General features: G+C 35.8%; 4 protein-coding genes and 1 long non-coding RNA gene across 5 annotated transcripts in view; 3 read left to right on the top strand and 2 right to left on the bottom strand.

Moving 5' to 3' along the window:
* Positions 1-18862: 18862 nt before the first annotated feature.
* On the bottom strand, positions 18863-22271 carry LOC107419507 (uncharacterized protein At4g15970). The gene is made up of 3 exons (XM_016028247.4): positions 22102-22271; positions 20204-20569; positions 18863-19475 (listed from the first exon to the last, which is right to left on the bottom strand). The coding sequence occupies exons 1-3, from the start codon at positions 22264-22266 to the stop codon at positions 18993-18995; spliced, it is 1014 nt and encodes a 337-aa protein (XP_015883733.4). The 5' UTR covers positions 22267-22271; the 3' UTR covers positions 18863-18992.
* Positions 22272-30259: 7988 nt separating this feature from the next.
* On the top strand, positions 30260-31784 carry LOC112491838 (disease resistance protein RUN1-like). The gene is made up of 2 exons (XM_025074375.3): positions 30260-31253; positions 31363-31784. The coding sequence occupies exons 1-2, from the start codon at positions 30331-30333 to the stop codon at positions 31391-31393; spliced, it is 954 nt and encodes a 317-aa protein (XP_024930143.2). The 5' UTR covers positions 30260-30330; the 3' UTR covers positions 31394-31784.
* A 2919-nt stretch (positions 31785-34703) lies between these two features.
* LOC125422284 (uncharacterized) lies at positions 34704-35542 on the bottom strand. Its single transcript, XR_007240734.2, has 2 exons — positions 35380-35542; positions 34704-35244 (listed from the first exon to the last, which is right to left on the bottom strand). It is a non-coding gene; the product is annotated as an uncharacterized LOC125422284 (long non-coding RNA).
* Positions 35543-38568: 3026 nt separating this feature from the next.
* LOC112491787 (uncharacterized) lies at positions 38569-39193 on the top strand. Its single transcript, XM_025074241.2, has 2 exons — positions 38569-38819; positions 38902-39193. The coding sequence occupies exons 1-2, from the start codon at positions 38569-38571 to the stop codon at positions 39191-39193; spliced, it is 543 nt and encodes a 180-aa protein (XP_024930009.2).
* A 22301-nt stretch (positions 39194-61494) lies between these two features.
* The window catches only part of LOC125422736 (disease resistance protein RPV1-like), a 10200-nt gene continuing 6674 nt past the window's right edge, over positions 61495-65020 (top strand). Inside the window, exons 1-3 of the mRNA XM_060815096.1 lie at positions 61495-62060; positions 63273-64362; positions 64460-64735. Of these exons, the coding sequence (XP_060671079.1) occupies positions 61546-62060; positions 63273-64362; positions 64460-64735 (1881 nt within the window). The 5' untranslated portion in view covers positions 61495-61545. The remainder of the gene's footprint in view (positions 62061-63272; positions 64363-64459; positions 64736-65020) is intronic.

Below are 65020 nucleotides of genomic sequence, written 5' to 3'. Positions count from 1 at the left end.
AATTAACCCATGATCCACCACGGGATCAATTCTACGACTCACCGGTGCTCCTAGAACAAAATTCACAGACAGTCAAATAAATTAATATTTTATTCGGGTAAATAATACCCGGTACCCGGGGGATCAAACACAAACGGTAGCCAAAATAGGCGAATAATATACCGAATCGAAGCTCGTGGGACGAGGATCACCAATTCGGTCTCCATCGACCCCAATTCCTCCGGAGGTGGCCGGAAAGGTTCGGCCGGTTTTCACTTCCTCGTATCTCGCAAACCGCATCGAATTTTTGAGATTGGAGGCCATTTTTGGATTCAGAGGACCCAAAATAGGGGGAGAGGAGGCTCAATTCGGATTGGGCTGGCCGGAAAACACAAGAAAAGAGGAGAGAGAAATTCCGGCGGCCGGCGGCTTCTCCGGCCCGATCGGCGCGCGTCCGGCGGCGGCTGGCAGTGAAAATAATATTAAAATAATACAGTATTTGAAAAACTTTACAGGTCCATAACTTGCAAACCACATGTCCAAATCGGACGTGCCGCTAGTCTACGGACTCGTATCGACGAGCACTTCACAACCATGCATGAGTCAACGCTCAACCTTGCATGAATAAAAAGTCAACCCCGGCACTCCTTGGACAGTTTGGACCTCAACTCGTTTTGCCCAAAACTTTCAAACCGTAGCCCCGTTTTCAACGTGCTACCAGTCTACGAACTCGTGCCAACATGTACTTCGTAACAGTACCTCAGTCAACCTAGAATTCCAACCGGATCAAAAAGTCAACTTTTGACCCTTTCGGTCAACGGTCAACGGTCAACCTCGGTCAACGTGCAAAAATTCCGATATGGTTCGGGACGGGGTGTTACATTGGAAATATAATTTAGATGGAAATTCTCTTAATATCAAATACATAAAACATATTTTTCAAATATCTAATTATAAAATATTCCAACAACAAAATTTCATAATTATTAAATTAAACCTCAAATTCAAGAAAATTCTTAAAACCCAAAATATTTATAATACACAAATAATTTAATTCCTTCAATTTTGGCATAAAATTTCAATTAGAAATTTACTAAACAATTAACACATGAAATAAAATTTCCAAATATATAATCAACACAAAATATATACAATTTACCAACCCAAAATAATTTTGAAGGTGGGTCACTCAACTTCAGCATGCAATTATACAAGGATCCTCCATAGGATGAATTCCATAATTCACACGTGCTCCTAAAGCATCAACAATACACAAACCAATTAAAATAATATTTTAATCGGATAAATTATACACAGTTATCCGGAGGATTTAACACAAACGTTAACCAAAATTCACAAATGAGGTGTGTAACAGCCCAGTACCACCCGCATCAAGATATTGTCCTCTTTGGCCCAGGTTTCACTCCCTCTCTCCCCCCTGGCCTCAAGGTTTTGTCAAAACGCGTCTCAGTGGTTAGGGGGAATCCTTTTCCAACCCCTACCTGCCAGTCCCACTGGCCCAGGCCTCCCAGGCCCAACCGAGATATTGTCTGCTTTGGAAGCTAGGTGGTGAGCCCAATCCTACCTCTCACGGATTTACTTTCTCTCATGGGAACGAGTCTCAAGGGAAAGGTATCCACACCCTCTTTTAAGGCATGCTTCGTTCCCTTTTCCAACCGATGTGGGATCTCACAATCCTCCCCCCTTGGGGCCCAGCATCCTCGCTGGCACACCGATCTGGATACTGGCTCTGATACCATCTGTAACAGCCTAGTATCACCTGCATCAAGATATTGTCCTCTTTGGCTTAGGGTTCGCTCCCTCTTTCCCCCCTGGCCTCAAAGTTTTGTCAAAACGTGTCTTAGTGGTTAGGGGGAATCCTCTTCCAACCCCTACCTGCTAGTCCCACTGGCCCGGGCCTCCTAGGCCCAACCGAGATATTGTCTGCTTTGGAAGCTAGGTGGTGAGCCCAATCTTACCTCTCACGGTTTTACTTTCCCTCATGGGAACGCGTCTCAAGGGAAAGGTATCCACACCCTCTTTTAAGGCATGCTTCGTTCCCCTTTCCAACCGATGTGGGATCTCACAAGGTGCCTATAGAAAGCTAATAAGATGAGGAACACATTTCTAACTTCTATTGACCACAAACCCACAGGTGGTGGCCAGAATTTGACCGGGAAGCTTCGGCCGAGCTCCTCCTTCGCATATCTCACAATCCGCTTTGAAATTGAACAAATGGAGGCCATTTTTAAGATCACAGGACCCAAAATAAGGGGGATACAGTATAAATTTGGACTGGGTACGTCGAAAAATGGCGAAATCATTGGAAATGGAATTTGTGCCGCTGCCGGCTTTACCGCCGATCTGGGTGCGTCGCCGGTCGGCCTGCCAGCAAATTTCACAATTGAGCTCACTGGCGACTGGGCTTCGACGGTGGCCAGCGCGTGTGGCCTTCTAGCGGTCGGAAATGGAGAAACCAAGGTGGGGCCGAGAGGGAGGAGGAGAGAAGGAAGAAGAAGAAGAAAAAGCCTGTGGGGCATTTTCCCACATGGAGGAGAAAAAAAAAAAAAAGAAAAGAAAAAGAAAAAGAATATAATAAATATATAGAAAATAATATTAAAATAATAATATAAGATAAAATAATGTAGTATTTAATCATGGTTGACATGTGGCATTTTTTTGTCGTGACACATGGCACATTTCATAATGTTACACATTGCGCAAACTATTCACACGTTTAAAAATAATATTAAAATAATACAATATTCGAAAAAATTTTGCAGGTCCATAACTTTTTACCGAAATGTCCAAATCAGGTTTGCCGCTAGTCTATGGAATTGTATCAACAAGTACTTCACAACTGTACATGAGTCAAAGCTCATTTCTATAACAATAAAAAGTCAACTCTAGCACTCTCGGATAATTTGGACCTCAACTTGTTTTGCCTATAACTTTCAAATCGTAACTCTGTTTTCATCGTGCTACTTGCGTACTTCGCGACGGTGTCTCGGTCAACCTAGAATTTTTTCCGAGTCAAAAAGTCAAAGTTTGATCCTTCTCAGTCAATGATGGTCAAACCCGATCAAACCTGGTCAACTTGAAAAATTTTTGGCGTATTTTGGGATGGGATGTTACACTGACTATCATTACATTTAACCATCCCCATTCTGGAACCTAGTGATATGAGATTGGATACTAGGTAGCTTGCTAGTGCCTTTTGCCCTCGCCCACATTGTTCATCATAATCCAAACTCTTAGGGGCCCAGCATCCTTGTTAACACACTTTCAGCTGACTACAGACTCTCATATCATTTGTAATACCCCCTTTTTACTGGCGAATCTGTCACTCTCTGTAATACTATCTCCAATTTAGCCACTGCATTTAATATGAAGCCAATCATTTTAAAAAAAAGGCTCAACGTTATGAGAATGACTATTATTACATTTAAACCATCCTACATTTCATACCAAGACAATGTGGGATTAGACACTAGGTATCCCTCCAATGCTGTTTGCACCCAACCACATTGTTCGTCACAATGGGTGGGTCACATGTGGCTTGCAGGTTGGCTAGGTTTTTAGAGATATTTTAGGTATTTTGAAAGTTCAATTCCTAAGGCATGCACTTCCAAGTATTTATATGCTTTTAGGTCTATTAAAAGACAAAAATTAGAATTGGTTTGGATACTAAAAAAATATTGATACTTAAAACTTCATCGATTTGTAACTTTTTAATCATAATTCAGAATTACGTATGCCACCAGTTTACAAACTCATGTCAAAGAGTACTGCACAACAGCTTACCGGTTAAACCCAAAACTTTGCCATACCAAAAACTTAAACTTGAGGCTCGAACACAGTCCAATTGTGAAGTCCTAAATCAGTTGGAAAGAGGAACAAAGCATGGCTTATAAGCATGTGGATACCTTTCCTTTGCGAAGCCTTCCTATGAGGAAACGTAAAACCGTGCGGGCAAGGCCCAAAGCGGACAATATCGTGATTGGGCCTGAAAGCCCGTGCCAGTGGGATTGGCAGGTAGGGGTTGGAAGAGGATTCCCTCTAACAATTGCAAGGCCTTTTAAAATCTTGAAAGCTGGATTGTAAGAGGATTCCCCAAGCCCAAAGAGGATAATATCGCATGCAGGTGATCTGGACTATCACATCAAATGGTTAAATTCAATCAAATGTCAGAACCCGTCCAAAATTCCTCACCGGAACCCTAGACAAGCCATGATCCCAGGGAAACCCTACCGGACCCTCCAATGGAAAATCCGGCAGAACCTCCCCTAAGGGTTGGACTTACCACAAATTTCCTGCACTGAAAACACACTTCTATATACACCCCCTTATTCCTCTCACATTACTATAATACAATATATTCTTGCATTGAACTGAGACGTCGGGCTCGCCTCGGACGATTAACGTCTCCCAACCTGGACCTAGAGGAACGAAATTTAAAAATATGAGATGCTAATCATGTCAGGACCCGTCCAGAATTCCTCCCCGGAACCCTAGACAAGCCCTGATCCCAGGGAAATACCACCGAACCTTCCAACAGAAAATCTGGCAGCACCTCCCCTAAGGGTAGGACTTACCAAAAAATTTCTTGCACTGAAAACACACTTCTATAAACATCCCCTTATTCCTCCCACGTTACTACAAATTGATTCCACAAATTTACAGCACTTCAAAGAATAACAGCAACTCAGTGCATAAATAATAACTACATGTCCAATACAGTATATAGAGCATTATACAATTAAATGTGGAATTAATAAAATGACAGATAAGGAAGCAATATAAGATGGAGAGGAAAAAGGAAAGAAATACTTCTTGGACTTTCGGCAACGAACTGAGACGTTGGGCTCGCCCCGGACAATCAATGTCTCCCAACCTAGACCTAGGGGAACGGAATTTAAAAACGTGAGATGCTAATCATCTCAGTGAATGACCCTATCTACTGAACACCTTTAATATTAATAATATAACAAATAAAAGAATTTAATTAATATCAACAATTAAATAAATAAATAATAATAAACAATTGAGGTAATAATTTCACTCAAAACTCTCACTATTCACTTCGTTGGAAATGTTCCCCTTTTAAAACATTTTCACAAAACCCGTTATTCGTACTTCCCGAAAACCAAGGGATCAATTAATTTAATAAACAACAAATAATTAAATACCCCAAATATAATTAAAATGTAATAAATTATAATAAATAATTTTTGAACACTTTGGGGTTTGAAATTTCTTTCCGAAAAATTTCTACTTGTGCACCACACCATATACCAGTGATGCCCTCCGATACCCAGCGTCCCAAGCACCGACTGGCGGGGAGATTAAAGAGAGAAACTTGCAAACGGCACTTCGGCGTCCCAACAGTACCGCTGCTGAAACCGTCATCCCGGCCAAGGAGGGGGGCGGCTGATGCGCAATATATAAGACTTGCCTGCCCTCGGTCCAATGGCAACTCACGGGAGACATAATACTTGCGCTCTAAACCACATATACATACACCAGAACACCAATACTGTATGAATGCGTCTAAAATAATTATTAAATCAACCGTACCGTTCTTTTCAAAATTACCTTGGGAAATATACCAATTTGCACACTTACCATCCTACATATTTTTATTTAACAACCCGGTACGAAAACATCGATAACCAATAAAACAATAATTTTTCTCATAATACGAGGTTCAACAAATAAAATACCGTGGGCATAATTATAAAATTAAACCACCAATTTAAACAAATATTTTCATAAAATATTTAAACCAATTATGCCAAAAAATAATATTAAAACCACATACAATTTATTACTGAAAATACCTTGCTCATGCATAATAATTAAAATTAAATCACAATAAAATAATAATTAAATTGCACCACATGAGCATAATTCAAATATCAATTAAACACCAATTAAATATAATTAACTGCCCCAAAATATTTTTAAAGGTGGGTCACTCACCTAGAGCACGCAATTAACCTAAGATCCTCCATGGGATCAATTCCACGACTCACCCGTGCTCCTAGAACATCCACAGTACACCAACCAAATATATTAATATTTTAATGGGGTAACTCTCAAATGGGTACCCGGGGAGCGAACACAAATGACAACTAAAAGTTACGAGTCATATACCGAATCGAAGCTTGAGTGATGAGGATCACGGATTCGGTCTTACTTTCCGGAGATTGGACCCGAGGTGGCCGGAATCTCGCCGGAAAGCTTTCGGGATTCGACTCCTCAATTCTCCCAAACCGTCGCGAATTGGAGGAAAAGGATGCCAAATTTGGATTCAGGAGGTCAGAATCAGTGGACAGGGACCGGCGGTGCAACTGGGTACTCGCCTGAACAGTGACTTCCGGGGAGCCACCGCGGTCACCGGCAATAGTCGCCGGCGGCGACGCGTGCGGTGGCCGTTGGCTGAGATTTTTGGCGGTTTTGTAGATTGAGGGGAGAGGATTCCAACGGGATCGGCGGTGAGGCAAACGGAGGCCGGACGGCGGAGAAATCTGTGAGACTTACCACAGATTTCCTGCACTGAAAACACACTTCTATATACACCCCCTTATTCCTCCCACATTACTACAATACAATATATTCCTGCACTGAACTGAGACGTCGGGCTCGCCTCGGACGATTAACGTCTCCCAACCTAGACCTAGGGGAACGGAATTTAAAAATATGAGATGCTAATCATGTCAGGACCCGTCCAAAATTCCTCCCTGGAACCCTAGACAAGCCCTGATCCCAGGGGAATACCACTGAACCTTCCAACGGAAAATCTGGCAGCACCTCCCCTAAGGGTAGGACTAACCAAAAATTTCCTGCACTGAAAACACACTTCTATAATCATCCCCTTATTTCTCCCACAATACTACAATTTGATTCTTACAACACTCCAAATGAATAACAGTAATCCAGTGCATAATTAATACATAAATGTCCAAGACAGTATACAGAACTTCATGAAGTACTATTAAGTATAGAATACAACAAGGATGAAAGAAATATTACAATTGAAATAAATGAAGACAAAGATAACTTCTCGAACTATGACAGCGACGGAGATTAGGTTCGCTCCGGAAGAACGTCTACCACCCCTTGCATCTAAGGGAACAGAATTTAAAAATATGAGATGCTAATCATCTCAGTGAGTGACCCTATCTACTGTACACCTTTAATATTAATAATATAACAAATAAAGAAATTTAATTAATACCAACAATTAAATAAATAAACAAATAATAAACATTTGAAAGTAATATTTTCTCTCAAAACCCTCACTATTCACTCCGTTGGAAATGTTCCCCTTTTAAAATATTTTCACAAAACCCGTTATTCGTATTTCCCATAAACCAAGGAATCAATTAATTTAATAAATAATAATTAAATAACCCAGTTATAAATAAAATGTAATAAAATATAACAAATAATTTTTGAACACTTTAGGGTTTGAAATTTCTATCCGAAAATTTATACTTGACGCACCACACTATATACCAGTGATGCCCTCCAATACCTAGCGTCCCAAGCACCGATTGGCGGGGAGGTTAAAGAGAGAAACTTGCATACGGCACTTCGGCATCCCGACAGCGCCGTTGCTGAAGCCGTCATCCCGGCCACGGAGGGGGCGGCTATGGCCAAAATCAAACTTGCCTACCCTCGGTCCAATGGCAACTCACGGGAGACATAATAACTTGCGTGCTAATCCACATATACAGCCAGAACACCAATACTGTATGAGTGCGTCTAAAATAATAACCCAATTTTACAAAATTTACCGTGGGAATTATACCACTTTTCAAATTCACCATCCCACATTTTCCTTTAACATTTCCGGTACAAAACCACTGATAACAATATACAAATAATTTTTCTCGTAATACAAAGTCCATCAATTAATATTCCACGGGCATAATTATAAAATTTGAAACCACCAATATAAACCAATATTTTCCTTGAAATATTTAATTAATTAATAATCTCAAAATCCAGATACAATTAATTAATGAAAATACCTTGCTCATGCATAATAAATACAATTAACAATAATAATAATCGGGAATTTCTTAATAACCCAAAATTTCCGTCTAGCACCAATAGGTATATATATATAAAATAATATTTTTTCCACAATTATATTTAAATTCCACCACATGAGCATAATTCTAGATATCAAATTAACACAACATAAATATAATTAATTACCCCAAAATAGTTTGAAATGTGGGTCACTCACCTTAAGCACGTATATTAATCAAGATCCTCCGCAGGATCAACTCCATTACCCTCACGTGCACCTAAAACATCCACAATACACCAAACCAAATATATTAATATTTTAATCGGGTAACTTCCAAATGGGTACCCGGGGAGTGAACACAAATGAGAACCAAAAATAACGAGTAATATACCGAATCGAAGCTTGAGTGACGAGGATTACGAATCCGATCTTACTTCCCGGAGATCGGACCCGAGGTGGCCGGAATCTCGCCGGAAAGCTTTTGGGATTCAACTCTTTGATTCTCTCAAACCGTCACGAATTGGAGGAAAAGGACACTGGATTTTGATTCAGGGGGTTAGAATTAGTGGGGAGGGACCGGCGGTGCAACTGGGTACTCGCTGGAATAGGGATTTCTCCGGCGAGCCGTCGCGGTCACGGGCAACCGTCGCCGCCGGCGGCGCGTGCGGTGGCTGGTGGCTAAGATTTTTGGGGGTTTTGTAGATTGAAGGGAGAGGGTCTCAACGGTACCGGCGGTGACAATAATGGAGGCCGGAATGTGGAGATCTCGGCGGTTGAAGAAATCGGCGCTGCCGCCGGAAAAGCCCCAATCAGGATGCGTCGCCGGTCGGTTGGCCTTGAAATTTGGGAGTTTGCCCGGGAATTGACAGGCGCTCCTGCCTGGCCAGCGCGTGTGGCAAGAATCGGCCAGAAAATTTCGCAACTCCGGTGGCCGGTGGTTTTCTCTCTCCTTCTCTCTCTCCTTTCTCTCTTTCTCTCTCCTCCCTCGTCGTTTTGCCAAATAAAAGCCATCATGGGTGACACTGTTCACCCACATGGACCTCTCAGATGTTGACACGTGGTGTCATTGTTCACTTAAGCCAGATATATTAAAATATCACGGTATTCGGAAAACTTCACATGTCCATAACTTCTTAACCAGATGTCCAATTTAAGCATGCCGCTAGTCTATGAACTCGTATCGACGAGCACTTTACAACCATACAAAAGTCAAAGTAAAATTCTACAACCATAAAAAGTCAACTCCCAGCACCTTTTGGACATTCAAACCGTAGCTCCGTTTTCGACGTGCTACTAGTCTACGAACTCGTGCCAACGTGTACTTCGTAACGGTACCTCAGTCAACTTAGAAATTTCAACTGGAACAAAAAGTCAACTTTTGACCCACTCGGTCAACGGTCAACCTCGATCAACGTGCAAGAATTTCGATGTGGTTTGGGATGAGGTGTTACATAATACCCGGTACCCGGAGGGTTAAACACAAACGTTAACCAAAATTGACAAGTAATACACCGAAACGAAGCTTATGGAACGATGATTGCATTACCGATCTCCATTGCTCCCAATTCCGCCGGTTGTGGTCGGAATTTGCCCGGGAAGTACCGACCGAACTTGAACTTGAGAGATCTCTCAAATAGTGGGGGTTTTGGGCAATCTAATCAAGGAAATGGACTCAGAGGGGTCGAAAATGGTGGGATAGAGGTATGGGTCGAGCTGGGTTGGCCGGAAAACACATGAAAAGAGAAGAGAGAAAATTTCCGGCCGTTGGGCTTCTCCGGCCCGATCTGGGCGGGTCCGGCAACTGGTGGCGGTAAAATTTTATGGCCGAGCTCGCCTCCGTCCCCCGATCCTCTCTGGCCGGCGCGTGTAGCAAGGTGGTGGCCGGAATTTAAGAAACGGCAAGGGCCCGAGAGGAAGAAAAGGAAAGGAAAGGAAGAAGCAGGAGGAAGAAGAAGAAGAAGGAATTCGGGTGGCTAGGTGTTTTTCCCACGTGGGGGAAAAGAAAAAAAGAAAAAAGAAAAAAAAGAAAGAAAAGGGAAGAAAAGAAAATAAAATAAAATAATTAAATAATATTAAAAATAATATTATCCAATTTAAGCGTGCCGCTAGTCTATGAACTCATATCAATGAGTACTCCACAACCATGCATGAGTCAAAGCTCAACTTTGCATGAATAAAAAGTCAACTCCGGCACCCCTTGGATAGTTTGGACCCCAATCTTGTTTTGCTCATAACTTTCAAAACGTAGTTCCATTTTCAACGTGCTACTAGTCTACAAACTCGTGCCAACGTGTACTTCGTAACGGTACCTCAGTCAACCTAGAATTCCATCCAAGTCAAAAAGTCAACTTTTGACCCCTTCGGTCAATGGTCAAAGTCAACGGTCAACGGTCAACCTCGGTCAAAGTTGGAAAATTTTCATTGTACTTTGGGACGTGGTGTTACGCAAACATATACAATAGGTGTATTTTTTATTTTTTATTTTTATACGGAGTTGTTACATTTTCATTTTTGATTTTGTTAATATATATATTTAAAGATATATATCTATAGCTTTGAGTATGCACCATAGAAAGATTTTATATATATATTGGAATACAGATGATGGAAGAGACTTCATTTCTCTCCAATTGGAACGAACTAAATTTTCCAACTCAAACTTTGTAAAAAATCCTAATCAATGATAATTTATAATTAATTAACCTATTATCGAGTTCTAAAAGTTCCAATATGAGAATTTCTAGCCTTGAAAATGTGAGTCAATTTCAAAACCTTGTGAAATTTAATGGTTTTCATCAAGTATAAGAATGTTGAAAAATATGAGCATATTTCCATTAATCAACTATGTACAATATGTATACCTGATATAACAAATCTAAATGATTTACATGCCTAAAGTAAAATCTTAAAATAAGGAAAGAGAATCTACAATTTTAACAAAGACTTGCAATAAATTTAGTGAGGATATTTGGATTCTTTATGCTTCTATAGGATTGAGCTACATCAAGGATCACAATCTTGGCTTAGTGTATTTGAAGTTGTTGATGAGCCAATGACTTTGTCAAGGAATCAGCTAGTTGGTCAAACATATCAAGTGAATAACCCAAAGCTGTTTCTTTAGCCACTTGATAATGAACAAGGTTAAAGTCTATTGCAATGTGTTTAATACAAGAACAAAACATGGGATATGCACACAAGTACATTGCCTATATATTCTTGCAACGTATGATGGGAGGAATCCTAAAATGCTTGAGTATTGAAAACCTAATTGAGCTCAGCAGCCATAGCTTGGTATTTATACACTATTAGGATTCTAAGATTATGGATAATTTGATCGTATCAACTTTTAGATTATTTCAACAATCGATACTCAAAAATACTTTTAGTGGTTTGGCCATATAGAACTTTAGTTGTTAATTGGATCAGTATGTCAGGACCAGTCCAAAACTCCTCACCGGGACCCTGTACAAGCCCTGTCCCAGGGAAATACCATCGAACCTTCCAATGGAAAATTTGACAGCATCTTCCCTAAGGGAAGGTCTTACCACAAAATTTACCTGCACAAAGATACACTCCTATATGGTACCACCTTATCCCTCTCATCTTGCTATAATAATTTCTACAGTGGTAGCACTTCGATAACAATTTATATATAAAACACATACGTATATATATATATATGTAATAGGAATAATCAACTAAATAAACAACCAATTACACCTTTAATCATTCACGTCCGCCCACACCACCTATTGATTGCCGTACATTTCAAATATTATGTTACAAAATATACCGATGTGTAATATAAGAAGAAAAATAAAACAATCATCACATCAACAACAATAATAATAATAATAGCAATTGTTTTCATGATAAAAATAGTACTAATATCATCTGTCATATTTACTTGAAGGTAATTGTAACACTTCGTCCCGAACCATGTCGGAATTTTTGCACGTTGAACGAGGTTGACTGTTGACTTTGACCATTGACTGTTGACCAAAGGGGTCAAAAGTTGACTTTTTGACCCGGATGGAATTCTAGGTTGACCGAGGCACCGTTACGAAGTTCACGTTGGCACGAGTTCGTAGACTAGTAGCACGTTGAAAAGGGAGCTACGGTTTGAAAGTTATGAGCAAAACAAGTTGAGGTCTAAACTATCTAAGGGGTGCCGGAGTTGACTTTTTATTTATGGGAAAATGAGCTTTGACTCATGCATGGTTGTGAAGTGCTCGTCGATACGAGTTCACAGACTAGCGGCACGCTTAAAACGGATATCCGGTTAAAAAGTTATGAACGCGTGAAGTTTGCCGTATACCGTAATATTTTAATGTTTTTGAGTCGATGAACAGTGAAATGCCACGTGTCGTCACCTGATTGGTCCATGTGGATGAACAGTGTCACCACTGTGGCTTTTATTTGACAAAAATCTCGGGGAAGAGAGAGAAAGAGAGAGAGGAGAGAGAGAGGGAGAGAGAGAAACGACCGGCCACCACCGGTTGGCCACCGTCCAGCCATTAGTGAAGCCCAGTTCCCCGCGACCCTAACCTCCAATTTTCACGACCTCCTGCCGCTGGACGCGTCCGGATCGAGGCGGCGAAGTTCGGCGGCGATTTTTCCCTCTACCGCCGGCCACCGCCGTTTGACCCCTTTCCGGCCTTTTTCAGGCCACACGCGCCAGCCACCCCTCACCACCTCCTCAATTCCGGCCTACCACCAAATTTCACGACCACCGGACCTATGACGAGCCAGGATCGGAACGTTTTCCGGTGAGGGGCCGAAATCTTCAAACCCCGATTTCTCCACCGTCCGGCCCCCGTTTGCCTCAGCGCCGGTCCCGTTGGATTTCTCTCCCCTCGATCTACAAATCTGCAAAAAATCTCAGCCAATGGCCACCGCACGCGCCGCCGCCGGCGACGGTTGCAGGTGACCGCGGCGGTTCGCCGGAAGTTACTATTCCGGCGAGTACCCAGTTGCACCGCCGATCCCTCCCGACTGTGTTCGACCTCCTGAACCCGAATCTGGCATCCGTTTCTGCCAATTCGTGATGGTTTAGGAGAATTGCGAAGTCGAAACCCGAAAGCTTTCCGGCAAGATTCCGACCACCTCGGGTCCGATCACCGGAAATTAAGACCGTATCCGTGATCCTCATCACTGGAGCTTTGATTCGGTATATAACTCGTAAATTTTTAGATGTCGTTTAGTGGTCGCTCCCTGGGTACCCATTTGGGAGTTACCCGATTAAAATATTAATATTTGTGGTTTGGTGCATTGTGGATGTTTTAGATGCACGTGCGAGTAGCGGAGTCGATCCTATGGAGGATCTTGATTGAGATACGTGCTTAAGGTGAGTGACCCACCTTCAAGTTAATTTCGGAAATTAAATTGGTGAATATTATGTGTGATTTGAATATTTGGAATTTAAATTCTATGTGCCAAATATTTAATTGATTTTTTGTGGAATTATTGGTGAATTTATTTTGATTAAAGAAAATATGCATTATATAAATTTATGCCATGTGAAAATTATTTTATGGTCTTGAGAATTTTGAAATTCTTGTGGTTTTAACATTAAATCGGGCATGATTTGATTTTCAAATATTTCAAGGAAAATATTTGTTTATGTTGGTGACTTCAATTTTTATAAAGTATGCCCATGAAATATTATGTGATTTAATTATTATATTTCGAGAATTATTTATGCTATTGGAAAAATGTGAATATTTAAATTGGTGGATTTGGGAGTTGGTGGATTTGAAAATCATGGAATTTATGATGTTGATTATAAAGAAATTGTGGAGAATTTTTGGGTTCAATTGGATGAAATAAACCTGTTATGTTATGGAAAATTTGAGATTTTTATATAAATTAAATATGTTGATTTTTTGATTTTTAGATGCACCATGCACGTACTAGTGTTCTGTTTATGTATGATATGGTTAGTGTACACACGGATGTGATTAGCGCACAGGTGGGTGTGAGTAGCGCGCAGGTGATTTTATAAGGTTATCCTGTGGTTGCCATCGGATGAGGGTAAGCCGCCCCTTCATGGCCGGGACACCAGTTAGCAGCAGCGCGGTGGGACGCCACGCGACCGTATGCTGGTTTCTTTCTATAACCTCCTGTCTGGCGGTACCTTGGGACGCTGGGTACTGTTGGCGCCACTGGTATATAGTGGGTGCATCAAGTGATTTTCAGAACTGGGATTTTAAAATAAATATTTTTATATTGTATTGGAATTAAAAATATAATTATTACTATTTCTGGTATTTATTTGATGTCTTGGATTTCGGGGAATACGAACAAAGGGTTTTGTGAAAAGGTTTTAAAAGGGAAACTTTTCTAACCGAGAGAATTGTAAGGGTTTTGAGAGAAATTATTATTTCCAATTAATTATTATTTATCTACTTTATTACCGTGGTATTATATTGTATAGTAGATAGGGTCACTCACTGAGATGATTAGCATCTCATATTTTCAAATTCCGTTCCTCTAGGTACCAGGTTGTCGGTGTTCATCCGGAGCGGACTTGATCTTCATCGCTGTCTTAGTTCGTGAAGTGCCCTGTTCTTCTTTTATTGCATACTTCTTTCACTCTTGTTGTATTCTATACTTAGTAGTACTTCATGAAGCTCTGTATACTGTATGTGACACTTATGTATTTATTATGCACTGGATTACTGTATTTATTTTTGGAGTGCTGAAATTTGTGGAATCAACTTGTAGTATCGTGGGAGGAATAAGGAGATGTTTATAGAAGTGTGTTTTCAGTGCAGGAATTTATGGTAAGTCCATCCCTTAGGGGAGGTTCTGCCGGATTTTCCATAGGAGGGTCCGGTAGGGTTTCCCTGGGATCAGGGCTTGTCTAGGTTCCGGTGAGGAATTTTGGACGGGTCCTGACAGTAATCACTTGTCCAAGAACTATCACATAATCACAGTTATCCCAAGGACTATCTCACCTGCCCAAAGACTACCACTTGTCCAAGGACTATTATACTCGTCCAATAGCTATCTTTCTTGCCCGTAGGCTGTGATACTTGTTCGGATATATCATATGCTAATAATAATAATAGAAATAATAAAAATAAATAATGGCAATAATAATAAATAATAATAATAATAATCATAATGATGATGATAATATTAGTAATGAAAATAATTGTAAACATAATTATGATAAATAATAATTGTAATATTAATAATGAAAATAATAATAATAATAATAATGACAATAAAAACAATTAAGTATAATGCTAGAAAATTATGAATAGATAGAATAGAAGAGATTAAATAATAATTTAAAATTCAAAAAAAATATTATCAAATATACACTCGTATTAGGGGTACAAACGATACCCTCCACATGTTGCGCAATCCATGATTCCAACTGTCGCCAGCACCCTGCTACCAATATAGTCTGGGGTGGTTGCCTAGATTGACCGTCCAATCCTCTGGACTTGTAGGCAACATAGTTACGAGGCTAGCTCTTCATGGACCATATCGGATCGTTGTCTCCGTACGGTGTGATACATACAAATATAATATATATATATATATACAAAAGATACTTGATGCACGTACTATATATCAGTGGTGTCCTACGGTACCCAGTATCCTAAAACACCATATGATGGGGAGGTTAAAGAGAGAAACCAGCATACGATCACGTGGTGTCCCACCATGCCGCTACTTAAACCATCATCCCGGCCATGGAGGGGGGCGGCTATGGCCAATATCAAACTTGCCTGCCCTCTATCCGATGGCAACTCACTGGAGACATTATAACCTGCACATTAATCACATCCACATCCACCTATGCACTAATCACATCCACAACTACAGAACACCGATACATGTATGGTGCATCGAAAACCGATAAAAATATTTTATAATATTATATATTTTTTAAATATAATATAATATTATAAAATTTGAATTTTTATATGATACACTTAAATTTATGCACTTTTATCAAATTCATAAAATTTCATGTATAAATAAATAATTAAACACATAAGTATAGTTTCGATCACAATAATTCAATATAATCAATTCCGCAAACCTTCAAATTAATTCATACTAAATCTCAATAGAACCACATACAATTCTACAAATAATTAAGCATATAAAGATATATTCTATTAGCTGTCATAGCTTCACAGTAACCTCACAGTAAAGTTAACAATAATTTAACAGCAGTTTAAAATCTACAGCTTTCCAAATTTAAGAAACATTAATTCAACCCATATTTATGCAATTCAACATAATTGGGCATCATCAATATAAATAGCAATTATTTAAACATCAAATATACATTTTTCAGATTACCACATTAAAATAATATTATTTTATCCAAAAATGGCATCTTTCAAAATACTCAATTACAATTCACAAATAAGGTGCCAAATGAAAGCTAAGGAGATGATGAGTGTAAAACCAACCTTCGTTCGGCTCAAAACCGACGGAGTTGGCCAGAAAAATGGCCGGGAAGTTTTGGCCGGACTCCCCCTCCACTCATCTCACCAATGGCTTGGAATTTGGGCAAATGGATGTCATTTTTGGAATCAGGGGGTCAAAAATTAAGGGGAGGGACCAACCTCGGGACCCGTGGCCGCTGGAAAACCAGCCACCCACCACCTTGCCGATCGTCAGCTTTGGCATCGATCCCTGTGCATCTGCCGGCCAACCGAAGGGTGACTCGATGCCCGGGCTTGTCCAGCCGTGGGCCACCACATAGTCTGGCGCGTGTGGCCATGCGACGACTGGAAGAGGCGCAGCAGAGAGAAAGAGGGACGGGCAAAAGTGAAAGGGAAGGAGGAAAGAAGAAGGAAGAAGAAGAAGGAATCGGAGGGGGGGGGGGGGGCTGTGTTTTTTCTTCCCACGTGGGGAAGAAGAAAAAAAAAAGAAATACAAAAAGAAAATAAATAAATAAATATATAAAATATTATTAAAATAATAATAATATAATATAATAAAACAATAATAATAATAATAAAATAATGTAATATTTAATTATCTAAAATGCGTCATTTCTTTGTTGTGACACATGGCACCCTTTATAATGCTACATGTGATGTCGTTTTTCACGCACACTTACATATCGATGAATAGTAATAGCTGTCTCGGAAAAACTTTACAGGTCTGTAACTTTCCAACCATATGTCCAAATCGGACGTGCCGCTAGTCTACGAGCTCCTATAGATGAGTACTTTACAACCATACATAAGTCAAAACTCAATTTTACAAGAATAAAAAGTCAACTTTGGCCCCTCGGACAGTTCGGACCTTAACTTGTTTTACTCATAGCTTTCAAACTGTAGCTCCGTTTTTTACGTGCTACTAGTCTACGGACTCGGGTAGATGCGTAATTTGCAATGGTGCCTCGATCAACCTAGAATTCTTACCGCGTCAAAAAGTCAAAATTTGATCCTTCTCGATCAACGACGGTCAACTTGAAAAATTTGCGGTGTACTTCAGGACGGGGTGTTACAACCTTTCCCCCTTACAAAAAATTCATCCTCGAAATTTCCTATATCACTGATACATAGAAATATTGGTTGCAGATTTACGTCTCGAGCTCCCATGTCGCTTTTTCGATTAGGTGAAGAAGAGGCAATCCCTAACCATTTGACTAGGCCATACGGATTCCCACCAAGGATAGATGATTCTAATTGGCACCTTCGAAAATTAGAGTTACTTAAACTTGAACAAAGAATTCGTTTCGAGACAAGAGAAATAATGCTCCAAGATGGTTAAAATAAGGGAAAGGATGCGGATGGGACGCACAACAATGCACAGTCCCTTAGAAATTCTAGAACTTAGAGCTCTAATACCAACTGTCAGGACCCATCCAAAACCCCTCACTGGGACCTTGGACAAGCCCTGATCCCAGGAAAATACCACCGAACCTTCCAATGGAAAATCCAACAGCATCTCCCCTAATGGAAGGTCTTACCACAAACTTTACCTGCACAAAGATACACTCCTATATGGTACTACCTTATCCCTCCCACCTTACTACAATAATTTCCACAGTGGCAGCACTTTGATAACAATTTATATATAAAACACATACGTATATATATATATATATATATATGCAATAGGAATAATCAACTAAATAAATATACAAAATAATATTAAAATAATAATAATATAATATAATAAAATAATAATAATAATAATAAAATAATATAATATTTAATTGTCTGAAATGTGGCATTTCTTTGTCGTGACACATGGCACCCTTTATAATGCTACATGTGGTGTCGCTATTCACGCACACTTACATATTGATGAATAGTAATAGCTGTCTCGGAAAAACTTCACAGGTCCATAACTTTCCAACCATATGTTCAATCGGGCGTGCAGCTAGTCTATGAGTTCATATCGATGAGTAATTCACAACCATACACAAGTCAAAGCTCAATTTTACAAGAATAAAAGGTCAACTCTGGTCCCTCGGACAGTTCGGACCTCAACTTGTTTTACTCATAACTTTTAAACAGTAGCTCCTTTTTTTATGTGTTACTAGTCTACGGATTTGGATCGATGCGTACTTCACAATGGTGCCTCGGTCAACCTAGAATTCTTACCAAGTCAAAAATTCAAAATTTGACCTTTCTCGATCAACGACGGTCAACGTGAGAAATTTCTGGTGTATTTCGGGACGGGGTGTTACAAGTATGTATAAGTCATTAATGATTTTTAAATCACAATTGTTGAAACAATTCAAGACTGTTAAAGGTCATGAGAATAAAATCTCTAGGCATGGTTAATAGAAGAATTATTGTTTTAAATATATAGTAGTTACACAATGAGCAAAAACAAAAGGCCTAATAAGAAAAGGATCATCGAGTCTATGCCTCAGAAAATATATGAAATATAATCCATATTGTAAAAATTGAGCACTATTTCCGAGTCTTATACATATCCAAAATCAACAAAGAATTTCACATAATTGTTCTAGCTACCTGCAATTTTGTGGAACGTTCCATGAAACATTTGGTTGCATTCTTGGTTCTAATGACTTATATCTTCTCCAGTCATCAAGCAAAATTCGAAGATCGTTAACTTTGTGCTCTGCACCAATACAACAATTCGCATGCATCGTACAAACCAACTTGAAATCTTTACTGGGATGACAAAACCCACCAAAAATATCAGTATCATGAAATCTCATTTGCAGTCCAATATTCTTTGTAATGAACGGATCATATTTTATCTCATCAAATACATGTTGGTCATGATGGTTTGGAAACCTCTTTCTAGATTCGTACCAAAACTTGTAAAATTGAATCGTTCGGTTATTGGATTTTACAAAACTAAACCCTGTGTTTGATAGATTATTTACATCTGTAGAATTTCCAAAGTACGTATCACATGATACTTGGATATCTGCATCAGGATAAAACCGTGGAAAAGAATTTCGCAGCCACATTATATCACTATCCTGACATTCAACAAAAAGAAAAAAAAAAAAATGCATGTTAACAACAACTTTTACCAGACCATTGTGTGAAGTTAAGTAAAATACTTTTTAGAGTTATAGGGCTAATTTGATTTAAACCTTATTAGTTTTGTCGTAATTAGGCTTAGATATTTGTTTTTGAAAAATCATCAATAACCTCCTTTTAGTTTTTTATATCTATCAAAACTAGCTCATACATAAGTTTTTGTTAGTTAATTTTAACAATTTAATGTGAAAGAGAGATTAAAACTTTAGTAATTTATGATTGAATTAATATATTGAAAATATAATTTTTGATCGTTAATTGTTAAAATTCATTGGTAAAAAACCAATTAACAAAATTGTTTTGATATATATATATATATGTATGGAAAAGTAAAGTGAGGTGAATAATAATTTTCTAAGAATGAGGGATCTAAGTGTAATTAAGGAAAAACCAAAGGAGTCTAAATGAAGTTTGCAAAAATGTTTATTTTATGTATTAGATTTATTTGTAGCAAAACAGAGCATATTATATTTATAGGTAGCAAAATAGGATGCTTAATATATTTTCAAAATTTTAACATCTACTACCCTTTAATTGAAAATTTGAGAAAATTTTCTTCTTATATTAGGACAATTTTTTGCAGTGTTGAAAACAAGATGGGGCAGATCTGCAAAATGTGTACAGTGGAAGCATGTATATATAATATAATGTATATTATGCATACCGTAAATACAAAGTTGTATCCCTTCTCAAGAACAGTAGCCAAAAAATCGATCTTCCTCCAAACAATTTCTAAATAGTCTGGAGTCATATAAACAGCTTCACGGGTAAAGTTGAAACCTTCAATTTGAAAATGATAACAATGAGGATGCAAAGCCAAGCAACGACTGTAAGCCCTTTCATCCAAACAGATTACTATTAAATGTTTCACCAAACTCTTTGTGCTAATTCCTATTCGAAAACTCTCAAGAAACAAATCGAATATTGAATGTGGCTCTGCCCATGCATCGTTTAAGTTTGTTAGGATCACTGTTTTGTCCTTTGTTGATGCGTTTTCTAGGACTATGTCTAATGGATCCTTGTTGGTAGCCTACAAAACATGTTTCCTAATTAATTGGTTAGTTAAAACTGAAATCGAAAAGAATCATCTTAGTAAGTAAACAATTCCGCAACTACAAACTATCATATTTTCATTTAATATATAGTTAAAAACATGAACGTTACCAAATGATTACATACTATGTAAAACAATTGAAAGAAAAATTCAAACTATTGCTTTGATTAAAATTGACTTTTGTACCCTAGGATACAGTTGACTCTGTGACACTTTTTGCACATCTGCATTCGTATTTATGAAAAAATAACAGATTAATTTCTCAAATTTTAATGCTGTATTGCATCTTCCCTATGATATGTAATAACAGCATCTAATGGCTTGAAAAGTTTGAACAATATTTTCCTTATCGAATGGAAGTGTCTCTTTGGATGGACATTACCTTTTGAATTAATTAATCATAAATAAAATATGCTTATATTGAAAAAAATGAAGCAACATTGAGAACAAAAAAAACACACACACGCACACAGACATATAATCATATACTCAAGTGAGGATGTTACTCATCACTTGATAAATCACTCACATCTATAAGTGAAAAGTTATGGATTTGAGATATCAAGATTGGGAAAATTATTGTAAACAATTAAAAAAAAAAAGAAAGATGAGGTTGCTAATTTAAGAATATCATAAGAATGTCATCTTGTAACATGTTATGGGAGCATAATTTGTTCTTGCAACATGCTTCTGGATTGTGTCCTCATGATGTACTCATGTTAATGTCCTCATTTGAGCCAAACTGTACATCCTAGAATCACTAATAGGTTAAATATTTTACATGTGGACTCTTCATAATCATGTGGCTTATTTACATGATTTATTTGTGTCAGTAATGGAACAAGCTGGTTTACTGACTTTGCAGTAGACTATTTGGACACACATTTTTTGTAATATTTTAGTTGACCCATTAAATTAAAAGATCTATTTTCACTAAAAACCCAATTAGTTTATTTCCAATAATTATAATTATTATTGCTATTATTATTTATTAGTTATTTTGTGTATATATATATATATATAAATTAAGGAATAAGTCATCAATTAATGTACAATACATAAGATTAGGACTTGAGGCATTTTACAGTATCTACTTAGTAAAAACTTGAGGGAGAAAATGTTAGAAAGGATTGTATCCATTAGAAACTACTTCCATGTTTATGAATTTCTGTTTTTCAAGAATAATAAAAATTAAGATTCAATAACTATGCTTGTATGTATATTTATATGTATATCTAATCTCTAATATAATAAAATACAATATATGTATATATGTTGATCTCGGGTTTACAGTGCTATAAATTGTTGTTTGTTATGTTAAAAGCTATCGATTGATTTATCATTTTAGCACTAACATAATAACCATCTTCAAACACTAATAAGGGAATCTAAATGCTCGTAAATTTAAATCAAGGATATTGTATAAGAGACATATGAAAGTTATTAACAAGAATCCTTCAATATTAAGCACATTAAAACAAACATGAAAACATAAAAAGTAAACTCACTGCAAAGGCATCATTGTTTATGGCAAAGACTTGGCTCAACACATAATATCTTGGCACTGAATTAGAAAGCACCAAGCAAGCTAGAGTCACCCCCACAAATAGCACTGCGATCCCCACCAACTTCTGAATCTTTTTCTTCTCAACCTCCACACCTACTACCGACATGGGAATCATTTTCTGCTTCTAATTCTTTTCCATTCCGTTAATTTTTTCATCTCTGCTTCTTTTTATACTGTCTCATGCATGTATATGTACTTATCCAAGAAGGAAGTCAATTCCCTTCGTCACCATGCACCGGCAGGCCCACTTGGGACCTTTCTTTTTTCTTTTTTTAAATTTTTTAAATTTAGTTTACCAAATTGCCCTTAGTATGTTGTGCCCCTTCCACAGATTTTAGGCCTTTTATTATTTTTGATTTTCCATTTTATTTTTGGATAGTATATCGGATATGTTTTTTTTATATCTCTTTCTTGTCCTTTCATTTATCTATTTCTATTTTTCATCTCTCACTTACCTATAATTATATATACTTTTTTTATTTGGTATAATTACTTATAATCAATCATTTTTAAGTACTAGTTTAGATTATTAGGCTAAAATCATCTTTGATGATTATTGAATTATATTAAAAATTAGGATTTAAAATTTAAATAGTAGTCACATATGAATTTAATGAATTACTAAAATTTTATTTAGAAAAAGTAAATTCTATTGAAATTTGATGAGTAATAAATATAATTTTAAATTTTAATTCTTATTTGAATTTGGCTATACTTGTAATATTTATTAACAGTTTCTCCCCTTCCCCTACCTCCTCCCTCCCCCTAGCAATCGCAGAGTCCCCCTCCCCTACCCCCTCCCTTCTCCTAGCAATCGCAAAGTGCCATTAAATTGATTTAATTGTACTTAACTAAATTGATTTAATTATAAATTCAATTCGGTTTTCCCATTAATGACCCCTATGACTGTTACACCATAACAAAAGTCACAACTATGCATAAATATGCAAGTCACATATTTCAAGATGAAAGAGTTGAATATTTCCTTTTAGCCAAAAACAAAAAAGCCTGAATTTCTTGACTAATTAACCCCCTACCTACCCCCCTCCCTCCCTCTAATAATTGCAAAGCACAATTGGAAGAAAAAAGCTAATTAAAAATATCAAATTGAGTTAATTATAAATTCAATTGGGTTTTCCTATCAATTACTTCAACTATAAACAAATTAAGTCCACTATAATTGTTACACCTTAACAAAAGTCACAACTATGAATAAATATACAACTCACATATTTCAAGAGGAAAGAGTTGAATATCTCCCTCCCTCCCTCCCTTTAAGTTGTACTTTTTCTGGGTACTAACAAATCCAAAATTTTCAAGAGAACAAAATGGAGAGCTATATATACAAGGCTAATTAATTTAATGATCAAAATAATCGCAAAAACCATAGCAGTGCTTACATTAATGGTGAGTGGAGTAAAGGCTAATTACCATCTTCTTCCCTCATTGTCTCTGAATCCTCCATCTTTAGCTGCTCATGTGATCATCTATTTCCTTCAGTTTCGATGGATTTAAAATTCATTCCAAACGTTGCAGAACACCCAAAGTTTATCTGTGCATGGGAGAAGCTATTCGCTCGTGCAGTAAGTTTGTAAAAAATAAAGTTATACGTATAGATAATCAATGTGTGGAAGAGAATGCTACAGTATGCAAAAGAAAAATGCTTACCACCTGATCATCATCATGACTATGTTCATACTTATAATTGCAATCTTACCTGTATGAAATACATGATGCAACTACAAATTGTTAGATCAGGTATAATTAATTTCTTACATATAATATTCATGATCTAAGTTATGCACCAATTAAATGTATTTTCAATGTATATAATATATATTCACCTATAAAATGCCTATCTATAATCATTGATCATTTTTCTTTTAAAAGAGTTGGATCGAGTAAATGACTACACGGTTACTTGCTATGAAGGATGTATCAAGAACTAAACATCATGGCGTGGATCTATAAAAAATGTATCAATTACTTTCATGTTCAATTGATATAACTTTTTGAGTATTGTGTACTATTCTATATATGATGTGTACTAGTTATAGACATTAGTATAGTATGTTTAATATAATATATCTCCATTGAAAGCTTTATCTAAATCCTCATATATATATATATATATATATATATATGTGTTCAAAACCTATTATCATAAGCTCAATTTCCAGTATAATCCTAAAATTTCCATTTGTATGTGCCACTACTTTAATTTAGAGTCCAAAACCATAATTTAGAGGACATGATATGGAAAAATATAACAATTAAAAGAAGCGAACTATATATATATATATATAAAAGAAAAAATATATATATATTTTTTTCCTAGGCGATGGAGCCCAAGAGTTTGTGTATGGCAAACACATTTTGTGTTGGATACGCGTTGAAATGATTTTAACGCGTATCTAATAAAGGATATATACATGTTGCCGTCCAACATAACATAAGCTCCATTGGCTAGGATAAAATTCCTAGATAAAAGAATATTAAAGAAGTATTAGAGTGTTAATTAAAAAACCAAACTAGATTTAACAGATTTAAAAGATTACAAGTTTAGTTCCTTCGATTGGATTATGCTAATTTCTCTCAATTTTGGTAACTACAAATTTGGATAAACTAAAAAGTGGCAACTTCCAAGTACTCCCTTTGCATCTTCATGCATGTTAACCTAAAGAAAGATATCATCTATTTTATGTCTTTATTAGCTAGGCCATCCTAAGCTTGTTGTATGACTTGCTTGCATGCCACTGCCCCCTCTTCTAGTGGCCATGGAACTCAATATGATGTTTTCTTGAGCTTCAGAGGCTTGAATGACAGAAACAATTTTACAGGCCATCTATGCGGAGCCTTGCAGCAGAAGGGAATTCAGACCTTCATTGACGATGAGGAGATCAGAAGGGGAGAAGAAATTTCACCTTCACTTATGTAGGCAATTAGAGGATCAAAGATATCCATCATTGTCTTCTCCAAAAACTATGCATCTTCATCATGGTGTTTAGATGAACTGATCGTGATCCTCAACTGTCGAGAAACACTTGGAAAACTGGTTTTGCTTGTCTTTTTTTATGTGGAGCCTTCTGAAGTAAGAAATCACACAGGCAATTACAAAGAAGCATGGGCTAAATGTGAAGAAAGTTTGAATATTAAGAACAAGAAAAAGCTATCTATCTGGAAGATTGCTTTGAACAAGGCTTCCAATCTATCTGCATTTCATTCAGACAGAGCGTATGTACAGAGTCATGAAATTTTTAATCAGAACATAGGTTGGCTTGAACAAAGCCAAGAATGCATCACTACCTGATACGAGATGTGGATATGGAGATTGTCTGCTGAGAAGCCATTAAAGCTCGTAGAAGTGACAGATTATGGTCTCCAAGTGAACTTTTCATGTATTCGCAGAAAACACAGTTAAAATCTGCCAACTTCAATTTCTTTTCATAAGTTCTAGAAGGGATACTATCTTTAGACATTGTGCTTTTCGTATGGCGATTAGTCTATGTTTGTATTCTCTGAATCCTAATACATCATGTGCTGTACTTTGAACTATTGAGGGAACAGATTTGATTGAAGGCATTATGTTGAAGGAGAGAACTCTATACTAGAATCCTAAATCATTCAAAAGATTGAGAAGGCTTCGGTTTATTATTTTTGAAAATGTAGTCCTTTCTTGAGCCAGTGGATATGTTCCTAATGAGTTACGATTTATTGACTTGCTTGGATACCAGTTTCCTACTTTTCCTTTCAATTCTGGTCCTAAACAGCTTATCATACTAGGTATGCTTTATTGCCATATCCATCAACTAGGGGAAGGATTCAAGTACAATCATTATGTTAGTTCACGGTAATATTAGATTGTTATGTTCTTGGTAAGCTAGCCTACGTACATACCTTATTTCTTTATAATCTTTTTTACAGAGTTTCAAAAGCTTGAGAACCATTAATTTAAGTCATTCTAAATTCTTAAGAGAATTCCTGACCTATCTAGAGTCCCAAAACTTGAGAGTTTGTATCCTGACTACTGTACAAGTTTAGTTGAGATTCATGTATCTGTTGGGTATACATTACCAGGCTGATTAAATTGAACCTTGAATTCTGCATTATCCTCAGAACTTCTCCAAGCAATTTGGTCTCTGAATCTTTTAGAACATTGGCATTTCAAGGATGTTCAAGGCTCCAATACATTCACAACATTTATAGAAAGAGAAATACTTAACTAGTCTAAATTTATACTGTTATAGAACAGTTGCGTTCCTCAGTTTGACTTCAAGTACTGCAGTTATCCTTTTGTAAAAGGCTTACATATATTCCAACCAGCATTTATAAGCTCCTGAACCTTCAGCTACTCGTTCTCGATGGTTGCTCAAAACTCTTCAAGTTTCCAAAGCCTTATGAACTCTTAGACTGTCTAAATTTCCTTACTCAAGCGCTTCAAACATTTAGCAGTTCTGTATTTCCTATATTGAAATTCCTTCATCTTAAAAATTGTAATCTATTTGAAGTGGACTTTGTAATGACTCCTTATGGTTTTCCCTGGCTTAAAAGGCTAAATCTATCAGAAAACAAGTTTGTCAGCCTTCCATCCTTTAGCGATCTTTCTAACCTTTCAAATCTTAATTTATCTTGTTGTGAGCTACTCCAGAAAATTCCAGAGCTTCCAGAATCTTTAAAAAAACTAAATGCAAGTGACTGTAAATCATTGGTTCAGAAGCATGGCAACATCATAGCCAAGATCATATCGGATAATAAGGCCAAGGTCATATCCAGTAATCTGGTTGGTCTATCTCTATCTCTTTATGTATTCAATTGTCTGCATATATTGGAAATTTATGTTTTCTATATATATATATATATATATATATAGCTGCAGAGATTCTTAAAGGACTATGAATTTGAAGTTACACTTCCAGGAGATGATAGTCCAGACTGGTTCAGCCACAAGAGTCTAAGGGATTTCATATCCTTCTTTGTGCCTTCAAATTTTCTAAACAATATCAAAGCAGTGATCGTTTGTCTTGTCAGTCAATTTGAGTGTGAACAACTTATGATATCTTTTTCCAACCGGTCTCTCAAACAGATTAATCCATTCAATAAAACCAGGGAATAAGTGCCTTCCTTATCTCCCTATACATTTTTTTTCCCCTCTTGCCTTCTCTCTCAAATAAGGATGTTACAGAATAGTGGATCTCATTTCATAATGCTCAGAAATCTAGAGAGCTGCCTCGAGGTGTGGGATACATATACTATGGGATCAAAGACGAGTTCATGATTGATCAAACACTGATCAGAGTCTCTCATACTTCTCAGAAGTTAGACAGGTTTCATGGTAATTTTCCACTAAGTAAGAGAAAAGTTGCTGAGCACACTCATGGAGAATCAAAATCCAGTTACAGGAAGAGGCATTGTCAACCCCCTGGGGATCAAAATAGCAGGGGTGGAGAATATGGTAGGAAAGAAACAAACTTCAACAAACCAAAAGTTGGTGAAGGAAGGTGCATGATGAAAGATATTAGAAATGGTTTCTTGGGCAGAAAGCAATAAGGTTTTGGTGAGGTTTTGTCTGAAATCTGAACATACGAAGATAGATATACAAATCATACTGATGTTTTTTTATCTTACATTTTCAGACAATATAACTGATGGTTTTACATTTCCTGTACAATTCAAGTTATGTTTTTGCATATAAAGTTATAATCATTGCTATGACTTTCAATTAAAGATCCTACCAAAGTTTTGAAATTGGAGAGGCATGTAGTGCACAGATCTTCAAGAGGGTAAGGAAGAGAATCTACCTGAATAAAAGACCCAGCACCCTAAAATTTGAAGCATAAATTAATAGCAGCCTCAAACTCAAAACTCAAGGTTTCCAACACCGTTCACAAACAATGCCTTCTATTTTACCAAATTGACATCTTACTCTGTTTTTAAAAATAATATAAGCAAAAACAAATATCAGGTGCCATTTTGTTTTTTGTTTTCTTATTTTTAAATTTTTTTACTTAATTGTTGCTTGCTTCAAATATTTGTTAGTAATGGTTTCAACACTGTTCACAAACAATACCTTTACCAAATTGACATCTTTCTCTGTTTTTAAAACAATATAAAGATAAACAGATATCAAGGACCATCTGTTTGTTCATTTGTTTGTTTGTTTTTTTTTTATTTTTTTATTTTTTTTTTTAATTATTTTACTTTTTTTATTTTAATTCTGTACATCATAAATTTGTTAGTATTAGTTATTCCTTTCATTTTTCATTTTTTTTTTAAATTTCACATGTCCTTCATCTTTTATCCTTTATATTCCAATAAATTAATAAATAATTCAACTATATTTTGTCTATATATACTACCCTCCTACTGGTTTTAATAAGGTTAACTTTGATGCAAGAGTTGGTTCTAATTTTTCAACAGTAGCTATTATTGCCAGGAATGCTTCATCCATGGTTGTTAGGTTTTGGTCTCAGTATTTGGAGGTTTCCTTTGCTGAAATGGCTGAGGTAAAGGCTGCTATTTGGGCTTTAGAATGTGCAAGAAAAGAGAGGTGGATGAATACAGTGTATGAAGGTCACGTGGCTAGTGTTATCTCCAGTCATAAAGGAGATTTCTCTAATTCATGTTGGGAGAGTGACCTACTGCTGGATAAAGCCAAATATTTTAATTTCTGGCTTTTCTTGTTGTAAGTTTCAATGCGTACTAAGAAGTTGTAATCGTGATGCTTACGGGGCCTGCAAGATTAAATATGCTTCTCTCCAGAATTTCATGTTTTGTCCGAATGCTTGGCCACAAGACTTCAAGACATTTTGGAGTTGATTTTTATGTTTATAGTGTTTATCCCCTTTGTTTTATTTTGTTTTGATGGTGTTGTTTTATTTGAAGATAGGGGTTGATTTGGGAATTTTTTTAAAATTTTTTTTTTTGTAGTTTCATTGGTCTTCTAAAGTATTTACTTGCTAGAACAAAAAATAAATAAATAAATGAATAAAAGAGTTCAAATACAGCCCAAAACAACAATTTAGCCAACATGATATAGAACAGATATATAAAATGGATAGTCATAAAAAATCACTTAGCAATCACCATGGGATATTAAAATAAGCAATATAATGATAATAAGAAAAAACAATTAATATCATTATTTTTTTAGCAGTCTTTCACCTTTGGATCATCCAAAATGATAAGCTGCAAAATCAAGGAAACTACCTGGAAAATAACATTCAATTATTGATGCCTTTGCTTAAGACAATTAATAAGGGAGGAAAAAAATTACCTAGAGCTGAATATATAGTCTTTGCAAGAATACTTCTTTAACAAACGCCGAGGAAATTGAACTGCATGCATTATTATTATTATTATTATTTTTGATGGATCACTTGCTTGCCTCTTCCTCTTCTTCCAGTGTCCGTGGAACCCGATATGATATTTTCTTGAGTTTCAGAGGAGAAGATACTCGCAGAACATTCAGAGGCCACCTTTACAGAGCTTTGCAACAAAATGGAATTCAGACTTTCCTTGATGATGAAGAGCTGAGGAGGGGAGAAGAAATTTCTCCTTCAGTTATTAATGAAATTAGAGGATCAAAGATATCCATCGTCATCTTTTCCAAAAACTATGCATCTTCATTATGGTGTTTGGATGAACTAGTTGAAATTCTTAAATGTAGAGAGTCACGTGGACAATTGGTTTGGCCAGTCTTCTTCGATGTAGATCCTTCTGAAGTGAGAAATCACACCGGCACTATTGGAGAAGCATTAGCTAAATATGAAGAAAGTTTGAATAAGAAGGCAAACTGCTCAAGTGGAAGGCTGCTCTTAACAAAGCTTCCAATCTATCTGGATGGCATTTAGCAAATGGATATGTAAGATTATATTTACTTGAAAATATAACTTATAGTTTTTTCTATCCATAATATTACAGCATCCAAAAAATAAATACCATTTATTTATTTATTTATTTTGTTTCATATCCATATAACATATATTCCTATAAGTGGTATTTTTCTTAATGGGCAGAGATGAATCTCAACTGATCAAAAAATTGGTTGAAGCTGCATTGAGCAAATTGAATCGTAGACATCAAAGCAGTTGGAATTGAGGACCTTTTAAAGGACTTGGAACCATTAATAGATGTTGCAAACAAGCATGTAGGGTTCATAGGGGTGTATGGAATGGGTGGTATTGGAAAGACCACCATCGCTAAAGCTGTTTACAATTACTTTGCTGCTGAATTTGAAGGTTCTAGCTTCCTCGCAAATGTACGAGAAACATCAAAGCAGCATCTTGGTCTTGTACAACTACGAGAAACGCTTTTGTTTGACATGCATGGGGGTAAAAATTTGAAGGTTGGGAATATTCATAGAGGTATCAACATCATACAGGAAAGGCTTTGTAACAAAAGAGTACTTGTCATTCTCGACGATGTTGATGACCTTGATCAGTTGAAGACATTGGCAGGAGGGCATGAGTGGTTTGGCTTAGGCAGTAGAATAGTCATAACTACTAGAAATAAACATTTGCTAACCAGTCATGGAGTTAGTGGAATATATAAAGTTCAGGGAATGAAAGAAAAGAGAGCTCTTGAACTCTTAAATTGGAATGCTTTTAAGAGGGAGAAACCTCTAGAAGATTACCTTGCGCTCTCAGATCGTGTTGTACGTTACACTGATGGCCTTCCATTAGCTCTTGTAGTATTGGGCTCCTTCCTATGTGGTAGGACAGAAGATCAATGGCAAAGTGCAATACATAATTTGGAAAAGAAGCCGGACAAGAAATTATATCAAATACTTAAAATAAGTTATGATGCTTTACAGGACAATGAGAAGAGACTTTTCCTTGATATTGCATGTTTCTTGGTTGGAGAGGACAAAGATTATGTTACTAAAGTACTTGGAAGTAGTAATTTCTGCCCGATCATTGGAATTGATGTTCTTACAGATATGTCTCTCATAAATGTAGACTTCAATAGGCTAAGAATGCACCACCTGGTAGAAGAAGTGGGAAAGGAAATTGTCTGCCAGGAATCCCCTGAAGCTGCAAACGCAGTAGATTATGGGCTCCAGATGATGTTTTTCACGTTTTCTCTGAAAGCACTGTAAGACTCTTCTACAAGCTCCTTGGCACTAACTTCTAACTTGATTTTGTTACATATTTTGCTTTTGATATGACAATTGCTATGTTCCACTCTCCCTTGAACTATTTAGGGAACAAATACGATTGAAGGAATTATGCTGAAGTTCCCTGAAAAGAGAACCTGAAAAGAGAACTCTATACTTGAATGCTACATCATTCAACAAAATGAAAAGGCTTTGGCTACTTATATTTGATAATGTGGTCCTTTCTACTGCCATTGGATACCTTTCTAATGAGTTAAGGTTAATTGATTTGCCTGGATATCAATTTCCTACTTTGCCATTCAATTCTGGTCGGAAACAACTTGTTATACTCAACATGCCTCATAATCATATCCATCAACTTGACAAAGAATTCAAGGTACAATTGTTATGTAAATATTTCACTATAATTACGTTGTCATATTCTTGATTGCTGGCTAATTTAATTCCTTTTTTTTTTTTTTTTGGCTCCCTTTTAATTTTGTTTGCAGAATTTTGAAAGAATGAGAGTTTTGAACTTTAGTCACTCTAAATTCTCAAGTACAATTCCCGATCTATCAACGCGCCGAACCTCGAGAGCTTACATGTTGACCACTGTACAAGTCTAGTTGAGATTCATGAGTCCGTTGGATTTCTTAGTAAGTTGGTTACATTAGACGCTCAACACTGCAGCAACCTCAGCACTGTTCCAAGTAATATGGTGTCCAAATATATTAGAACATTGGATTTTACAGGCTGCTCGAGACTCCAAATCTTTCCCAACATTTTTGAGAAAAAAAAATTCATAACACGCCTAAATTTATCTGGCACTGCAATAAAAGAGTTGCCTTCCTCAATTGATCTTAGTGAGATACACTTAGCTGGTTGTAAAGAGCTTGTGCACATTCCAAATAGCATTTTTAACCTAGTGTTTCTTGATGTCCTTGATCTTAATGGTTGCATATATCTCTCTAAGCTTCCTAACTATGACCCAGAAATACATGGCAATTTTGAGCTCAGCAGTTTATGTCTTAAAAATTGTAATATATCAAATGAGCATTTTCTTGTTAGTCCTTTTAGTTTTCCCTTGCTTGAATGTTTGGATCTATCGGGTAACACGTTTGTCACTCTTCCTTCAGCCAGCAAGCTTTCTAAGCTTTCAGATCTTAGTTTACATAATTGTCAACTACTTCAGGAAATTCCAGATCTTCCAGAACGTCAAATTAATGTACAAGCAAGTCACTGCATATCATTGGTCGATACTCCATGGAAGATAATGGCCAACATCATTTCCAATGGCACGGTCAGTCTCTCCCTATTAATAAATGTGGCAAGCATATCATTGTTACAACAAATGCGTGTTAAACTAACAATTTCCATTAAGTTGCAGGTATTCTTGGAGGACTCAGAAATTGAAGTTACGCTTCCATGATCTGATATTCCAGGCTGGTTTAGCCATATGTCTGTAACGGAATCCGTAACCTTCAGTGTGCCTTCAAATAGGTCAAAGAAAATGGCTGCAGTGATTATTTGTGCTGTCACAACATCAAGTAGGAAACAAATAATGGAAATGTCATTTGAACTACTTCAGAAAAGTAATTCTCGTGTAGGGTCTCTTAGAAGAGGGAACGTTTTGATAGAACCAGGGAATATGTGGCTTATTTATCTCCCTGCTCGCACCCTTCTTTCCGACTGCCATATTCTCCATTCAACGATACCAAAAATAGTGTCCTTGAAAAAATAAAGAGTGTTAACAAAATTAAGGCCTCATTTTTGGGAAGGAGGAATAAATATGATTATGACAGAGAAGTGCCCATCTCTATTTGCTGAGGGATTCATTTACTATGGGATGAAGATGAGATCATGATTGAACGAAAGCGGATCAAAGTCTCTGATTCTATTTCACGTATTATTGACAGAACCTTTGATGATTTTGCTAATGGAGGGACCCAATTCAGTTGGAGTTCGCGGCAGAAAAGGGCTAGGAAATATGCCAGGACCAACATATTTGGAGCAGAGGACTTGGACGAGGAAGAAGAAGCGGCCAACATTTCTGAAACATACAGGACATAGAAGAGCAAGAACTAGCCAACACTTTTGAAACAAAGGACATGGAAGAGGAAGAGGAACCTGATAACATATCTGAAATGAGGGACGTGGAAGAAATCACCACAAAAAAATGTCTTGTTGCCGCATTTGTTAAAAAGTACCGGTAACAATTACTATTTTACTCACTGCAGCTCCGGCTTCATCATTATTTTTGAAAACTCGACATATTAGGTGTCATTGGGTAACATGATTAGTTTTTAACTCATGCTTTTTGCTTTTTTCTATCTAATTTTTTGTAGTTTGTTTATGTCAAATGTTAGTTAATGGTAGTTATAGTTTTTAGACATATTAAACAACTAAAAACTTGAAGGAAAGGGGGGGCAACCAAAAAACAAACCAAAAACCAATACAATTTGAAGTGTGTTCAACTTTTTTTTCTTTTTCTTTTTTTTTTTCTTTTTTTCTTTTTCTTTTCTTTTTTCCTCTTCCTTAATTTACAGCTAACTTAGATGCCTAAGAAACTCTAACTACCACTGATTAACACTTGACATAAGCAAGTTACATACAATTAAATAAGCAAAAACTAAAAACAAACCATGTTAACAAACGACATCTTCGAAACACATTTCTAGATGGCTATTGATATATGTTCAGTATTACTTGCTTTGAATTTGATGAACTAATAAAAATGCCGATGGCTTCTATGGTGAAATGGATATAATGGCACGAAGAAAGTGCTTAATCATTGAGGGAGAAAATTTTAAAGTTTTGAAGAGGATGCCGGGAAAACACAGAAGTCTACATCTATATTTGTATTAACAAACCATTAGAGTATAGGGACTAAAATCAAATTTCTCTTTCTGGTTATGGTAAAGGATCAGGAGGAGGGATACGATGAGGACCATAGAGACATTGCGTTTGCAAGTTCTCTAGCTAAAAACTTTTGTTGTATGCTAATAAAGACCAAGACTGCATATGCACGAGTGATATAAGACTCTTGTGAACAAGAATGTATAGGATGTTTTAAGGATTTATTTCATTAGGTTTATGTCTACTTTTGTAGGCCCTTTAAATCTGTTACAGGATATTGATTCTCATTTCATGATGATCTCTAGGTGTGGGATCGAGACAAGTTCATGATCGATCAAACACTGATCGAAGTCTCCCATCCTTTATCAGAATTTAGAAAGGTTTGCTGGTAATTTTCAGCTAATTAAGAGAACAGTTGCTGAGTACAGTACTTATGGAGAATCAGAATCCAATTCTACGAAGAAGCATTCTCAACAAAACTTGATGGAGGAAGGAAGATGCATGGTTAAAGATGAAGGAAAAGTTTTATTGGCGCGATGGGAGACAGTGATACAAGAAAGTGACTAAGTTATAGTGGAGTTTTGTCTGAAATCTGAAAATACAAAGATGAATTCGTATATAAATCATAATGATATGTTTGTTACCATACCTTTCCAGAAAATGTAAGTGATGTTTTTAAATTCTCTGGACAATTCAAGTCATGTTTTTGTTCCTGACTGGATAACCAGTGTCAAAGCTACTGTTTCACAATGATCCTAAGTTTGACTCCCCAAGACTCCCAAAACGAAAAGGATCATGTTTTTTGTAACAGAAACTGCCAAATTTTAAAACTGAAAAAAAATAAAAAATAATAATAATAATAATAATAGCAATGCAGAAATCTTAAAGAGGGCAAAAGAGAGTTTGCCTCTTAATAAAAGACCCACCATCTAGGAATTTGAAGCATAAATCCACAGTAGTCTCAAACTGAAAACTCAATGTTGCCAACACTGAGAGCTTCAAATGATTTTTTTCTTTTTGTACTCAATCAACATCTTTCTCTGTACCATCTTTTAAACTTTTTCCTTATCAGCTAACACGCCCTGAGCCTGATTTCCTCTTATATATTGTGGATTTTGAAGTTTACAGGAAAGCCTGCAAATATTGTGGATCTTGAAGTTTAATTAGAGATATCGACAATATCAAAATTAAAAAAAAATAATAATAATAATTAAAAAAATAATAATAATAATTTGCACAATGTGGGTTTAAGTGAAAGACGGCTCTTACCCACCAGAAATAGTTGAAGATAAATAAGAACGAAACCCAGGTCCAGAAAAGTTTAAAGCTTTCTCTTTCTCATTCGAAGAGCTTGGGATTTTATGGTGAAAGTAGGAGAAGAAGAAGAAGAAGAAGAAACAGGGCAAGGGAAAAAGTTTATTAAGGTGAGCTAACGGAGAGTTTGGTACTGACTGTTGGTTTATATATATATATATTTTTTTCCAATGGAAAAAAAGTGTTTATTTATTTATTTTTGGTAACAAGGAAAAAATTATTTAGACCATTTCAATTTTATTTTAATTATAATTTTTATCTTAATTATAATTTTTCAAAAATCATTAGATCTTATCAGTAAATTTTTATCGATTAATTTTAATTGTTAAAAACTATAATTATATTTTATAATATTATTATTTAATTATAAAATATTTATAAATATTCTTTTAATCTATTAACTAGAAAAAAGTATCAACTGAATATATTTTATAAATATAAAAATTAAAAATTAATGATAATTTTTTTTATAAATATGAGGTCTAAAAATAATTATGGTAAAAGTAAAATCGAGAGATGTAAATGAAATTGTTTGTTGTCCGAAACAAAGAAAGAAAGAAAAAATAATAAACAGTGGTCAATATAAAAAGATATTTATATGTAATTTATAGTTTTCCAAATAAAAAAAAAAACTTTTTTAAAAACATTTTTGTTTTTCATTATTTATCTTTCTTTTTTTTTAATTTCTACAATTTTTGTTCAAAACAAAATTAAAATAACAAGAATGAGGGACACGCCTATATTAAATAGGGTGACATTAGCACATTAACTACAGCTTTTGCAGATATCTAATACTTTTTTTCTCATTATTTTTCATTATTATTAATATTATTATATTTTAAAAAAAAATACTGCATTGCTGTTGAATTTTCTCATTTTTAAATAAAAATATTGCACACATTTATTACATCATTTTTAAATTTGTCATATAATTGCAACATTTTCCTTTTTCATATGTCATTGATTAACATTATTTTGATTACTATTCAGCAAAAAATTATTATTTTTAGATTACAACATCTTATATTAAAGTCATTAAATCTTGATCAACTAATAAAACTATTAAAAATATACTTTTGATTTAGGTTCAAAGCCTCATGTGAAAATCAACACGCAACCTGCCCCACAAATTCTAGGGGAAAAAAACAAAAGAAAATAAAGAAAATACTTTTTCTTTCTCATTATCAACAATTTTACCCACACTTCATTTATCTCAACCCATGAATTGCCAATTATATCATTAATTTAACAAGTAATTGCTGTTGGAACATCTTTTCCAATTGTCCAATTCAAGCTCTGATTGCTTTGATAGGAAGAAGCATCATAAGATCTATTACCAATGGTGAATTGGTAAGTCTTGACTCTTGTCCTTGCTCGAGTTGTCCATCGTTCTTCTCCATTCATGATTTACATGGCTAACAGGAGCACAAAAATTGAAGAACACAGAACATGTTTTGTGGATAAACCCAAACAAAGCGGAAGCGATTTGACGATCAAATTGAAAAATCTTTTTCTAAAACTTGATTTTAACCTATTCCTTCTTAGAGGTGGGTTTGAGTTTAGCTATTGATTAAATTTAAAACTTAAGATTTTTTATTTCTTTAAATTGAATATATATATATAGTTACAATTTACATAGGGAGTAAGATATAAATATGTAGGAATATAGATTTTCTTTTTTAACTCGTTTATATCGTTGGAAATTCATACAAAATATTCGATAAAAACCCTTACCTAGAGAAGGGTACATATTGCTAAAAACTCTCATACAAAGTTTTTATTTTTTTATTTATTTAATTATTTTTTAATGTTTGGTACCCTTCCATTTGGGCAGGACACCCTGTTACGGGACTGCTCCAAAATCTCAAAAAGGTTTCTTTGTATTTGGTACCCCTCCCCTTCTCCATTAGGACGGGGGCACCTACCATGGGTAGGAAACGTATTGCTATAAAATCTGAAACAGAGTCCTTTTTCTTATTTACGTATATTTATTTATTTATTTTTTTAATGTTTGGTATACATTGCTATAAAATCTCAAATAGAGTTTTTTGATGTTTGATATCCCTCTCTATTAGGGTGGGGTCCTCTAATTGGGAGACAGGGTACAATCCCATTTTAGTTCCCATCCTTGCTTCAACCTCTGTTTACCACCCAAGTTCATTTTTTCAGAGATAATTCTTTTTTTAAAAAAAAAAAAAAAGGAGAAATAATATTAATTATTATATTGATTGTTTAACGTTATAATTGCTGTAAATAGTAAAAAAAAATCGTTGTATATTTTCTTGATTTTGTCTTTTTATGTATGAATGAAAGAATTAAAAATTAAAAGTCTTTTCATTTTAATTGTTTGTGTAGTCTGGTGTGGAAACTCAAAACGTGAAGATGTTGATGAACCCCTTTTGTGAGATGGCTTTACCCAAAGTTAAAAGCAACCCCATTTCACTAGCTGGTTTACCAACATAGCACTAAGTCTCATCCCCATGCTTCAAGGATCTGGATCATGCAAAAAAAAAAAATATATATATATATATATATATATTTCTAGAGGAAATTCAAAATGACAAAAATTCAAAGGAAAACATCTGCTTTCCTTATCCGAGCAGTACTCCGATCATTGTTGAACTTAACACCATTGTTTTCATGATTCTTGATTATTTGCATCAGAGACCATCTGGTTTGTTAAAACCTTTAATGGTACCTGAATGTAAGTGGGAGCAGATTTCAATGGATTTTGTTGTTGGGTTGTCAAAGACACTAAAGGGCTATAATGCTATATGGGTCATTGTGGATTGTTTGATCAAATTTACCCATTTTCTGCCTATACATACCACATTCACTATAGATCAGTATGCTCAGTTGTATGTTAATGAGATCGTGAGGTTGCATGGAGTCCCATTATCGATTATTTCTGATCGTGATCCCAGGTTTACTTCGAATTTCTAGAAGAGTCTACATAAAGCTATGGGTACGAAACTTAATTTTAGTATTGTATTTCATCCCCAGATGGATGGATAGTCAGAGAGGACTATTCAAACTTTGGAAGACATGCTTCGAGCATGTGTGATGGATTTTACTAGTAGTTAGGATAAGCATCTATCTTTGGTAGAGTTTGCATATAATAATAGTTATCACACAAGCATCAAAATGGCCCCATATGAGGCACTTTATGGACGTAAGTGTAGGTCCCCAGTGCATTTGGATGATGTTGGAGAAAGAAAGAAATTAGGGCCAGAGATTGTTCAAAATACTAGTGAAGTCATCATTAAGATAAAGGAGAGAATGAAGGCAGCTCAGATTCGATATAAGAGTTATGCGGACAATCGAAGAAAAGATTTGGAGTTTTCTACAAGAGATATGGTATTTCTTAAAGTTGCTCCTATGAAAGGGGTGATGCGGTTTGGAAAAAAAGGGCGAGCTAAGTCCGAGATTTATTGGACCTTTTGAGATTCTAGATAGAGTTGGTGATTTAGCTTATAGGCTTGCTTTACCACCTGCATTATCTGGAATGCATAATGTATTCCATGTATCCATGCTCCACAAATACGTTCATGATCCTTCACATGTGGTGAGTTTCGAGCCTCTTCAAATCAATATGGACCTTACATATGAAGAGTTACCACTCCGAATCGTAGATCAAAAGGAAAAAGAACTATGCACTAAGAAGACTCCTTTGGTAAAAGTTTTATGGAGAAATCATTCAGTAGAAAAAGCCACTCGGGAATGTGAAGATAAGATTTGCAAGAAGTATCTCCATCTATTTGATAGTTAAGGTAAATCAAATTCGAGGATGAAATTCTTTTAAGAGGGGGGGATGTAATATACGGGTAATATATATATATATATATATATATTTAAAAAAAAGGGTTTTATAACTTTTATTTATAAAAAAAATAATAGAGTTTTTATCCTAATAGATTTTGTTATAAGTATATTTCAATTTTATTAGGAAATTGAAAAATAAATATTTAAGGGTAATTATTTTATTTTGTTTTTTTTTTTTTTAAAGGAAGGGGAAAATGCTTTTATTTTACTTTTACGTTGTTTTCAACTTTGCGCCGCTAGGGTATCGGGTAAGTCATCTTCTTCTTTTTATTCTTTTTCTTCTAGCCCAAAAAGCAATTAGGGTTAATATTAAAGGCTTCCGATCTTAATTTAGGGTTTTGGTATCTATTTTTTAAGAGTGTTAGGGATCCAGTATCTTTGAAAATTTCGATTTCTGATCAAGTTTTGGAGTATAGAAAGGAAGATCCTGAATCTTTGAGGTTATTCATGGTTGGTTTTATGATCTTTTTATGTTATATGATATTATTCGAGATGTTTTGAGATTATAGAAGTATTGATTAAGGTTGAATTGAAGAATTATTGTTGAAACCCTACTCTAAAATTTATTTGGGATCTGTAGAGAGTGACTGTTCGAATTTATCTAAAATATTTAAAGGTATCTTTTGGAATTAAAAATTGTATGGATGGACATGTTTATGAATGCTTGGAAATTTATTTGGGTTGATTTGGATCTGTTTTCAATTTATTATGAAATTTTGAATTTATGCATTTTGTCTGGCTTTTCTGTGTGACATCAGTATGGTTCGTATATAAAAATTTCAAAACAGATCCAAACGAAATTATTTTAACCTGAAATTTGTATACCTTATTATCGGTATGTCTAATATTATTATAAAAAATTTAGCTTCAAATTATTTATATTTTGGCCGTGGTGATTTTCTGAGTTACGTATATCCAGCTGTTTGAATCTATTTTCTAATCCTTTTAGTAAAGAATAAAATTTGATTTGAAATAGTTTTCGGTCTCTGTTTGACCTAATAATTTTTATATAGGATTATTACTATGTATAGTTAAACACTGTAAAATGTTACTGCTTTTGGAATTGTATTTTATTTTTAATGAATTTTTATGTAGACCGGACTTCCTGTAAAATGCTGATTTTCAGTTTCTGTCAATTAGTTACTAAATTTAATTTGACCATGTTTTTTACCTTTGTTTGGCTTTTAAAATTTTATATGAGTATATACAAGTGCCTAGTTTTAATCTTAAAATTTCAAATCCATACAAAATTTTATGAAAGAGAAACAAATTGAATATTAGTTGAAGGTTTCTGAAAATCTAATAGTTTCAGTATTTAGTTGTTACCTTTTCAATGAGTTTTGAATAGTTTTTCATTATTATTTTATAAAATGGTTTTAATCACAGTCACCTATGCATGTATACAATACCCCCATAATTTTTCATACTTAGATGATATCGTTTGAATAAGGGAGTTTATTCTTGTTGAGAGACTATTTATGGATTAATAGGTTTTTATTCGGCTTCTGGTGATTTGATCTTGTTCTAAGCTTATGATTTTAAGATTTGGGGGTTAATCTATGATGATCTTATGGTATCAACTCTTATTCATTTAGTTTGAATTTAAGAGTTTGATTATGGGATTTATACATAAGATATTTATGGTATATGATGGTTCTGTTTTATACTGATAAGAGACTATTGGTATTATTCATAGGTTGCTAATCTTTTATGGACTTTGCTGATCAAGATAAGTTACTGGGCTTTTTAAAACTGAAACCATAGCAAATATGTACTTATGTTATTGATTTATTATGTTTTTCTATAAGTTTATGTTTTATGAAATATATATGTATTGTATAAAGAAATTATTGGATGATTGATATATTTGTTTGCTCTGGTTATTGGTATTTAGTAGGCATTTATGGATATGTTATGGTATGTTTTTGGATGTTGAGATGAATCATGTAAAGATATTTCCTAGTGATTTATGGTTCTTTACCTTCGGGTTTAGACATATTGTTTCATGTGGAAGGACTTACTGATGATCACAGTAGGGGTATGGCTCATACCTTCGCGTGTGAGCGTTTGTTTTTAAAATTTATGTTTCCCCACTTGTTACATGCCTCACACACAATTTGATTCGGATTTCGGATTATCGATGGGTAATATTATGTTATGGAAAGTCCTACTATGTACTTAACAATTAGAGTTTATATGAAAATTATGTTTATGTTGTTAAAGATTATTTTCGAATATTTATTTGTTATGATTTTAAGTATTTTCTTATTTTATATTTATGAAAAACCTAGTAGCTTGCTGAGTTTTATACTCATTATTTATTGTTATGGTTTCAGGTACTCAATAGTTTTAAGGTAGCTGGATTTGGCATATGATAATGGTGTTTAGTTGTTTTTATTTTTATATTAGTTAGCTTGAAAGACCTTTTGGGTGTTGGAGTTTATTTTTGTTCATTTTTGGAGATATATTTTAGACATTATTTATAAGTGATGTTTAGAGAGTTTTTTTTTTTTATGTTCTGCATTATAAGTTGTATTAATGTTTTAAGTATGACTTTTGTCACATTCTAAGTATGTAGACTTGGGGTGTGACGGAAAAAGAAGAAAGAAGGGATCATGGAGCAACTACTCAAGACTCGAGTTGATCCAACTAAAAAAGAAAGAGAAGCCAACAAGGATGAAATTGTGGTTGAGGATATGGATGAGGTTGGAGATTTAATGATGATCACAACAACTTTCAAAAAGGAGGAAACTCAATAAGAGGTCGTGGGAGAGGCAATTTAAAATCAAGGTATGACAAGTCACACATAAAGTGTTATAACTATGAAAAATTTGGTCATTACGCTTCCGAATGTAGAACTCCTAGCAATAATAGAGTTGACGAGAAAGCCAACTATATTGAAGAAAGAAGTCAAGAAGATGGTACTTTATTACTGGCTTACAAGGACAACGAAAGAGGTGAAGACAATAGATGGTACCTAGATACCAGCGCAAGCAATCATATGTGGAAGAAGAAGCATGTTCATGGAGCTCGATGAATCTGTGAGCAGCAATGTATCATTTGGAGATGAATCCAAGATAGCAGCGAAAGGAAAAGGTAATATTCTCATCTGATTATAGAATGGAGTATACCAATTCATTTCAAATGTTTATTATGTGCCAAATATGAAAAGCAATATCTTGAGACTAGGGCAACTCTTAGGGAAAGGTTATGATATTCACTTAAGAAATAATAACCTTTCTATAAGAGACAATGCAAGTAACTTGATAGCTAAGGTGCGGATGTCAAGAAATAGAATGTTCATGCTTAACATTCAAAATGATGTTGCTAAATGTCTCAAGGTGTGTTACAAAGATGAATCTTGGCTTTGGCATCTTCGATTCAATCATCTTAACTTTGAAGGTTTAGAGCTATTGTCCAAGAAGAAAATGGTAAGAGGATTACATTGCATTCATCATCTTGATCAAGTATGCAAAAGATGTCTACTTGGGAAGCAATTTAAGAAAAGCTTTCCAAAGGAGTCAAACTCAAGAGCTCAAAAGCTGTTGGAACTCATGCATACGGATGTGTGCGGTCTGATAAAGCCAAGCTCACTTGATAAGAGTAACTATTTCCTTCTTTTCATTGATGGATTTTCAAGAAAAACATGGTTGCATTTTTTGAAGGAGAAATCGGAGGTGTTTAAGAATTTCAAGAAGTTTAAAGCCCTCGTTGAGAAGGAAAGTGGCCTTGTGATCAAAGCTATGAGATTCGATCGTGGAGGAGAGTTCACATCAAACAAATTCCAAAAGTATTGTAAAGATCATGGAATTTGATGGCCTTTAATAGTTCCAAGATTTCCCCAACAAAATGAAGTGGCAGAAAGGAAGAATAGAACTATCCTTGACATGGCGAGGAGTATGCTCAAATGCAAGAGATTACCAAAGAAGTTTTGGACGGAAGCGGTTGCATGTGCGGTCCCCAACAAGAAGCGTGTTGGGAAAAAAACACCACAAGAAGCGTGGAGTGGAAAGAAACCTGGCATCTCCTGCAACACCCGTCCCGAACAATATCGGAATTTTCTTCACGTTGATTGGGTTTGATTGCCATTGACTAAAAGGGTTGAATTTTGACTTTTTGTGTTGACCAAGGCACTGTTGTGAAGTACGTGTCATTCCGAGTTCGTAGACTAGTAGCACGTCGAAAACGGAGCTACAGTTTGAAAGTTACAAGCAAAACAAGTTGAGGTCCAAACTGTCCAAGGGGTGCCGAAGTTGACTTTTTGTTCATGCAAAGTTGAGTTTTGACTCATGCATGGTTGTGAAGTACTCGTCAATATGAGTTCATAGACTAGCGGCACGCCCGATTTAGACATGTGGCGTGAAAGTTACGGACTTGTAAAATTTTCCGTATACCATAATATTTTAATATATTTTGACTTGAGTGAACAGTGTATGCCATGTGTCGTGTTTTCAACCAATCCTGTGAGTGAACAGTGTCATCCATGGGTGGCTTTTATTTTGGCCAAAACACATGTGGGCTGGGGGGAAGAGAGAGAAAGAGGGGAGGAGAGAGAGAGAGAGGAGAGACCACCACAACCGGCCACCACCGTCTCTTCCATTCCGGCCACCGTTTTCATACACGCACCACCCGACCACCTTCGCCTCCTCATTTTCGGCCATCCCACCAAATCCCACGGCAAACCGACCACCGACACGCTCGGATCGAGGCTTTTTCCGATGGCAGCGCCAATTGCTTCAAACCCAGATTTCTTCCTATCCTGGCATCCATTTACCTCACTGCTAGTCTCATCCGTTCACCCATCCTCCGATCTACATTTCCTCGAAAAATCACGGTCAGTGTCCACCGGACATGCCGTCGGCAGTGACGGTTTCTTGTGACCATGGTGGCTCGTCCGGAAATCGATTTTCGGCGAGTTCCCAGTTGCACCGCCCATCTTCTCCCACTAATTCTGACCCCCTAAACCCAAATCTGGTGTCTACTTTCCCCATTCTTAATGGGATGTGAGAATCGAGGGCCTAAAATCCGAGAGTTTTCCGACGAGATTCCAACCACCACGGGTCTGATCTCCGGAAAGTAAGACCAGATCCGTAATCCTCGCTTCACAAGCTTTGATTTGGTATATCATTCATAAATTTTGGTTGTCGTTTGTGTTCGCTTTCTCGGTACCCATTTGTGAATTATTCGATTAAAATATTAATATATTTGATTTTATGTAATGTTGATATTTTAGGTGCACATGTGAGTAGTGGAGTTGATCCTGTGGAGGATCTTGATTGATACGCTTGCTCGATGTGAGTGACCCACCTTCAAACTTAATTTTCGGGTGTTAAATTATATTTATTTTGTGATAATTAAATGTTTGGATTTAATATTTTGTGTGTTAAATATTTAGTAAAATTATATTTGGAATTTTGATGGCACCATTTGAATAAATTAAATGTATATGTGCATTAAAGCATATTTTGATTTTGCTAAATTATGGAGATTTTATTTTTATGAAATTCAATTTTAAAGAAATTATGAATTTGAATTGTTGTTGAATTTAATTGTGAATTTATTTTTGTTTAATAAAAATGTATTTATCTATTGATGAATTGTGGGATTTAATTGTATTTTGAATTTTGAGGGATTGAAGGAATCTTTATTTTAGATTATTGTTAATTTCATTGATGGATTTATTATGTGTTTGAAAATGTATATTTATGAGAATTTTGATTATTGTGGATTTTATGAGGTTTAAATGACATATTTGATTCAAATGGGTTTTTGAGGATTTGAGGAAGAAATATTGATTTCAATTATTATGTTTCAAAAATATTTATGCCATTGGAAAATTGTATATTTAAATTGGTGGAATTGAGAGTTGATGGATGTGAAATTTATGAAATTTATGCAATGGATTTGATACGAACGTAGGACGACCTGCTCCTAAACCCGTATTATATTAGCCCGAATCTCAATTAAGTTCAAGTTCTAATGGAATGGACCTCAACCCCTAACCAACCTGTGGTTAGAAACCTTGGTATAATGTAGACGCCACAATAGGGGATGGAAAACCTATTGATAAGTCAAGCTAAAACAACCAATTCTCTAATGGTGTTTTAGATGTTCTCAAAGAACAAAGAGATAATTAATCTCATAAGTATTTTCTTAATCAAATCAAAGTTGTATTCATATTGAAAAATAAGCCTTTAAATAGGCTTTGAAAGAAACAAAGTAAACCCTAAAAACCCTAGGTAAAACAGGCCACACAATAAAGAGTTCTATGGTGGCCGAAATTCTCACTCCTTTCCTAATCTAATTTGGATTAATTAATTCCTTTATTTTGAATTAGGAATTAATTAATTTACAATGAAAATAATAAAATAATAACTTTCCTAAACTTATTTTTCCAGAAAATAAATAAATAAAAACTAAAAAGTAATGGTAATTTCCTAAAACAAAAAAGTATAATCAAATTAGGAAACTATAATACTAGCTTTTTCACTAAGTTGACTTTGACCAATCTTTGACCAAATTGAGCTCCAAATCAGCTTCTAGATGCTTTTTAGGATGCCAAATAAACTGAATATGAAGGCCCACACGTTACCCATGCTTGGAAAAATAAGAAAAGGCTAATACAGTAAAATACAGTAAAGCCAGCAAGCAATACAGCAAATTCGGCCAAATTGTTGAAGCTGTCCGTACAAGCCCTTTTTGATTGCATTTGAGGCTGATTTAACTTGATTCCATGACCTCTTATGCATATGTATTGAACCCATAAAGCATTGGAACCATTTCATGCTTCTCGGACTCCAAAAATGTACCAAAACCGTCACCCGGGTCCGTATCGGCTTCCACCACTTGGATGCTTAGAATAGGCTTTGTATCTTCAAGTATGGACAAGCTCTGTTGAGATTGATTACCCCCTGTATAAATACTTCCAGGTTGTCCTTAAATCTCTTAATTTGAGCTCTTGTGATTGGCCTAGTCTTCATCTGTGTCGAGTCAGCACCCCAGCGGGTTATCAGTTGAGCGGGCTCGGGCGGAATCACATCATTCCCCTCCTCTTGAAAAGGATTTCTCCTCAAATCAAGATCATCACCTGCAGCAAAAGGAGTTAAATCAGCAACATTAAATGCAGCACTCATGTTATACTCACCGATAAATCAAGCTTGTAGGCATTCTTGTTATTCTGCTCCAAAACTTGAAAAAGTCCATCCATAGGCGGCATGAGCTTTGACTTTCATTGTTTAGGAAACCTTTCCTTTCGTAAGTGCAACTAAACCAATTCTCCTGGGTCAAACACTATTACAACAAAATCTAGAAATACATGCTCATTATGGTAAACATTACACTTTTTAAAGTTAGCAAACAATATTTCCCAAATTTTCAAATTGCCACTAAGTAAGGCTCTCAACAATGCAGATAAAGTTCTATGCAATAAAGACATCTTTAAATAAGTATCTTTAAACTTCATGGTCAGCAATGATTTCTTATTCATAATTACTTTATTAACATCACCAAAGCTAAGATAACAATTTATATTCTTCCTTTCTTGTCTTCCTTTTCCTTTCTCACTCAATGCCATCTCACCTTCCTCACTCTCGGCTTTTACACCAAATTTCTCACTCTTGGTTTTAATAAAATTTTTCCACACAACCTGAGTATTAGAAGACTTACCTCGGACAGCAAGCTCACCTTTTCCCTCTTGATTGGATGGTAGTCCAATTGGAATTTCATTTGGGAAGACATCTCCAAATTCCTTCAAAAAAGAAATCATTGAACTTGGCAATTCAAGTTCTTCAAAGTTAGTTTGATCATTAAAATAATTTTCTTTATAAATAATGACCAGCAAAGGTTTCTTACACTCAATAACCTTATTAATATCCCCTAAACTCAAATAAAAGTTGCTACTTAACCTTTCTTTTCTTTCTTTTTCTTTTTTCCCCTTGGATTGGCGCAAACCTTCAGATTTCTCTTCCTTCTCCAAGCTCTTGGGTTTGCCACTTTCTTTCCCCTCTCTTTCGGCTTTTCCTTGATCTTTCCATTCAATATGAGTCTTAGAAACCTTACCTTGATCAGCAACCTCATTCTTACCTTCTTGAAAGGATGGTGAAGCCGTTGGTGCCATACTTGCTTTTTCCTTAAGCTTTTCGGCTTCTCTCCTTTGTTGCATTTGTAATTGGTCTTTGTAAACCTCTTTAGGAGATAATGGTTCCAGCTTGACCTTCTTCCCTTTAAACCTGAAAACAATACTATTTTCTCGACCAAAATGAGTAGCGTCTTTATCAAATTGCCATGGTCTACCTAATAGTATATGTCTAGCAATCATGGGTACAATATCACATAAAACTACATCCTCATATCTACCTATATTAAATTTTACTTTGGCTTGTTTATTCACTTTTATTTCACCACCATCATTAAGCCATTGTAATCTATAAGGTTCTGGATGTTTAATAGTTATTAAGCCTAATTTATCAACTACAATGTTACTAATTACATTTGTACAACTTCCACTATCAATAATCATACTACAAATCTTACCTTGAATTTCACATCGGGTGTGGAAGATGTTCTCTCTTTGAATTTCATCCTCATCTTTGTATGCAGCAAGTACTCTCCTAGAAAGCAAGTTTAATTCAGCATTGGATGCTTGCAAGGTTTCGGGTTCATCCTCCAAATCCTCCTCCTCTTGCTTGGCTTCATCCTCACTTTCTTCACTTTCCGATTCTAGCTCGTCATTGCCCTTTAACACCATGATTCTTCTATTCGGGCATTGGCTAGCAATGTGTCCTCCTCCTTGGCACTTAAAACACACAACATCATGAGTTCTAGAGGGTTTAGGATCTAATTTTACCTCATTCTTTGGTGCTTGGACAGATTTGATTCTAATCTCCTTCCTTGGCCAATTTGAACTTTCTTCTTTGACTTTCGGCTTTAGCTTGCTTTCATAGATGGGATTGTTCCTCCAGCTACTTGAATTGGACCTTCCACTGTTGGAAACACCTCCAAACCATGATCTTACACCCCTCCTCTTGAATTGATGCTCTAATTTAATAGCCACATGCAACATCTCCTCCAATTCCACATATTGTTGCAATTCTAGTTGATTGGCTATTTCACGATTCAAACCACCAAGAAACCTTGCCATGGTTGCTTCCCTATCTTCATTCAAGTTCAATCTCATCATAAGCATCTCCATCTCCTTGTAATAATCCTCAACGGATCCATGTCCTTGAGATAAAGATTGAAGTCTTTGATACAGCAACCTATGATAGTGTGATGGTACGAATCGCTTCCGCATGGCTCCTTTCATTTGTCGCCATGTAGTAATCAAGTCATCACCAACTCTCCTTCGGGTGTTTTGCTCATTGGTCCACCATTGGAGTGCATAATGGCCAAACTCCATTGCTGCCAATTTCACCTTCTTAGCCTCAGAATAATTATGGCGGTCAAATATCACATCCATCTTTTCTTCCCACTCCAAATATGCTTCGGGGTCACTTTTTCCCATGAATGGTGGGATGTTGATCTTGATATTGCTAAGATTGCCATCTGTTTCTTCCCTCCTATATCTTCCATGGCCAGCTCTATCTTGGATAGCAAAAGTTTCGTCCATACCTTCCTCAAAGTCTCCACCGAATGGCTCCTCATCAAATTCCTCTCTCGGTCTCTCGCGACCTCCTCGTCCTCGGCCTCGTCCTCCATGGAATTCTTGCCTATTTCTTGTGTTCGGAATTCCTTGGGAAACTTCTAGCCTTCCCATCCTTTGATTCACATGCTCAACTTGAGCACTAACCCGCTGTATTGACTCCAAAACAGCTCTCATGTCCACTTGGTCTCCGCTCCCGGTAGCTCGGGCATCGCCATGGAATGCTACGGACTCCTCCTCATTGATCCTCATGGGTGGCTCCCCTCTCCTCATTCTTGATTCTGTCATGTTAGTATAATAATACAATAGAAATAAAATAGGACCTTACAATTTCACTCCCTTACTTGTTTCACTCAAATGAGGACTCGACACTCGTGTTTGCACACTTGTTTCGCCTTTTTACTCTCTTTTAAGCTCACACACTCTTGCCTTTTTCCACTCAATGAATTATCTCAAATTTCTAATTAAAACACCCACAAAAAATAGCAATTAGATCACTAGTATGTTTTAATTAAACTTATCAACAAACAGTAAGCAAAAAGTAGGCAATGCCGAAAGAATCCAACAAATCCTAATTTTTCGGCTTTCTAGACAAGAAAACACAAAATAATGGGAAAACGTTGGAATTTTTGAAAACTGCACCAGATGGTAGTAGATTATGAGTTCAAGAATAAAATTCCAGAAAAAGAAATTCAAATACGAACAAGAATCAAAGAAAACAAAAATATAGAAAAGTTGTTGGTTGTTGTTCTTTGTAATTCAAGTTTTGTATCAATTCCTTTAACTAATTTTAATCCAAATAATTTAAGCACCCAAAATCCAAATATCCAGCAGCAAAAATAACTCTTCATAAACTCCAAAGATTGAATAAATAATCAAAAAACCCAGCAGCTCCAACAAATTTCCAGCAAACAAATCAAACTCCAACAAACCGAAATTTTTTTTTATTATTTTTTATTTTTTTATATTCGGCTTTACCTCTTCTTCTTTTTTTTTTTTTTTTCACTCACAGAACATAAACAACTGCAGTAGCAAGAGTAATTACCAAAATTGCAATTCCAACTCCAAAACAAACACCAAACCTGTGACCTCCAAATAAACACAAATATGCAGTTTTTTTTTTAATTGTTGCCGCAAACTCTTTTCTTTCTTTTTTTTTTTTTTTGAATATATGAATGCAAATATTTCAGACTAAAACAGCAAAGAAAAATCAACAAAAACCAAAATTAACAAGAACAATGATGAAAAACAACCAACAAACTAGGAAACAAAAATACGATAAAACTAGGAATGAATTTTTTTTTTTTTTTTTAAGATGCTGAACGTGTATAGGATGGATGCAACCTTAACCTAATGCTAAAATTGCAGAATAACACAAAAAAAATAAAGCAAATAAAGATAGATCAAACTTGAACAAAATTTAGCTCTGATACCAAATGATACGAACCTAGGACGACCTGCTCCTAAACCCGTATTATATTAGCCCGGATCTCAATTAAGTTCAAGTTCTAATGGAATGGACCTCAACCCCTAACCAACCTGTGGTTAGAAACCTTGGTATAATGTAGACGCCACAATAGGGGATGGAAAACCTATTGATAAGTCAAGCTAAAACAACCAATTCTCTAATGGTGTTTTAGGTGTTCTCAAAGAACAAAGAGATAATTAATCTCACAAGTATTTTCTTAATCAAATCAAAGTTGTATTCATATTGAAAAATAAGCCTTTAAATAGGCTTTGAAAGAAACAAAGTAAACCCTAAAAACCCTAGGTAAAACAGGCCACACAATAAAGAGTTCTATGGTGGCCGAAATTCTCACTCCTTTCCTAATCTAATTTGGATTAATTAATTCCTTTATTTTGAATTAGGAATTAATTAATTTACAATGAAAATAATAAAATAATAACTTTCCTAAACTTATTTTTCCAGAAAATAAATAAATAAAAACTAAAAAGTAATGGTAATTTCCTAAAACAAAAAAGTATAATCAAATTAGGAAACTATAATACTAGCTTTTTCACTAAGTTGACTTTGACCAATCTTTGACCAAATTGAGCTCCAAATCAGCTTCTAGATGCTTTTTAGGATGCCAAATAAACTGAATATGAAGGCCCACACGTTGCCCATGCTTGGAAAAATAAGAAAAGGCTAATACAGTAAAATACAGTAAAGCCAGCAAGCAATACAGCAAATTCGGCCAAATTGTTGAAGCTGTCCGTACAAGCCCTTTTTGATTGCATTTGAGGCTGATTTAACTTGATTCCATGACCTCTTATGCATATGTATTGAACCCATAAAGCATTGGAACCATTTCATGCTTCTCAGACTCCAAAAATGTACCAAAACCGTCACCCGGGTCCGTATCGGCTTCCACCACTTGGATGCTTAGAATAGGCTTTGTATCTTCAAGTATGGACAAGCTCTGTTGAGATTGATTACCTCCTATATAAATACTTCCAGGTTGTCCTTAAATCTCTTAATTTGAGCTCTTGTGATTGGCCTAGTCTTCATCTGTGTCGAGTCAGCACCCCAGCGGGTTATCGGTTGAGCGGGCTCGGGCGGAATCACATCAGGATTTATGATGATGGTTTTAGAAAGGAATGTAAAACAATTATGGGTTTAAATGGATAAAATAAACCCGGTGGTATTTTATACAAATATTAATTTTAGAATTTACGAGTTTTTAGATGCAGCACACACGTACTGGTGTTCTGTATATGTGGATACGATTAGTACGCACATGGATATGATTAGCGTGCAGATGGGTGTGAGTAGCACGCAGATGATTTATGAGTTGTCCTATGGTTTCCATCGGATCGAGGGTCGGCAAATTGATATCGGTCGTAGCCACCCCCCGCCATGGCCAGGACGTCTGTTTGTAGCGGTGCGGTGGGACGCCACGAGACCGTATGCCGATTTCTCTCTTTAACCTCTTGTCTGGCGGTGCTCAGGACATTGAGTACCGTTAGCGCCACTAGTATATAGTGGGTGCATCAAATAGTTTTCACGACATGATTTTCAAATATGAAATATTTGAAAATCTTATTTCAATAAAAATGTATTTAACAGTATTATTTATTTATTTAAATTTAAACTTTTACTCAATTTTTATGAAAATATTTTTACGAATTTATTATTCGAATTTTTTTGGTATTTTGAAATCAATTCTATTATATTATATTTTCTTCTTACCATTTATTTTAAATGGGTGTTTTAATTTGATTTAATTATTCCTTTACTTAATCATTCAATTAATTGATTTATTCTAATTATTTAATTATTTCTTGAATTGTCTTAATATGAGTTTCATGATATTTTTGTATTATTTGTTTATGATATGTTGTTAATCTTTTAGTAATTGTTATAAAAGTTTATTTTCATTTCTATTATTATTCCATTCTAGTTTTGGATTCTTAATTTGTTGTGTTTTAATTGTAAACTATTTGATTAATTATTTTCTGAATCTTAGAGCATAAAGTATCGGATTTTGTGAAATGTTTTTAAAAATGGAACATTTCAAACTGAGTGACTGTGAGAATTTTGAGAGAAACATTATTTTCAAGTATTATTAATTAATCAAGTTTATATTATTATTATTATTATTATTATTATTATTATTATTTATTTCTTTGAGTAATAGATTGGGTCACTCACTAAGATGATTAGCATCTCATTTTTAAAATTTCGTTCCCTTAGACTCAAGTGGTATACATTGTTCGATCAGGATGAGCTTGACAGTTTGATCGTTCCTAGAAATCCGAGAAGTCTTCTTTTCTTCATTTTTTATTGTGTAATTTTCTTTCTACTCTGCTTGTATTAATTATCATACTTAGAATTTTATTAACACTCTGTATACTATGTTGGATATATTATTTAATTGATTATGCACTGATTCCCTGTTATTCATTTGAAGTGCTGTAAATTTGTGGAATTAAATTGTAGTAAGTGGGAGCAATAAGGTTGTGTGTATCGAAGTGTATTTTCAATGTAGGAAATTGTGGTAAGTCCAACTGTCAGGACCCGTCCAAAATTCCTCACCGGAACCCTAGACAAGCCCTGATCCCAGGGAAACCCTACCGGACCCTCCAATGGAAAATCCGGCAGAATCTCCCCTAAAGGATGGACTTACCACAAATTCCTGCACTGAAAACACACTTCTATAAACATCCCCTTATTCCTCCCACAATACTACAAATTGATTCCACAAATTTCAGCACTTCAAAATAAATAACAGTAATCCAGTGCATAATAAATACATAAGTGTCCCATACAGTATACAGAGCTTCATGAAGTACTACTAAGTATAGAATACAGCAAGAGTGAAAGAAATATTACAACTGCAATAAAAGAAGAACAGGGTACTTCACGAACTAAAACAGCAATGAAGATCAAGTCCGCTCCGGATGAACACCGACAACCTGGTACCTAGAGGAACGGAATTTGAAAATATGAGATGCTAATCATCTCAGTGAGTGACCCTATCTACTATACAATATAATACCACGGTAGTAGATAAATAATAATTAATTGGAAATAATAATTTCTTTCAAAACCCTTATAATTCTCTCGGTTGGAAAAGTTCCCCTTTTAAAACCTTTTCACAAAACCCTTTGTTCGAATTTCCTGAAAACCAAGACATCAAATAAATGCCAGAAACAGTAATAATTATATTTTTAATTCCAATACAATATAAAAATATTTATTTTAAAATCCCAGTTCTGAAAATCACTTGATGCACCCACTATATACCAGTGGCGCCAACAGTACCCAGCGTCCCAAGGTACCGCTAGACAGGAGGTTATAGAAAGAAACATGCATACGGTGGCGTGGCGTCCCACTACGCCGCTGCTAACTGGTGTCCCGACTATGGAGGGTGGCCTACCCTCATCCGATGGCAACCACAGGACAACGTCATAATATCGCCTGCGCGCTACTCACACCCTCTGCGCGCTAATCACATCTGTGTGCACAATATCCATATCACATATAAACAGAACACCAGTACGTGCACGGTGCATCTAAAAATCATAAAATCCACATATTTAATTTATATATCAAATTTCACAATTTGCATAAACATAGCGGGTTTATTCCATCCGCTTGAACCGGGAAATTTTCCACAATTTCTTTATAATCAACACTATAAATTCCATGATTTTCAAATCCACCAACTCCCAAATCCACCAATTCAAATATTCACATTTTCCCAATAGCATAAATAATTTCTCGAAATATAATAATTAAATCTCATAATATTCCATGGACATATTTTATAAAAATTGGAGTCTCCAACATAAACAAATATTTTCCTTGAAATATTTGAAAATCAAATCATGCCCAATTTAATGTTAAAACCACAAGAATTTCAAAATTCTCAAGACCATAAAATAATTTTCACATGGCATAAATTTATAGAATGCACATTTCCTTTAATCAAATAAATTCACCAATAATTCCACAATAAATCAAATAAATATTTGGCACATAGAATTTAAATTCCAAATATTCAAATTACACATAATATTCACCAATTAAATTCCCAAAATTAATTTGAAGGTGGGTCACTCACCTTAAGCACGTATATCAATCAAGATCCTCCGTAGGATCGACTCCGCTACTCGCACGTGCACCTAAAACATCCACACTACACCAAACCACAAATATTAATATTTTAATCGGGTAACTCCCAAATGGGTACCCGGGGAGCGAACATCAATCGACATCTAAAATTTATGAGTTATATACCGAATCGAAGCTCGAGTGATGGGGATCACGGATTCGGTCTTAATTTCCGGTGATCCGACCTGAGGTGGTTGGAATCTCGCCGAAAAGCTTTCGGGTTTCGACTCCACAATTCTCCCAAACCGTCACAAATTGGTGGAAACGGATGCCGGATTCGGGTTCAGGAGGTCGAACACAGTCAGGAGGGATCGGTGGTGCAACTGGGTACTCGCCGGAACAGTAACTCCCGGTGAGCCGCCGCGGTCACCGGCAATCGTCGCCGGCAGCGGCGCGTGCGGTGGCCGTTGGCTGAGATTTTTTGCAGATTTGTAGATCGAGAGGAGAGGAATCTAACGGGAATGATGGTGAGGCAAACGGAGGCCGGACGGCGGAGAAATCGGGGTTTGAAGAATTTCGGCCCCTCGCCGGAAAAAGCTCTGATCCCGGCGCGTCGGAGGTCCGGTGGCCGTGAAATTTGGTGGGTAGGCCGGACTTGAGGAGGTGGTGAGGGGTGGCTGGCACGTGTGGTCGGAAAATGGCCGGAAAGGGGTCAATCGGCGGTGGCCGGCGGTGGAGGGAAAAATCGCCGCCGATCTTCGCCGCCTCGATCCGGGCGCGTCCCGCGGCCAATGGCCGTGAAATTTTGGGGTTTTGCCGGAAATGGGGAGGGGCGTTCGTCTGGCCGGCGCATGTATGATGAATCGGCCGGAAAATTTGAAAAGTTCCGGCGGCCGGTCGGTCTCTCTCTTCCCCGAGATTTTTAACAAATTAAAGCCACAGTGTGACACTGTTCATTCAACGTGGACCAATCAGGAGCTGACACGTGGCATCACTGTGCACTTAAGCCAGATATAATAAAATATTGCGGTATCCGGCGAACTTCAAACGTCCATAACTTTTCAACCAAATGTCCGATTTAAGCGTGCCACTAGTCTATGAACTCGTATTGACGAGTACTTTACAACCATACAAGAGTCAAAACAAAATTATACAATGGTAAAAAGTCAACTCCCGGCACCTTCTGGACAGTTTGCACCTCGACTTGTTTTGCCCATAACTTTCAAACCGTAGCTCCGTTTTCGACGTGCTACTAGTCTACGAACTCGGGCGATCATGCACTTCGCCACGGTACCCTGGTCAACTTGAAATTTCCACTGGAACAAAAAGTCAACTTTTGACCCGCTCGATCAACGGTCAATGTGCACGATTTCCGATGTGATTTGGGACGGGGTGTTACACCAACCCTTAGGGGAGGTTCTGCTGGATTTTCCATTGGAGGGTCCCGTAGGGTTTTCCTAAGATCAAGACTTGTCTAGGATTCTGGTGAGGGATCTTGAACGGGTCCTGACATCTCCCATCTGAGAGTCTTTAGAAGCATAGATCATGCGCACGTACCAGATAAGAGAAAAGCAAGCTAATGAGAAGTACATCTTCACTGGTTATGACACCAACTCCAAAGGTTACGAGCTCTACAATCCTAATACTAGGAAGACAACCATCAGTTGAGATGTCGTATTCGATGAAGAAGAAGAGTGGGATTGGGAACCACATACAGAAGACTACAACTTCTTTCCATATTTTGAAGAAGATGGCATGGAACAACCAAGGATAGAGCAAGCAAGAGAGGAGCCTACTACCCCACTAGCTTCAACAACTACGAGTTCTCAAGATGACGAAAGCTTAGGTGAAAGAATTCCACGCTTTAGAAGCTTACAAGAACTTCTATGAGGTAACTAAAAATCAAGATAATCTTACTCTTTTTTCTCTCTTTGTCGATTGCGAGCCCATGAACTTCCAAGAGGCAGTGGAAAACAAGAATTGAAAAAATGCTATGGAAGAAAAGATAAAGGCGATAAAAAAGAACGACACATGGGAGCTAGCTACACTTCCAAAAGGGCACAAGGCGATCGATGCGAAGTTGGTCTACAAAGCCAAAAAAAATGCCAAAGTAGAAGTTGAAAGATACAATGCAAGATTGGTGGCGAGAGGCTACAATCAAAGAGCTGGCATCGACTATGATGAGGTGTTTGCTCCTGTTGCTCGACTAGAAACTGTTAGACTAATTATTTCATTAGCAGCTCAAAATAATTGGAGGATACATCAAATGGATGTGAAATCGGCCTTCCTAAATGTAGTCCTTGAAGAAGAAGTCTATATTGAGCAAGCACAAGGCTACAAAGTCAAGGGAAAAGAAGACAAGGTTTTAAAGTTAAAGAAGACACTTTATGGGTTGAAACAAGCACTAAGAGCGTGGAATGCTCGAATTGACAAGTACATCCAAGGAAGAAATTTCATCAAGTGTCAATATGAGCATGCACTCTACATCAAAATCCAAAATGGTGATATCTTGATTGTGTGCTTGTATGTAGATGACCTGATCTTTACAGGTAACTATTCAAGCATGTTCGACAAGTTTAAGAAAGAAATGATGAAAGAGTTCGAGATGACCGACATTGGGCTCATGTCTTACTACCTCGACATCGAAGTAAAGCAAGAAGACAAAGGCATCCTAATCACTCAAGAAAGCTATGCTAAGGAGGTGCTTAAGAAGTTCAAGATGGATGACTCTAATCCGGTCAGCATACCAATGGAATGTGGAGTCAAGCTATCAAAGCAGAAGAAGGAGAAAGAGTGGATCCAACACTTTTTAAGAGCTTGGTTGGAAGTTTATGGTATTTGACGTGCACGAGGCCAAATATTCTCTATGCAGGTGGAGTCATCAATAAATACATGGAGAATCCAACAGCAACTCATTTAAAGGCGGCAACAAGGATTCTTCGTTATCTTAAAAGTACAATAAACTTTGATTTGTACTGATCTATTTTTGATGATTACAGGCTTGTAGGATGTAGTGATAGCAATTAGGGTGGAGATATGGATGACCGTAAAGGCACAAGTGGCTTCGTGTTCTACATGGGAGACACCGCCTTCACATGGATGTCAAAGAACCAGCCGATTGTCACTCTTTCCACATGTGAAGCGAAGTATGTAGCTACTACTTCATGTGTTTGCCATGCAGTTTGGCTCTGAAACTTGTTAAAGGAGTTGGGTTATCCATAAGAAGAACCAACCAAGATTTGTGTGGATAATAAGTTAGCAATAGTTTTGGCCAAGAACCCAGTCTTCCATGATCGAAGTAAGCACATTTATACGCATTATCATTACATTAGAGAGTGCATAGCCAAAAAGGATGTACAACTGGAGTACATGAAGTCTCACGATCAAGTAGCCGATATCTTCACCAAGCCTCTCAAGCAAGAAAATTTTGTCGAATTGAGAAGTTTGACTGGAGTAACAAAATCAAGTTTAAAAGGGGGTGTTGAAATATAAACTTGATTGTGGGCTATTAGTGTTTGGGCCTTAATTGTTCAAGGAAAGCCCAACTTCTAAAAACATCTTGTCTAAATAAGAGCCTAGTATGTTCTAGAGAAGTCTCATCTAGAAGCTTATTCTAGAGTAATCCATAGAGTTGTCTAGAATGTGTATGGAGGTTTGTAATTATGAAGAAAATTCTAAGATTCATTTGTAACCATTAGATTAGAATTGGCAAAATCCTAGCCAATGGTTTAGGAGGTGCCACTACTATAAATAGGGGTAATGTCTTTGAGTTTGGATGATGCCAAAAAGCAAGAAGTGAGAAATAAAAGAAGTAGCCTCTTTCTCTAAATCCTCCTTTTTTAAGTTTGACCTCCAAACTCCAAAATTTCCTTTCGACACAAAGTCCGGGGATTCGATTATCCGAGAGCTCTTGAACTCTTCAGTAGGAATGCTTTCAAAAGTAATGAACCTATTGAAGAATACCTTATGCTCTTAGATTGCATTTTAGGTTATGCTAATGGCCTTCCTTTGGCTTTAGAAGTATTGGGTTCCTTCCTGTGTCGAGGGGGAAAAAATCAATGGAAAAGTCTTGTACATAATTTGGAATACAAATCCTATGAGAAAATATATGACATGCTTAAAATAAGCTATGATGCTTTAAATGATGAACAGAAGGCTATTTTCCTTGATATTGCATGTTTCTTTGTTGGAGAGAACAAAGATTATTTACCCAAGTAATTGGAAGTGGCAAAATTGTCCGCCAAGTATTCCCTGAAGTTGGTACATGCAGTAGATTATGGTCTGCAGATGATATTTTGCATGTCCTCTCAGAAAACACAGTAAGAATCATAATCTAAAAGCTTCTTGTTTTTTTTTTTTTTTTTTTTTGGGTGATAAATTCAAAACTGATTTTTATTGAGATGGTATATGCTTTTCGTATGATTAATTAGACTATGTTCTATTCGATGTTCATTTCTAATATATATCTGGTCCTCTCCTTCTGAACCATATCTAGGGAACAATTTCGATTGAAGGAATTATGCTGAAGTTGCCTGAACAGAGAACTTTGGACTTGAATGCTGAATCATTCAAAAAAATGAAACAGCTTCGACTACTTATATTTAATTACAATGTAGTCTTTTCTACTTCCATTCCATACCTTCCTAATCAATTAAGGTTAGTTGATTTACCTGGATACCAGTTTCCCAATCTTTCATTTGATTCTTTTCCAAACCAACTTGTCATACTCAACATGGCTGGTAGCCATATCTGACATCTGTGGAAACTAACAGGGGTACAACTATAATTTATAAACCATCCTTGATATCAAATTAAATTACATTTTATATAAATATATTTTATTCATTTCTTATATCTTTTTGCTTGCAGAGTATAAAAAACTTGAAAGTTATGAACTTTAGTCACTGTCAATTTCTAAGAGAAATTCCTGACCTGTCAACAGTCCCAAATCTTGGGAGTTTACATCTTGACCATTGTAAAAGTCTAGTTGAGATTCATGAGTCTGTTGGCTCTCTTACTAAGCTGGTTGTATTGGACCTTCAATACTGCAGCAAGCTCAAGATTTTCCCAAGTAAATTGGAGTCGAAATATTTTAGAACATTGAATTTCTGATGCCTGCTCAAGACTCCAGAGCTTCCCCAGAATTGCTAGCGAAATGGAATATTTAACTAGCATAGATATAACTGGCACAGCTATAAAAGAGTTGCCTTCCAAATTTGAGCTTTTAGTTGGGATGGAGGAGGTCATAGGCATAACCATTTCTGAAAAGCGTATTCTTATTCCAGGAAATAAATATAAGTTAAGGCATCTTGATCTACTTGATAAACCTCCTTTCAACAATGTCGATTTTGACATCCCATTGGCAATTCTTGATCATGAAATATTACTTGATCTATACATAATAAGAGAAGCCATATCTAACTGGGATGAAAGGTATGGCGGACTAGAGGCCCTTGATACTGTTCTTCCATATCATCATCTATCTGAAGTGGATTTCATCATGTCCTCTAATGGCTTTTCTAAGCTGAAATGGTTAGATATATCTAAACACAAGTTTGTCAGTCTTACTGTTCAGCAAAAAAAAAAAAAAAAAAGAAAAGAAAAGAAAAGAAAAGTTTGTCAGTCTTACGACCTTAATGAAACCTTAGAAGTTGTGATGCACATCTCTGGAAACAACTAGAAGCTAATTGCGAATTTACCACCTAAGTCCATAGAGCATCTATTTCAGCAGAGAAGATGCTTATAATAGAAAACTTGTGCGGATGCTTGTTGGGTACATGTCATGATTTATGGATATAATAGAAGCGTGAGAGAGTAAGAGAAGTGAGAGTGAGTTTTCTTGGAGCAAAAGAAAGAAAAGCTCTGCTCTTCCATATGTGCTGGTATGTGCTGGTGTGTGATTGTCTCAATGACAATTGAACTAATTGCGAATTTACCACCTAAGTCCATAGAGCATCTATTTCAGCAGAGAAGATTCTTATAATAGAAAACTTGTGTGGATGGTTGTTGGGTACATGTCATGATTTATGGATATAATAGAAGCGTGAGAGAGTAAGAGAAGTGAGAGTGAGTTTTCTTGGAGCAAAAGAAAGAAACAAGAGAAGTGAGAGTGAGTTTTCTTGGAGCAAAAGAAAGAAAAGCTCTGTTCTTCCATATGTGCTGGTATGTGCTGGTGTGTGATTGTCTCAATGACAATTGAACTACGTTAAAATCTTGTGCTTCTTTGTCTATTTTGGCCATTTCTTCTCATTTGTCTTTGTTATTATGATTTGTACTACTGAGTTTAAATTTAACATTCTACATACTGTGTAAAGTCCCACAGACTACGCCTGGCAATTTTTGATAGACACAATACATCAGTGGATAGTTGCAATTGCCATCTTAGCTGTGATTTAGACCAATAACCGACTGCTGAAGTTCATGTGGGTCCTACAGGGAAACCGGGCCTAACAAGCCTCTGGCTCACATGATGAAAGATAAAAGGACAAGGCCACTAGCAGAACGCTAATAAAAAAGAATTGTGTTATTATTATAATTTTTTTATTTAATATGGCAGATTAAAGGTCGAACCATGTCCATTTGGTTAGACCCATTAGAAAGTCTTTTTACCTTTCGGCGGTCCAAGTTGACTAGATGCAAAATAAAGATGGATCTTCGAGGAAGTAACCTACAAATTACCATTTAGTTTATTGCATTTGCTAAGATTTTAAAAAGAAGCTTAGTAAAAGCTAGACTTTACTCTTGGCAAAAATACTTCCTGTACGATAGCTGAATTTTTTATGGATCACTTGCTTGTCTACATACGACTGTTTTACTGAATAATTTTCTGATTCCCATCTTTTAAAACGGATCAGAAACTTCCCCCCCCCCCCAAAAAAAAAAAAGGGAGTGAATATGTGGCTTCTTTTATCGCTTTTATACAGTGATCTTGTTAGAAAAGTCAGGGTCACATATATTTTTGTCAGCTGAAGGAAATATTCCAGCAAACTCGGTCACTAAGTGTGAGATCCGTGTTAATATCCGGATTCTTTTTTTTTTTTTTAGTTCTATTAAATACTGCTAATACTTATCCAATGCCATCGTATTACTTACGCTTGGTATGGCTTGCTTGCTTCCCTCTACCTCTTTTCCTTCCCCCAATTTTCCTAGTAGCCATGAAGCAGGACAGCATGATGTTTTCTTGAGCTTTAGAGGCATAGATACGCGGAACAATTTCACAAGCCATCTTTATAGATCCTTGCAGCAAAAAGGAATTCAAACTTTCATTGACAATGAAGAGCTGAGGAGGGGAGAAGAAATTTCAACCTCACTTATCATGGCTATCAAAGAATCAAAGATATCAATCATCATCTTCTCCAAAAATTATGCATCTTCGTCGTGGTGTTTGGATGAACTAGTGGAGATCTTTAAATGTCGAGAATCACTTCAACAACTGGTTTGGCCAATATTTTTATATGTGGATCCTTCTGATGTAAGAAATCACAGGGGCAGTTTTGGAGAAGCATTAGCTCAATATGAAGAAAGTTCCGATAAGAAGAAGAAGGAAAAGCTGCCCGAGTGGAAGATTGCTTTGAATAAAGCTGCCAATTTATCTGGATGGCATTTAGACAATGGGTATGTAAATTTCTTATCAACTCACCTTAATCCATCCATCATATTGGATTTATTAATGAATTATAGCCCAAACTAGGGTAAATTTCAATATATGCTCATCTATTTACATTTGTTTTCTATTATTATTATTATATTATTTGTTGAAATGTATTTTTTTTTCATATATATATATATATATGCCATAATTGTGACAAAATATATTATACGGTAAATTACATAATGACTAAAATCTCCATTTTAGCCTCACAAAACAAAATCACATGAATATTTTTGAAAGTACAATTTTATACTTATATCAATTAGTTTCTCATTAGAACATTCCGATGCATTTTTTATCCATATCTCATTTATCAATTTTTAGATCTTTTTAAGAGCTAAGATTTAAAGATATTTTGATATTCTAAATAAGTTGGGTGATATATTAAAATCCTATAAAGATAAAGTGAACTTTATCTGGATTCATTTAAACTTCAAATATAATTTCACATTTCAATATTTAATGTAATTCAAAAACTTAAAAGTAAGATCCAAATGAAAAAACCATTAGAACTTCGGATAATTCTCCTAATATTTTAAATGTATAATAATTTTTGATAAAACAAAATTGAAAATTAAATATTATAACTAGTTTGGGCTACTCATAGCTACTTAATAGAGATATGGGGGAAGGTGGTTCTGTATTTTGCCCTATAATATATTTGATCAAAATTTGCCATTAATCATATTTTAAATCACAAAAATACTAATGTGTTTATTTGCAGGGGGTGTTATATATAAGTTTTAGTCACACAGTCAGATCTTTAAGAGATAGTACTCTTGGTTATAGTTAAAATTAAATTTATAGTCATGAAAAGTTAAATCCTTCGTCTAGCTGTCAAGTAATGGCTTAATTAGTATGTTTCTTATACCCATATCCATGAGATATAGTGGGTAAAGACACCACGTCCTCTTCTTTATATTATAAATTATTGTAATGATAAAAAAAAAAATAAAATAAAAAATCCTTTATGTAGCTATTACCTTTGATTAGAAAATTTTATACTTCTAAGCATGTGACATGTTGAAACAAAAAATAATTTCATTTTGTAGTGTTCTGTCGTGTGTTTGACCATAATAATCAATCTATTTTCTCATTTATCTATTTAAAGTCTTCCTCTTGCCGCCTTGCGGGTATTTCTTAATGGGTAGAGATGAATCTCAATTGATCCAATAAATTGTTGAAGCGGCACTGAGCAAATTGAATCGTACACTTCTACATGTTGCCAAATATCCTGTTGGAATTGAATCCCATCTACATGAGTTGGCTTCATTAATAAATGCTGGAGAGAAGGATGTGCGATTCATAGGCATCCATGGACTTCGTGGGATAGGAAAAACAACAATTGCTAAAGCTGCTTTCAATAGTTTTGCTGATGAATTTGAAGTTTCCAGCTTCCTTGCAGATGTTAGAGAAACAACCAAGCAACATTTCGGTTTTGTTCAGCTGCAAGAACTGTTTTTGTTTGACATGCTTGGGGATAAAAATTTGAAGGTTGGGAATATCCAGAGAGGTATCAACATCATAAAGGAAAGGCTTTGCAACAAACGAGTACTTCTCTTTCATGACGATGTTGATGAACTAGACCAGTTGGATACATTAGCAGGTGGCCATGAGTGGTTTGGCTTAGGAAGTAGAATCATCATAACTACCAAAAACAAACACTTGCTAGCCACTCATGGAGTTAATCTAATATATGAAGTCCGGGGAATGGATCATGAGAGAGCTCTTGAGCTCTTAAGTTGGAATGCTTTTAAGAGGGAGAAACCGATAGAAACTTACCTTGCGCTCTCAGATCGTGTTGTATGTTACGCTGATGGCCTTCCATTAGCTCTTGTGGTATTGGGTTCCTTCCTATGTTGTAGGACAAAAGAACAATGGCAAAGTGCAATACATAATTTGGAAAAGAAGCCGGACAAGAAAATATATCAAGTACTTAAAATAAGTTATGATGCTTTACAGGACAATGAGAAGAGTCTTTTCCTTGATATTGCATGTTTCTTTGTTGGAGAGGATAAAGATTATGTTATTAAAGTACTTGGAAGTAGTAATTTCTGCCCGATCATTGGAATTAAAGTTCTTACAGACATGTCTCTCATAAATGTAGAGTCCAATAGGCTAGGAATGCATCAATTGATAGAAGAAGTGGGTAAGGAAGTTGTCTGCCAGGAATCCCCTAAAGCTGGCAAACGCAGTAGATTATGGTCTTCAGATGATATTTTTCACGTTTTCTCCGAAAACACTATAAGACTCTTCTACAAGCTCCTTTGGCATTAACTTCTAACATGATTTTGTTATATATATATATAAAAGTATTTTGATATAACGATTGCTATGCTTTTCTCTCCTTTGAACTATTTAGGGAACAAATACACTTGAAGGAATTATGCTGAAGTTGCCTGAACAGAGAACTCTATACTTGAATGCTACATCATTCTTAAAAATGAAAAGGCTTCAACTACTTATATTTGCTAATGTAGTCCTTTCTGGTGCCATTGAGTACCTTCCTAATGAGTTAAGGCTAATTGATGTGCCGGGATACCAGTTTCCCACATTGTCCTTCAATTCTGGTCCAAAACAACTTGCTATACTCAACATGCCTTATAGCCATATCCATCAACTTGACAAAGGATTCAAGGTACAATTGTTATCTAAATAGTTCACTATAATTGTTAATGGAGCTTGAGAGATTGTATATTATGGATGATGATAGCTTGAGAGAGAGAGAAGTTAGGAGAGCAAAAAACGTGTATATATTTTCTGGTGTATATGTCAGAGAGAAGAGAGTATATTTTTGCTTACATAATGAAATGTAAAATGATTACAATTTTGTTATATAAAAAGCATAAATCTGTATTTTCTCTCTCTCACACTTTCATGCACTCATTTTCTCATTCTTCTAGTTTGTTCCATAACACGTGGC

Source organism: Ziziphus jujuba, chromosome 2, assembly GCF_031755915.1.
Source record: "Ziziphus jujuba cultivar Dongzao chromosome 2, ASM3175591v1".
NCBI classification, from domain to species: Eukaryota; Viridiplantae; Streptophyta; class Magnoliopsida; order Rosales; family Rhamnaceae; genus Ziziphus; species Ziziphus jujuba.
The sequence above is the reverse complement of the archived record's forward strand: the minus strand, read 5'-3'. Positions and strand labels throughout refer to the sequence as shown.

Coding starts and splice junctions, on each gene's coding strand:
- LOC107419507 (XM_016028247.4), bottom strand. CDS start 22,266: ATGTCGGTAGTAGGTGTGGAGGTTGAGAAGAAAAAGATTCAGAAGTTG. Junction 20,570..22,101: donor TAAACAATGATGCCTTTGCA/GTGAGTTTACTT, acceptor CATGTTTTGTAG/GCTACCAACAAGGATCCATT. Junction 19,476..20,203: donor GATACAACTTTGTATTTACG/GTATGCATAATA, acceptor GTTGAATGTCAG/GATAGTGATATAATGTGGCT.
- LOC112491838 (XM_025074375.3), top strand. CDS start 30,331: ATGGGTGGTATTGGAAAGACCACCATCGCTAAAGCTGTTTACAATTAC. Junction 31,254..31,362: donor ACGTTTTCTCTGAAAGCACT/GTAAGACTCTTC, acceptor TGAACTATTTAG/GGAACAAATACGATTGAAGG.
- LOC112491787 (XM_025074241.2), top strand. CDS start 38,569: ATGGCCCCATATGAGGCACTTTATGGACGTAAGTGTAGGTCCCCAGTG. Junction 38,820..38,901: donor CCTATGAAAGGGGTGATGCG/GTTTGGAAAAAA, acceptor TTTAGCTTATAG/GCTTGCTTTACCACCTGCAT.